Below are 72,089 nucleotides of genomic sequence, written 5' to 3' on the forward strand. Positions count from 1 at the left end.
GAGTCCTTACCGTACTTTTGCAAGTACAGTATTATTCAGGCTTGTAGGCAGTTGTTCGATTGTAATTTTCAGAACTCTCATGTCGAGTTCAATAGGAGGCAAGCCAATGGGGTCGCTCATGAATTAGCTAGGGTAGCCCCATCTCATGCTAGCTCCCACGTTTATGATGATGTACCGTCATGTATCCGAGACTTGATAGCTAATGAAAAGCAATGAATTTTTTCCTTCAAAAAAAAAAAAAGAATGTGTATTAGTAGTCTATTCCTCTTTCAAAAATATTACTACTAGTCAATAATTAACTAATGCATGGGTTCAAGTGCTAGTTTACCTTGAAAAAGAAAACCCTTTGCTCTTCTATTTTCAATGGCGATGAAAAAGATAACGGATAAATGCAGCAGTAATGTTCTAAATTCCCTTTTATTTTTTTCTCAATACATATTGGAACCTTCATGATCTCAAGTTAAACTAGAAAGAGTGTGACCATTGTTCTTCCTTGTTTTTCAGGTTCAAAACCGTTGAGCATCATCACTATTTATAAACATCCTACAAAACCATTAACCGTTGAGTTCTTCAAAACCAAACTGGCTTCAATATTGAACGTTATGTGATCTCATGTTTTTATCTTTTTATTGTGCTAACGTTTAAAGATTATGAACGGTGTTTTTTTTTTAATTTTGATTTTGATTAAAATTAAAAATATAAATGTTTGTTACTTCCAAGTTATAACAAACCAAAATAACTATAATTATGTATTTCTGTGACACCAACAATTTAACAAAAAAAATATAATCTAAATACTTTTTTTAATGATACTAACAACAATCTTTATTAAATTCTTTTTTTAAAGAAACAATCTTTATTATATTAAAAGTTGTTTAATTGGGATGATGTAAAAGTAAGTATAAATATATTCATTTAGTTTGTTACACTTTTTAAATGATAAAAGAAATCAATATATATATATATATATATATATATATATATATATATATATATATATATATATATAGTTTTTGTTACGTATTTTTAATATTTAAATTTATTCTTATCTATTTGTTATTTGTATTTTAAATTGAAGAAAGAGAAAAAGCCAATAAAAAAAAGAGGAAAGGGTTTTATACATGAGAAATGCTATTTAGTAAGAATTATTTAAGTAAGAAAGAGAAGAATCCACAAAAATAGAGGATTTGACCAATTAAGTTCTGGCTAACCATACATGGGGTAGGGGGGTGATTATTATTTAAAAGAGTTAAATGATGCCACATACAATTCTTGCAATTCTTGCTAAATTCTCCCGTAACATTTAGCAATTTCCTTTATACATAGTATTGAAGTTATAACAAAAAAAGAAGTCAACTGTAACTTGAACTCTATATATGTGTGTGTACGCCTCTAAACCTAATTCACTTCAGTCTGGTAGTGCCGCGCATCCATCTTCATTTCCTTCAATTCTCTCTTTCATTAAATAAGTCCCAATTGCTCTTTGACGTTTCGTTGTCATTACCGCGAGTTTTATTTTCAAATTTCAAGTTTTCCTCGCTCTCTTGGGTTGTGGATTCTCTTCTTTGAGGTAAGAGGGGAGATTATTTTACTCATGAGTGTTTATGCAGTTTTGGATATGTTGCTATTATAAGAAAAATGTGGTGTTGCCATGCTAGAACATTTGGGAATTTAAATGGATTACTAATTAGCATCCTTATCCTTGTCTTATTAATTGGAAAATTATTATTTTAGGTTCATGGTATAGTATGCCTCAGTTTTATAATAATTACATGCAGCTAAGGGTTAAAGGAATATAGTTCTTCCTTCTGGTGCAAACATAGTGTTTGGATTTACATAGTAGTATTATCAAGTTTACTTCAATGCCTAATGGAGATAGATTACTGTTATTTAGGACTATGGCCTGAAGAGGAAAAACAATCAGTAGAGGATAGTTAAGAACGAAAAGAGAAAGTATAGGTAGAATCGGTAGCTTTGTATCGGTGGTTTATATAAGTGGCTAAAAGGTTGACATTGGGATAATAAATTATGAACGATGTACAAAAGTTAAATCTAAGCAGTAAGATCTGATTAATGAGTTGAATTAATTAACCTGGAGAGTAGTGCGATATTGTTGTAGTGATGTTTAGGTCGTTGTTTAGCCGTTGCTTTGAGGTTGTTATGCCGTTGTTAAATGTGGTGTTTGCTTTAATTGCATTCATACTTCCTTGCTGATGAATATTGCCGTTGAGGAATGTTCAGTAAAATAACTCTGACTTTCTACCCTTGATACCACATCCATTTAGAGTCTAGGAATGTATTACATACGTTATTCCTTGGTTAATTCGTGAATGTTTTATTGATTGTATGATTGTCCAAGTATGTTCTTTTGATGACGTTTTTTGTTGTGCTTCCTTATTTGATTTATGCCGAATTTTGTGCCTATCCTTATTGTTTCATACAGTTTCCCCATGTGTAATTATATTCTTACCCCCTTTAATTTATTGTTTTGTTTGCGCACCTTGCTTATGATGCAGATATTCAGGTAGAAGAATAAGCTTAAGCTGCTAGGGCACAGAAGATGGTGTAGCTGGCCGTTTTCGTCTTTTTTTATTCAATCTTTTATATCATCGAGTTGCTCTGAGCTTTTAGATTATCGAGTTGCTCTGATATTGTAACACTAGGGGCGAACTTAATTAATTTCCTTACTTTTTCACTATCGATAAATAGCCAACTAAATCATTACTAACCTCTTCTCACTCAACTAACTAATCACTATGTCGTTGAGTTCTTTAAAGAAAGTGAAAGTTGAAGTTGAAAGCCGAACAACAAAGCCAGACTGGCTTCAACTTCCAACAGATGTCACTGCTAACATACTTTTCAGGCTGGATACATGTGACATACTGAAGAATGCATGTAATGTGTGTCCTCTTTGGTGGAAAATTTGCAAGAACCCTATCATGTGGAAAACAATTCAGATGAGTTCCGGGTTGAATGTCCTTGATTTACCGGATGATGAAGATCAAATTCTTGATTGTTTGGTGAAGATTTGTCGCTATGTTGTTGACCTAAGTTGTGGCCATTTGAAGGACATTTATATTTCTCTATTTGCTACTGATGATCTCCTCAAGTACATTGCTGATAGGTACGTAATTTGTTTCTTTTACTTAAACAATTTGTTATGATCAGTAGTATAAGTAGTAAATCTAGAGATGACAAGTTTCAACTAAAACCTCTTTTGGAAGCTAAAACCTTTCTTTCACTTTAATTAATTCAAACTCATGTCTTAAATTTGAAATTTCATGACATGTAACTTGTTCGTGATGAATAATATTTAAGTAATAGTTATTTTATAAATCACTAATGTACTATATATGATAAATAAAAAAAAATTAGAAATGTGCCTCATATTTGGACAATTTCTCTTTTTATCCAATTTATGCGTCAAATTTTACAGGGCAAGTCAGTTACGATGCATACATCTTTACGACTGCGATAACATTTCAAATGAAGGATTGATTGAACTAGGAATGAAGCTTCCACAGTTAGAGGAGCTGGACATTTCTATGGAACATTTACCTGGATTTTGCCTTTCTGTGAAAATGCATATATATAATAAGCTACCCTCTGAAATTACTGCACAATGTAACGCTGATGCGTTTGCTATTGCAAAAACAATGCCGGGGTTAGCTCGTCTTAATATTAGTGGAAACACGCTGGATGATGTTGGGTTGTTTGCTATTCTTGATGGGTGCCCTCGTCTTGAATCTCTTGACATTAGAAGATGTTTTAATCTTCCTTATTGTGGAAGTTTGGAGGAAAGATGTGATGAACAGATCAAAGATTTACAATATCTTGATCCTTGGGCATATTTTGACTGTTGGAAAGATTGCAAGTGTATTGAACGTTTATATGGAACGAACAGCGAAAATGAAGATTCATCTTATCATTCATCAGATTCTGAGTTTTACAGCGAAAATGAAGATTCATCTGATCGTTCACCTGATTCTGAGTTTTAATGTTGACGTCTAAAGTGTTTGGGAGGCATTATTATCATATTCTTGGCATGATTTTCATTTCCTAGTTAGCAAAATTTCTGTTTAACCTTGTGCTCATGCGTGGCTGGCATGCTTTTATTACTCATGTTATTTTTGTTACAAGATGATTCCTAATTAATGTAAGTTTAATGGTTTTGTTTTCGTTATATATGAACGAGATATTTCAAAAATATTACTCGATCTGTCTTAATTTATTTATTCCGTTTGTATTGTATGCGTTTCTGCTTAGATTTGATCAACAGTAAGGGATTTTCAAAGGCTGCAACCGTGGCCTTTGTTATCCCCGGCCATGTGTTGCAGACAGTAGTGCACTGGTGTAACAGCCAGCTGCAGCACCAACAAAATCAATTGCACAAGCTATGAGTGGCAAAAACATCATCACGTATGTACAGCTCCCTACACCGGCCATCAGAGGGGACACCTTTTGTATCAAAATCTCGCAGGTTGTTTATGAGCAATGAATTGCTAACTGTGAATGTCATCTTCACTGTTGTTTGGTAATGAGTAAAGGCGACAAGCCCTACACGGTCAAAAATTTGTATTCGAAGCTTTCTGAATTGTGGAATGTTGTAGGAAAATGGAGAATGGTGTCTCTTAGGTGTGGTTTTTATGAGTTTCAATTTGCTACTTTTGAGGACCTACGACTTGTTTGGACAATCGGAAATCCTCTGTTTTTCTCAATGGAAGAAGGACTTCACTCGTTCTATACAACACCAAACACATGCCCAAATATGGATTCTTCTGATGGAGGAACCATAAAAATATTGGAGGGATCAAACACTGTGTGAGATTGCCAATGTGTTCGGTACTCTGATCATCATTGATGTTGCCACTCAAAATAGAACTATTGGACACTATGTGCCAGTGTTGGTTGATTTGGATTAATCCAAATGGATTTTGATGAAATTCTTTGTCGAAAGGGAGGAATTCTGCTCTTTACCCAAACGTTTCTGCTCATTCCCAAAGTAAATGTCCATATTGCTCATGCGTGAGTTAACTTGTGCTACGTGAGTTAACTCACGCTAGTGTTAAATTGAGCGTGAGTTAACTCACGCTAGTTTTATATTCCACAGCATTCCATTTCACTTTATCACTGCCACCTTCTTTTATAATTAACATAATTCATTTAACAAATAAGAGTAAGAACCACAGATTCCTTGGCATCTTAGAAGCCTCAATTTCTTAAGATTTTTCCATCTCTTCCATATCCTTCCAATTCCACAATAATCTCCACGGATACCATCAAAACAAGACTTTCCAAATGAAAACAAAATAGACCAGGGACCTCAATTGGATACAAGAGTTAGACAGAGAAATTATTGAAGAGAGTGAATTGACCAATCAAGAATTTGAGAGAGAAATTTGAAAGAAGAACTTGAGGAAATTGCATATGGAAGAAGGGGTGTTGTTGTTGGGGTAGAAGATGAAAGAAGGGTGATAGACAAAATGAATTATTTTAATTATAAAAGAAGGTGACAATGATAAAGTGAAATGGAATGCTGTGGATGTATAAAACTAGCGTGAGTTAACTCACGCTCAGTTTAACACTAGCGTGACTTAACTCACGCCGCGTGACTTAAGTCAAGCAACTTTTTGTACTAGCGTAACTTAACTCACGATGCGTGACTTAAGTCACGCAACTTTTTGTACTAGCGTAACTTAACTTACATAGGGGTAAAATGGTCTTTTACTTTGGGAATGAGCGAAACAATTTGGGTAAAGAGCAGAATTCGAAAGGGAGAGTTATGCTTATGTTGTGGAAGTGGTGTATGAAGGGTTACCAATGTTTTGCTCTCATTGTATTATACTTGGACGTAGGCTGGAAACGAGTCAAGTCGAATTGAATTTGTCTGAGCTCATTTCGACTCGATAAGAATTGGATCAACTTGAATTTTGACTCGAGTTCAATATGAACATTTTTTTTTAACTAGAGTTTGGCTCGTTTATAAAGAAAACAACCTCTTTCAGTTCTTTTGGGCTGACTCTTTCTTTCCTAAATGCCCTTAATTTCGAATACAAAAAACACATGTAACATATAGATAAGAATAAATTAAATATTAAAAAAAAATATAACAAACACGATATGAATATATATATGCTTTGTTTTTCCTTTATCATTTAAAAAGTTTAACAAACTAGATGAGTATATTTATACTTACTTTTTCATTATCCCAATTTTACCCTTAAACAACTTTTTTTATAATAAAGATCGTTGTTGGTGTCATTAAAAAAAAGAATTTAGATTATATTTTTTTTGTTATATTGTTGGTATTATTGAAATAATAATCATGATTAGTTTGAGTTGTTATAACTTGACAACAACAAACATTTATTTTTTTAGTTTTAATCCAAATCAAAATTTTATAAAAATAACACCGTTAATAATTTTTAAACGTTAACGCAATAAAAAGAGCGGAAAGACGGACACGCACATGCCCATCATTTCGCTAGTATAAATAAATACAATGATACACAATGTTTAGAAAAAGTTGCAAAATAGAGGTAATCAAATTACAAAAAAGTTAGTTCTCTTTTTTTAATTTAAAATATAAAAGGAGCAAAAGGTCTATGCCACTGATATAGACTATCAAGAATTCAAGATACTATCCTCGTGTGCTTAACTCATTTGGTATGGACAATGTATAAATATGCAAAATCCGGGGTTCGAAAGGCCAAATGAAAAAAAAGACTATCAAGATACTATCTATGTGAAAAATCTTCAACAACTCCAAACCTGCTTTACCCGAAACATAAAAAGCAAACTAATGAGATAAAAAATCAATTAGACTTAATATTCATAAGAAAATTATATGCAATAAATGCCTAATGACATGGTTACATACATTTAGATACCATATCATCCAAAATTTCAGACACAATAGAACAATAAACAGAATTACATATCTACTCACTTCTCTCTCACAGACAACATAACATATGAACAATATGATTAATTGTTCTACAAATTTCCATGAGAATGGTTTTAAGCATCAACCAAGGACTCTGACACAAAAATCAACGCAATCACAAACAAGATAGGTAACTCTTCGGGTTTGTTTGGATGGAGGATTTAGGATGTGAGAGCTTAATTTTCTTTGTACATAGCGGATACTATAATCAATTAAGCGTGAATGATCTATTTTTTTTTTTTATCATTTATTATGATATTATTTTAAAGGGCCACCCGGTGCACTAAAGCTCCCGCATAAACAGGGTCCGGGAAGGGGTCCCACCAGTTGGTGTATTGTACGCAACCTTACCCTGTTTTTAACACAAGAGGCTGTTTGCAGGACTTGAACCCGTGACCTTTCAGTCACATGACAACAACTTTACTAGTTGCGCCAAGGTTACCCCAGTATCATGATATTATTTTAGTTTTTTTTTTAATATCAAATATATATCAGAATATAAACTTTGTTCTACAAACCCCTCCCCTCCTAAACCCCTCCCAAAAAGGGCCGTAGTATATGTTTGTTTATTGTTTTGGGTGACTTTAAAAACTTAAGAGAAAATATGTTGCACATCAAACAGAAAGCCAAAACAAATACCAATAAAAGGAAAGTAGGAATTAAGAAATGAAGGAGACAATTCAAGAACTCATCAACTTTACATCTACAACTTAAGTTTAGAGCCGTCAATTGAGCCCCAATTCACAAAGCCCCACCTAAAAAGCCCCCACTAAACCCACTAAATATTAAGCCCCCTTATTAAATTAAATTATTTTGATCAAGCCCACAATTTTTTTGTTTTTTAGTGGGCTACGATGAGGGGGCTTTAGGGGGCTTTAGGCCCACTAAAACATCACACTTTCAGCAATTGGAGAGAATTAGAGAGAACACTCGTTCGACAAAAAAACACGAGAAACACAAATTGCAGTCTCACTTCTCCGCCTACCTCCTCCGATCGCCGCCGACTATCGCCGCCGTCTCTCTCCTCTCCTCCGATCGCCGCTGTTTTTGGCTCTCCTCTACTTCTCGCCGCCGTCTCTCCTTTTCTTCTTCAGGTATAACCAAAATCATTCCTTGATTTACGATTTTTAGGTTTTTTTATTTGTGTTTCATAATCGTATTGAGCAAGACTCGATTACAGCGAATTTTATTGAGTAGATCTAGTAGCTTTTGCTTGATTTTTGAGATGAAGCTTGTGATTTTCACACTGATCTGTGATTTTTTTGCTGAAGCTTTTGTTTTCAGATACAGTAGTTTTTGCTTGCTTTTGTTTGATTTTTGAGATGAAGCTTGTGTTTAAATAAGTGATTATGATGATAAGCGCTTGCAAATAAGTTGTTTATAAATAAGTGATTATGATGAAGCATCACATAAGATAAACCTCGAGCATACACTACATGTTCATATGTTGGCTTATAAATAAGTTGTTCAGTGCTCATAGAAACTCCTAGTGATGTCTCAGTGCTGTTCTGTGCTTTCAATCCATTGAATGAATTCAGTCCTGTGATAAACTTGACATTGCTACCTTTCATATGCTATAAGGTAAAGAAAAACAATATGATATTGAATGAAGATAGTGTATGAAATATGATATATGTTATGCTAATTTCATTTCATTCGATACTTCTTTTTTCATTTCATTTGATTTGGCGGTGTCATGTTGATTCATTTCATTGGTTCCTTTTTTCTTATGTTTAAATGCTTCTGTTATGTATTTTATGTTAGCTATCCATAGGTTCAAGTATATAACTTGTTGAAATGTCTATATTATTGTAGTATGGAGCATATGGATATGGATATGATTGGAGAAGGTCAAGATGAAACACAGTCTGTGGCATCTGAGAATAACAACACCAATAAGAAATCAATGTCAGGAGTTTGGAATTTTTTTGAGAAAATCGGTAAAGATATAAATGGCATAGAAAGGGCTGCATGCAATTTTTGCAAGAAAGATTTTGCTATAAAACAAAACCCCAAGTCTAAGAAAAATTATGGTACTTCACATCTCATGCGTCATGTTATTAGTTGCAAAATTATCTTGTCAAAACTTAATAGTCTTGAACAACCCTTTAGCATGACCGAAATCAACCAAAAAACTCATCGTAGTTTGCTTTCGGAAGCTATTGTTGCTCATGATCTTCCTTTTAGTTTTGTTGAGTATGGTAAAATCCGAGAGTGGGTGAAATATTTGAATCCTTCTGCTGAAATGGTCTGTAGGAATACCGAAGTTTCAGATATTGAAAAGATATATGATAGGGAAAGAATGAAGCTTAAGGATATCATGGCTAGGATTCCGAATAGAATTTGCTTAACTTCGGATCTTTGGACAGCAACTACAAGTGAAGGATATATCTGTTTAACCGCCCATTTTGTAGATGAAAACTGGAAGTTAGTAAGTTGTGTTCTGAACTTTTGTAGAATGAAACCTCCACACACTGGTATTGCATTGGAAGCAGCTCTGTTTGATTGCCTAAAGCAATGGGGAATAGATAAGAAGATATTTTCTATTACCTTGGATAATGCTTCAGCAAATGATAACATGAAGGATCATTTGAAAAATCATCTTCGCGTGCAGAGTAATTTAATGGGTAATGGTGAGTTTTTTCATGTTAGATGTTCAGCGCATATACTCAATTTAATAGTTCAAGAGGGTTTGAAAGTGGCAAGTGAAGCACTCTACAAAATCAGAGAAAGTGTGAAATACATTAAATTATCGGACGCAAGGATGGTCAAGTTTAATGATTGTGTCAGTGATGCGGGGTTAAGTGTTAGCATTGGTTTAAGATTAGATGTTTCTACGAGGTGGAACACCGGATATTTTATGCTTGAAAGTGCCTTGCAGTACAGAAAAGCATTTGAGATTTTTCAGGTGGCAGACAGGAACTTTAAACATTGTCCTTCTGATGAGGAATGGGAAAGGGCAGAAAGAATTTGTGAGTTCTTAGAACCATTTTATGATATCACAAACTTGATCTCAGGTTCGAACTATCCAACTGCAAATTTGTATTTTATGCAAGTATGGAAGGTTCAGTGCCTTTTAGAAAAACACAAAGTCAGTGATGATAAAGTGATTCGAGACATGTCCTTGGATATGATGGTGAAGTTTGAGAAGTATTGGACAAATTACAGTGTTGTACTAGCCTTCGGAGCTATTCTTGATCCACGCTTGAAGGATAAATTTTTGAAGTATTGCTATACTAAACTGGATGCTTTAACTGCTGAAGCTAAGCTTGGGAATTTGATGCGAAAATTTAAAAGGTTGTATGAAGAATATGTTAAATACTTTGCTAATCAAAACATTTCCCTTTCTCAATCATCATATGAGTCCATCTCATTGTCTAACCCATCTAGATCCAGTCAGGGGAACAAGACTAAGAAATCAAAGTTTACAAATGTAAGTTTTTTATGCTAACATAGTTATTAAATTTATTTCATCATATATTATTGTTTTTAAATTACTAATATTGATTTAATATATTAGGACTTGCAAGACTTTAAATCATGGAGCTCAAATGAGAGTACATCTGTCCCTGAAAAGAGTGAGTATGATATATATTTTGAGGAGGAATACATGCAAGTTGATGAAGAAAACAGTGAAGAGTTTGATGTACTTCTTTATTGGAAGGTTAATGAAAAAAAGTATCCAGTGCTCTCTATTATGGCACGGGACGTGCTGAGCATTCCCATCACCACGGTTGCATCAGAGTCGTCTTTCAGCATTGGTGGACGTGTTTTAACCAAGTATAGGAGTTCCACGCTTCCAGAACACGTTCAGATGTTGATCTGCACTCGAAGTTGGCTGCATGGCTTTTCAGAAAATATTTCTGGTAATAATACTCTCTGCTTTGCACTTTGATTTTATCTGAAATGGATTCTGATTTGTAGCTGCAATAGTTAATGAAACTGACATGAAGTATGCTATAGATCAATTTGTGAATAAATGCTTCAGGATGTCATAATTTTTGGTGAAAATTATCCAGTGACAAATTACATTTTCTGAACTATTCTGGTGCTTACAGTTTAGTGATTTACACATTGCATTATCCTACCGTGTTATATAATGCATACTCTCTAATTTTAACACTAATGAGAGTGGTGGACTATTTATCTTATGCATCTGAACTTGAATCATATCTGAAATTTCAATGCAGTTATCTAGTTGACAGTTTATATAATAGATGGGAAGATACTTTGCATTAAATTAAAAAGCCAGAATCCTTACATAGTCTTGAACAACCCTTTAGCATGACCGAAATCAACCAAAAAACTCTTGTTTGTATTTAAGTGCTATAAAGTTGATACATCAGTTTGTGGAGACTTGCTCTTTTTAATTTTGTAGTACTTTAACTGAGACTTACATGAAACCTCTTCATGAAATTCTTTAAAAAGCTCAAAAACTCCAAACATGAGTAACATTTTGACAGTTAGGAATGTACATATTTGGTGTTGTACATTTTTACAGCTACGTTTTAGAATAGTGAAAGTGAAACGAATTTGTTCGTGCTTTGCTTAACATATATGCTTTTGTGTTCTTTGTGACCAATATACAGATTATACTCTAGAAAGTAAGAAGTTGTGGTTCTACTGTGTTATATAATGTTGTAATCTTATTCACAGATGAAGATGAAAGTAATACCGAGGATGAGGGATTGACTGATGCAGCTGGTCAAGGGGTTTATTGACTCGTGTTGGAATGAAGCAGAAAAATCGAATGGATTCTTATTGATGTTGAATTTTGTTAGGTGTTGGATTTTGTTGGATAGTAGCACTGTTATTATTGTTATTGATCTTATTGATGTTGAATTTTGTTAGGTGTTGAATTTTGTTGGAAAGTAGCACTGTTATTATTGTTATTGATGTTATGTTTCAAGAAATTGGTGATGTAATATGACACTGAATTTGAATGAGGTATTTTCTTAAGTTGGTGATGTAATAGGACATTGAATTTGAATGTTATTATTGATGTTATGTTTCAAGAAAGTAGCTAAAGTATTTAAATATTCTAAAGGGTTGGTATTGAAAAAAATTAGGAAAGTTTTTTTCTGGAAAAAAGTAAAAAAAAAAAAAAAAGTTTTTTTTTTAAAAAAAAAAACTCGCCGGAGCACCGCCGGTGACCGGAGCGCCGCCGTGAATTGCCGGAGCACCGCCGCCAGATCACAGGCTGCTCCGGCGTTGACCAGGTGTTGACCACAGCCATCAACTAAAAATCTGACAAAAAAAGAGAGTTTTTATTTAAAAATTGGGGCTTTTAGCCCTTTGGGGCCTATTGTTTATTTAATGGGCTTAGCATATTTGGGGCCTATGTGAAATGGGGCCTGTTTTGTTTGCTGCTTTTTAAGCCCCCTTAACATGTGAGCTGGGGCCTAAATGTTGAAGCCCCATCAGATTGACAGCTCTACTTAAGTTGAGACTAGTTCCAATCATGTTAATATACAATTAAAAAAATTCTCCACCATAATTAGTTATAAAAGAGAGACCGAGTGAAACAAAAACACATTAGAAAGCAAACACTAAACCACAAAATTGTGTTTATAACAAGTTTAGTGCACAATTACCTTAATCAATGTATGATATGAACCTTCGCAGACGGTGCGGTTTGAAGCAAAAAGTCCACTATTCCATTCAGCACTATGGATGGAGGTCCGAGCACTTTTACTTTCAGTAATTTCAAGTTACACAAGGAAGAGAACTCAACCTTCAATAAATCAGGAACTAAGGAGAGTGGTCCAGAATGAAAGTTAGGATCAATTTAATGAACGTAATTTTTTCTTTTTTAGAAAAATTAGAACTATAATAAAAAAGGAAGCATTTTAAGAAAAACTAGTTACAAACCCGTGCTTCGCACGGGGTGGATTGCTTTTTTTCGGATAATTTTGTTGGCAAACACATATTTGTTAATACGCTTAAAAGTAAACTGATTCGAAATATAGATATTACATGCATATAAATATAAAAAATCATGATCCATAACATATCAAATCCTAGATAGGTCTACCATAAACGAAACCAAAACAGAAGTTATACAACATAGATTCTAAAGTAGTTGTGTTTGATGGATTACAAAGTTAAATTTCCAAAATGGCCTCATCATCTTCAATTCCAAAAGTAACCACTACCTTTCGTTGTTTACTGGTCGCGGATGTGTCTGACGTACATTTTGGTTGGTGGATCTTTCAAATCAAAGATCAACTTGTCACCCTCTTGTAAGTCGCGGTCTATGACGAAGTCAGACCATTCACCACCTAAAGATTTCTCAGCATTCCTCATGTCAGCAGTTGTTACCTTGCAATTATATGTCTTGTGTGTCTCCACATCCTCTAAAGTCAAAAACCAAGAATAAAAGAAAATTGTCAAATAATGGATGATAATTACTATAGCCAATTTTGAACATCTAAATTTATTTGAATCCTAAAATAAAGGGGAATGGAGAGAAGTTTCTTTGTAACACTCTTTATGGATCTTACGCAATTTTTTTATTTTTTTTATGGTTGAAGCGAACGTTATAGTTCGAGTATCCGCTAATAAATACTGTTACAAACTAAGTATTTGATCTCATATAATCCATTAGATACTAAGTTGTTAAATATTGGTTACATAAAATTATTCATGCTTTTTGATAAGAGAAACAAAAATACAAATAAAAAACCTTATCTGTAATAATTTACACACAATCACAAATCGCAACAAAGATATATGATGACCATGGTTTTTCCATGTCACTTGAGAGTTAAGATAGTGGTTCAAAGCTTTATTCCTTGAGGATTTAGATAGTCATGTCAAGGCCTTTTAGAGGGATGGTAATGGGTTTAGTGACACGAATCTGATACTTCCACAAAATCATAATAACCTCCCAATAATGCTAATGCTAAGTTATTGTTTCTTATTTCGCTATCAACATATGGATATTCAGGTTCGCTAATGAGTTATTCACCGATTCCTGTGTATATAAAGTGGTGACTAATTAATATTTAAATTTTTGAAGTATGGTTGCTAAATGAAAATTAAAGCATATATAATCGACGGTTTGAATAACGTATCCTTTAAAAAATTTGTTCCAAAGGAAAAATGAGCATCTTACGGAATATTGCACAAACATTAGATCTCCTCCTTGGTTCAAGATTAAATTCACTATCAGAGCATGTGTTACCAACATTTGTCAAGCTATCCACCATCATTTTTTCAACAAAATTTACATTACTTTGAGTTTCCAAATTTTCCACCACAGTTGCTCTAACATGTTCGGTTTCGGATGTCTTCGAAATTGTCATTTCATTTTCTTGCGCTTTCGAAATAGTCTTAAGTCTTATCATGGTCTGCATTCTCAGCTTTCATCGAACTTGTTTTCTCAAACATCTTGTGCAATTTCAACATTTGCTTCATGATCAGCATTTTCTTTTGCAGTTTCGGCATATGCTTCATAATCAACACTTTCATCTGCAGTTTTGGCATTTACTCATGTTTAGCATTTTCAATTGCAAATTTACAATCTTGACATTTGACATTAGCATTTGGATTACACTCACAGTTGTAACTTATCAATAAGAGTTTAGTTACTTAAGAATACTCCATATTGATTCGAGCAGATGCAAATACTGAAAGTAGCCATATGTTAGAGGTTCAATACTAAATCCTATCAAGAAAATATTCTTTGAGTATTCTTAATACACCAATGATCAACCATCAACTCTACTTGTTTTGGATGAACCATCGAATCACTTAGATATACCTTCTAAAGAAATGGTTGAGGTCGGTCACATTTTTTTTTTTTTTAAAATTTATCCGTATTTTAAAATTCTTTGTTATATGTTTGAATGAGTTATATTTAAAAAATTATTTAAACTTTGTGGTAAGAAAAACCAAAATACAAATGCAAAACTTCATCTGCATAAAGTTACACACAATCACACATCACAACATACGTATATCATGACCAACCTTTTTCTATATGGTCCTGCAGTCTACATTATTTTTTCTTACTATAGATAGCAGCCCAAATTGGGCACTTTGCATTGTAGGTCAATTTCCCAATTCTTGAAAGCTTGATTGCTATCAAATCTCACCTCATATATCACAAAATTTCAGTAACACCTACTGCACATAGCAAATATACGGAATTTAGTTATTTTAAGACTTCAGACAATATAACAGCCAAACATCAAAGGTTTGATTTTGTTAAAATCAAACCTTTGATGTTTATTAAAAAATAAATACTTCTGATTTATTATTTAAAATCTCAATAAATTATCAATAATTGAAGGATTTTTTGAGAAAAAATAAAACTATATATATATATATATATATATATATATATATATATATATTTGTGTGTGTACGCACGTTAGATTATTTAATTTTCAATTGTCTAAGATGGTTCGGATCTCATCTAGTTTAACCGGTTATGGGATCACATTTAACCATATAGTCATGAGAGGAATTTTTTTATCGTATTTTATAATTCTATCAAGCTCGAGATATTAGTTTTTTTTTTTTTGAAGGGAAACTCGAGATATTAGTATTTATGCACTTTTAGTATAAATTATTGTATTAAGGAGGAATTAATTCATTGGCTGCGGATGATAAAGGCAAGGCAATTATGGTGTCAATGTTTATGATATGCTCTCGGAATTAATTAAATATATGCTCTCGCAATTACACCCATGATGGAGTGCACGTTAGGGTTGTTAAACTTGGAAGATTAGGATCGGAATGACAATTAATGTGTAGCCATGCAAGTGGCAAAAAATAACACTGCAAATGTAAGCTCAAACCTACGGTTTCAGCATTTTTTACTGGCAAAGTCATGGTTTCCCGGTCTACTGCTAAGAGTATTGAGTATCATTAGTTGAGATTGTCAAAATTTGGATAACCCGAATGCAAATACTAAGCTCAAATGTCTCGTTTTGTGCCTCAAACTTACCGTTTTAATTCAATCAAATAAAGTAGTGAAAATCTACTTGCAAAGCATGAAGTATATATTTGGTATTACAGTGTGTGTGTGAGAGAATCATGGCGGATGCCTTGATTCCGACACACTTGTCGTGATACCAAACATACCCTAAGTTTATCTCTTATTTTCCCTTGTTGCACAATAATTTTGATGAGTAAAAGTCCTAAGCTCAAGAGACATATGATGGTCACTCTCATGTACTCATGTTCCTTGAATTTGGAAGTCCTAAACCTTCTATATGATACACATTGGACAATCAAGCTAAAATGATATTCAAGTAGGAATCGATAAAAAAAAAATTAGGGTTACTCTCACCTTGCTAGAGTTTTTAAGAGTAAAAGTCATGCAATGACTCACACCTTAAAAGGGGTGCTTACATTTACATGCATTGTTATTTTCAAAACTTGAGATGAATTTCAATTTGCTTTACATATTTGATTATCAAAGAATCCACTTAGTCTAAACTTCCCTTTATTAATGAAATGAAGATCAAGAAAGACAAACTACAAAACAGGATGGATGGCCAATCCAACCCACCACCCTCACTTAAATAATTTTTGTGTGACCATGCTCTTCAAGTAACTGTTTAGTGTTTAATTAACTTAGAACATAAGAATTTCAAAATCATATATCCAGCCCATGTAAGGCCTCCTCTTTGCTAGTTTAAGCCTTGGTCTCAAGAAGCTTGTCAATCATGTCATCAGCTTCTTGAATGGTGGTGATGGTCTGGGCACTTTCTTCTTCCACACTAATGCCAAATTCCTCCTCAAGTCCTATCACAATCTCAACCTGCACAATTTGAAATGTAAATCTGAATAATTGGTAAAAGATCGTAAAATGTAAACCAAACACTGTTCTGATTTTCCTGCTATGAATCAAATAATCACATATAGCACGGTAACAAAGCTTCTTCTAATCCATTTATTTATATCTCATAAGTATTATGGCTAAGGTAATGAATAATTTAACTCCTGCTAAGTAGTGTTACCTCCTTTATTTAAAATATATAGTTAGTACATTTCTTACATATATATAATATAAATTCAATTAACGTACCTTCTATTATATATCCTTTGCTTGGAAATTGAGAGGGAAAATGTAGGGAAAGAGGGAGAAGAATGCTTATGATTGATATTTTTGTTTATATTTGTATCATTATAATAAGTGAACAATATTTGAAAAACTTAACAAAGTCCACCAAAACTTTCGAAGAAAAGATTAGTATATTAATCTTCTTTATTAGTTCACATGATATGTTAGTTTCTATGACTTGATGAGCTAGAGAGTTGGTGGTGACTTTCAAAACAAAAGTTAATTATATATCTTTGATTGTGAAATGTTTGCAGCAAAAGATAGTGATCAAGGTGTCAATGAACAACCAAAAATCAAGGTCCAAAGCCATGAAGATTGCAGTTGGAGTTTCAGGTAATAAAATTCACTGATTTTGTCACCATTAATTATTTTTAATTCAAAATCAGTTCAAAACCATAGCTTAATTATCCAAAGTCCAAACTAATCATGTGCAGAAATATTCAGGAGTGGAAAGTGCAGCTATAAAAGCAGATAGCAAGGATCAAATAGAGATAACAGGAGAACAAATAGACTCAGTTAGACTCACATCTCTGCTAAGAAAAAAATTTTGTCATGCAGAATTGGTGAGTGTTGGTGAAGTGGAAAAGAAAGAGGAAAAGAATTAATTTAACACATTCCAAACAGCACATATATAAACACATAGCTTCAACCCAATTTTTTTGATAGTAACAAAACTTCCGAAACTGGATTGCCTCACTCATAAGAAACCAAAAATAATTAACATAAACTCACATAAATCTTACACATTACTTTTCAAGGACTCAATTGAGAGCCATACTCACGGTATAGACACTAAAAGACTACCACTTCACATCATATTTCCATTACAACTAACCTTTCCTGGTTCAGGACATGCTTGTGTGACATTTACTAATTGGTTTAGACACACATATATAATATATAATGAATGAGAAGAAAACAGAAAGGGAAATCCTTTGGATTTGCAAATTAGAACTACCCACTATATATTCTTGGATTTTAGAGTTATCGGAATCGAATGACCAAGAAGGCTTAGATAAGCTCGTGGCATGACTATGTTTAGAGCCATTGTCTGTTGTCTTCTTACCACCTACAGTTTTGGAGGCAGCCGGTGGCTTGGATGCGCGTACCAACCTCTTAGGGGCATCTGCTTTCTTCATAAAAGAGATAGATTGAGAAAATAATGAACTACCCATGATAGGAGAAACTGTAGAAGATAATTTAAAAGAAAACAACAATGTTTCATAATAGTGATAGAAATTATCAAATTTGACTTGCAAATTAGAACGGCACATTATAGATTCTTGGATCATAGAATAGAACTACCGGAATCTAATAACGGAGAAGGCATAAAAGAGGTCATCGCATGGCTATTTTTAGAGCTAAACCCGCTGCCTTCTTACCAACAGTTTTGGTGGTAGCTGCTTTCTTCTTAAAAGAGACGGATTGAGGAAATAATGAACGGCCCAGAAGAGCACCTGGAGAAGAAAATTTAAAAGAAGACAATAGTGTTTCAGAAGAGAAATCCAAATTATAAACATTAATTTGGAAATTAGAACTACTCATTAATAGCCCTTGAATGCTAGCAATGTAACACACTAATTATAGTTGAGAATACTCACCGCCGATCGCTCCATACATTCTGCATGTCTACTAATATCTCGAAGAGGTAATGTTCGATGATCAAGATAATCATCTTCCAGCACAGCCTTATCCACTATGAAAATGAAAATACTTTCAGAATAAGTATGTAAAATATAATAATCATGGACAACAGTTAAAAAATTGCCTGGTAAGTTTACCACATCTTTTTCTTCACCGAGATCAATGCGGAACTTTTATAATGTGTTCTCCTATTTACACACATACTCTCTAACTAACTGACTGACTATAACAACTCTTAACTACATTAACTACTCTAATTAGCCATTAGACAAATGAATTTTTATAAGCACATTCCCGAAAATACAGTGAAAATGGATATCAATTGTCTACAAAACTAAGTGTCATTCTAATTTCAATTGTCTGCTAGCACCGATGAAGGGCATTATAGAAACAATAACAACAAATACAGTGCATGTGATTGAAGATTGCTTATATTTGAGAGTAAAAAAAGTCAAGTAAAACAACAAAAACAAAGCAATTTGCATCGGTCAACAAAATGGTAAAGTAAATAAATTTATTTATCTTGGTTGTTGGCTGGGGTAGAGAACATGCTATTATGAATTCTGATGCAGCTGAGCCACATATTACAGTAATGACTCTGAACTGTATGTAAAATTATAAACAACCTGCAGAAGAGGTAGCTATAGAAAAAGGTTGATATATATTCTGAGACAGCAGTGAAGTCAACCACGTTTGAGACGCCGGAAAGCAAAGTTGTTGCTTTCAAAAAGTTATATGTGCTTATTATATAGGTGCATGGTCTCAAATATTGCTCATGTTTTTCATGAGAGATATACTATTCTATCTGCCAAGATACGATTACTTTATGAATACTAATCATGGTAGTTAGAGATGCTATACTTTATGTATGTGCTTCCGGATGTTACACATATAAGGAGAGGTCTGATGCATAAAATAGAATACTTATTCTGATAGTTACATAAGCTAACAACTATTATTTCTTCAATTTATCTTAGAACCTCAATTCGTAAACACATAAACCATACTCAGCGATAGACACTAATTATCAAAGGTATTCATCAAACTGATATAAAATTTCAAGCCGTTTAAAGAAAAATACTGTTATGATTGGAAAATATTTAAACTGTGATTATATATAAGTTTTTTAATGAAATATAAGTTACCTTGAGGTGTAACTTATATTTGTAGTAGGTTACTTTGTAGGCTCTCTTTTATATATGTTGTTACAGGATGATCCATATCTCATATATACCAAGTTTTTGACATTCTTCAAATGATGTCCACACACCCTTCATATCAAATTCCACAATCTCTGATACTTCAATAGGGTATTTAACTTCACCTGGTTTAGTAATTGGCCAATGGATCAAAATAAGGTCTAAGTATTTTAGTTGAAGAGTCCTGCAAAAACAAACACGTATACATTCAAATCAATATTCATAATTCATGAACAAAACTACAAATATAGCTAATTATTGAAGTTTTTTTTTTAATTACCTTCGAGATTTCTGCAGAGCAGGAACAATGAGCTCATGATGATTATCAATAACCCATAATTTAGAAGTAACAAAGATATTGATTCAGCTGATAGATTGCAAGCAGCAGCATGTTCTGAAAACATTGAAACCATGGAAAAAGAGACACCAAATTTCAAACATTGAACAAAAGAAGAGCAAAAACAACAAATTCTTTAGCAACTTTTAGAAGCTTTAACTTTATATATTTTTCCATCTCTTTCACACTTAATTTGTTATCAAATTCAATATTTTTTAAAACCCCATTTTGAAAATTCAAAACTCATATTGGATTGGAAATTCTGGAAGATACAGGACATTTTGAGCTTAAAAATGCAATCAAAGCAATGAATGAATGATGATAAGGTCATTTTTTTCAATTGCATGCCAGAGTGTCTGTGACTCGAAAGTTGCAACGGATATATGACATGGAAATCAGCATATTTTGTTACGAAATATCTATATACCATTTTTACTCAATTATTTTGAAACAGTAATAAAAATTTGATCCTTTACATACTTGTTCTAGATCAGATGCCTCAAAGGTAGGAATTACAATTTCCTGGATAGCCACCAGAAAGTGTGATCAACAATGCAACATAAAATGTATTGTAAAAATATGAAACGAAATGAGCATCTATCAGCTGCAAAACAAAATTGTGAGGATAAACATAATGTGCCATTTCACATCTCATTTCAAGAACCAATCATCCATCTATTGACCAGAATTTAACATTTAATCAAAATTCATTAAATTGATTTTTCTTCATAACATAAAAAAAATATATGTAAGTAATTACTTGATGGCTAAATATAATCAAAATTAAGAACCAAAACACCAAAGTCAACCTGCACAATGCTCCCAGGACGGCCACCAAGATCATCTTCCCTTCTGTCAGATCTCAACCAATCTGCAGCAACCACTTCCATAAAAGCAAGTGGTCAAATTTCTGGAAAATATTAGACATTTAAGAACCTCAATTCTGCTATCAATTGCTAATTCTTCAAAAACCATTTCAAAAAAATGAGACATCATGATAACTTCGAATCCTGCTTATTTCAAACCACTGCATCCAACAATTTCTGAACCATAAACATCAAAACCTTATATATCATGAAATCACTAACATTTTACTCAAAAGAAAAAACACTAACATTATCACATAACTAACAACTTCCTAGTTTCTTTCTCATCTCCTTTGTCACATTATCCATCAACCAAACCTCAATACACTGTGTTTCTACTGACCTCAGTCAAATGAACCAAATTCAGAGAAAAAGCTATATCTGCGCCAAGGCCACAAAAATATCTTGTACGAAATGATCATAAATTTGATGCAGCCATGATCAATTTGCAATAATTTGTAAAAAATATTCTTATAACAAATATTTATAGTCAAACCAATCAATTTTGAAGAGGCGCAAACCAAACAACATTGAGCATTGGAAAGTGCTTGCCTTCAAAGTTGAAACTTTATGCAATAAGAAAATCACTCTAAAATAATTCAAATAAATCACTCTAAAATAATTTTTAAGTATCATAGCAAAGTATAACAAATATAGCCTCCATATTTGAATATTAGATCTTAATCCTGCACCCAAAGAATAGAAGCTAAAAACAATGATTATTCAAATTCAGATAACATATAAAGTAATATTTACCATATCATGATAATTATGTCTAAAGTTAGATTGTTTCTTTTCATTACTTTGTTCAGTACCTTCTTCAACTTTCTCTACTCCATCTCCTGTCACCAAAAAAAATAGGAACTAAAATAACAACAACAATCTTTTTCAACCTAACCTTCAGAAACACATAAAATCAAGCAACATATAAGCAAAACTGAATTTTGAATTCTCTTAGAACTATACATAGACTAACATTTTGTAGGCTGATCAAAAGACTTACCTCATTCCTAACCTTCATCAACAACTCTATAAGCCTGCCAAGTAATATTAGAGAAAAACATAATTTAGAATTTCAATTAATGAAATGCAAATAAGAATGTAATTAAAGCAAGAAAAATGGGGAAGAATCATACAATTTAATCCTATATATCCTCAAGTCCTAAACTTATAGAAGCAGAACCCACTATGCTTTTAGTACATCCCAAGTAACATCAGAAGGACTCAAAACAACTTACTAATCTTCACACTAAAATCCAAACTGAAAAGGTAATTGATAGAGCCAGAGAGTTAGAAACTCATCTGGACAATATTTTGGATAACGAAGATGGTGGAGTCAAAGAGCAAAATCATCTTGGCTTCAAAATGGTGTTAAAAATACTGATCAAAGTCATGTCAAAGACATAATAAAAGTAAAATTGAGATTCACAATGATGTTAATGGTGTTGCTACTAATGTCGCAGAAATTAGGAACATGCTAATCAGACATTTTCAAGACATCTTCACTTCAAGCAATCTAAATAACACTGAGGAGTCTACTCAAGTGTTCAAGGGAAAATCACTGATAATTTGAAGAAATTATTAAAGATGGAGTTTCCAGAGGAAGAAATCAACCAAGCCATAAAAAAACATGAAACCTGAGGCTATTTTTTATCAGAAATTTTGGAGCATAAAGAAGGAAGTATATACATGGCTTTAGTTATCCTCAATGGTAATGATGAGGTCAGATTCATAATTTTGCAATAAGAAGTAAATAATTTATTTTACATAATAAATCAAAAGAACCTCTAAAACAAATAACTCAAAAGAAAACATTAATCAACCTTTAAAACATACACTCATATAACAATTGAGACAATCACATATGGTGTACTATAATTGAGACAATTGAGTGAAAGGGTCACTTGTTTAAAGAAAAAAGATACTATAATTCTGTGTAACATAATGTCAGACATAATTTTGAATAAAAAAGATACTATAATTTTACTAAATTCATTTTTTTACTATATGAATGAATGAAAGAAAGTCTAACATAATATCAGAGATGTGTGAATCAAATTCAAAGAAAGTTAGGGAAATTAGAGCTGATCCAATCCAGTTAACATCATAATATTAACATCTAAGTTTCTCTGAATATAGCGTGAAAGCAATGAGACTACAGAGATTACTTATGATGGAGTTCTAAATTTCTAACTGGATCTACGGCATATCTTTCATGATTGAAGCATATTGACTGCAAATACAGAAACAGAAGAAATTTGAGCATTCATTTTAACAGGCAATGCTTTTTTAACACACTTAAAAACAAATCTTCAAACAAAATCAAAAAAAAAACCAATTCAATAACAAAAACATCATGTCTGCTTCTATACCAATTTTAATAATAAAACAATTTTTAAAGCCACTTTTAACTACCACATATGTAACTGGTCTTATATCAAAATATTAATACATACCCAAATACACTTGTTTTCCACAATCCCTGCATCACAAACAGAACCAAAACAACATTCAAATTCATATTTGATGATAACCCAGAAAAGCAATCAACATCAAGAACATAAAACCCCAAGATTTCTATTTCAAACCTAATATTTGTTGTGATGAACACAATCTACCAGAAACAAAATTTCAACCCCAAACATAAATCACATGCAAGTTTGAATTTTGATAATAACCCAGAAAATAATTCAACATCAAGAACATAAATTCAATAAAAAATATAAACCCGAAGAGGATCACTTTAGATTGCAAACAGCTCTTAATCCTATTCCAATTACCAATAGAGGACATGCATGACTTTAGATTCATGAAAAACAAAACAAAACGGAACAACAGATCGGAGCCGGCCGGAAAATTGGTAGACGGCGGTGGTGGGTTGAAGGAGGAAAGGGAGAAACGCGTACAGAACAGAGGGAGAGGGGGAAAATAACAATGAAGAGGATACCTCTGATGCAAATCGGTGTAGATCGGAGTGTTGGACGGCAAGGTCGACGGCGGCGACCCTTTCTCTCTTTCGCCCCTCTCCTCTCCGTCGACCCCTCTCTTTCAGCTCTTTCTCTGTTCCCGTTTCTCTCTTTTCTCTTTTCTCACAAACATACCTGTTGATTTTACCAAAATGCCCTTCTCTCAAATTATAGGATTACCAAAATGCCCTTCAGAAGGGCAAAATGGTAATTTCTACGGACATTAATTTTCTTCTTTAGTTTAGTAGATAATAGAGTAAAAACTAAAATGAAACGCCTAAAATATTCTCAAACCAAGCAGGCCCTATAGTACTAGAAACCTAATTAGGTTATTTTATTTCATTCCACTCCATTCGCTATGCCATTTCTAGCAATCGAAATGTATGCTCAATGAATTGTTACAAAAATCTATCAAACCAACCAAACATGTTTTACGATACCTGAAGAGTACTTGAAGGGACTATCAATGATTTTATATTAGTGAGCTCGACCAGCCATTGGAGTAGAACCAATGGAGTATCCACGAGACTAAATGACCCCATTGGTACATTAATACTTGCATCTTTCAAAGAAGAGAGATTGCACTTGCTTCCACATAGTTTTTGAACAGGAATGCCCGTAAAATCAAAGCTACAAAGACTTGGACTGTCTAACTCAACTTTGCTATAGGATCCATTTCTATAGTAAAATTGGCAAGTGTAGCACTTGATATGTAGAGGTTTTGTGCATCAAGAACTTTACAATTCCGAATGACCAAAGTATTCAACCTGCTTAATTCAGAAAAAGGCTCGGCGCAGCCATTACCGCCATCATGAAAAACAAAGTACTCTAAAGACAAGGTGGTTAATGCAGGCAAATGAAGTGTATTAGGAAATTGTGCACGAAAAGAAATATGGTGATCAACATAAAGTTCAAGAGAAGTTAAAGTGTGACATGAAAAAAAGCAAGGTGGAAATCGTTGAATATCACGAGTGGCGTTAATTTCAATTCGTAACCGTTGGACATTGCGTGAAACAGCATATTTGACAACCCTTCTGAGCAGTGGCGCAGGCACCACCCAGCTAGGCTGGGCTGTAGCCCAGGCTCTACTGCTGCTTGCTTTGTAAAAGCCCAGTCCAATGCCATTTTTCCTACTTAAAATTATTCGAACATTCACTCGGAAGAGGTCGCGGAAAGGGCATTTACCGCCTAATTTTATTTAGCACGCTATTGGCATGTTATATTTCATCTTTCTTATTTAAAATTGTACTTTTGTTGAAAAAATGACGAACCTATTTTATTTTGATTTATGACTATTTATATATATTATGTCACATATGAATTTGCGATAAACTTTTTGCCCAGGCTCTATAAAATTCCTGGCTCCGCCACTGCTTCTGAGTAGGTAAGGCCCCCAATAACCGTGGCGCTGAAAATCGAGTGTGTGCAATGCTGTTGACGTTCTGCGAAGAGACAAAATACGAAGCATGAATTTTATAAAACACTTGTAATTCCTAAAGGACGAAGAACTTAATGTTAGGGTTGGAAGATGCTTCCAGAGATTCTTCCATCTCTTGGACAGTATGCAAGTTTGAACGGCGTATTTGACGTCCAAAAACGACAATATGACAAGTAAGAGAGAATCGGGTAGGTCACCGAGGCGATCCTTGTTATTTGCTCGCTTCATTGTCTCAGAAAGAATCTGTGAATTAGAAACAATTCAGTGTCCCGAAGTTTTGAAAACTAAAATAAATAAAAGTGTCTTTGATTGCAATGGGAAAGGAAAGATACCTACCTCAATGGTTTGATTGTGCGATCACAGCGTAGAAGAAAGGTCTTGAATCTCTTGGTATATGGATATACGAACGCACCTGAGATAAACACTAATGGGTTAGTATTTATATAATTAAGAAAAGAAAAATATAAAATAAAATAAAAGCAGAGGTGTTCAAAACCGAACCAATCTAATAGAAACATCGTAAACCGAACCAACTCAAACTGAAACCGCAACCGCAAAAAATCACATTTGGTTCGGATGTATTCGAATGATTTTTTTACTCAACCATATGGTTTGGTTTGGTTTACGGTTTTTATTTTACCAACCAAACCAAACCAAACCAAACCGCAACATAAGAAAAACACTAATTAAACACATGACACCTAGACCAATACTTATAGAAGCTTAATGAAAACTTTTATAAAATGACATTTTTTTTCTCTTGATAAGTTTCTCCTTTGTTTTTTATTTCAAAAATGTATTCATGTTTTACTTGAAATTTTAGTGAATGTTTAAATCTTAATCTTTTGTATTTCTTACAAAATATGATTACTTTTTGTTCACGTTTTAAATTTGGTCTATGTAGTTGGGAAATTTTTTTGGTCGAAAATGAAATTGTAATGTTGAAAAAAAAAATTGTATTGTCTCGAAAAAAAACCGCAACAACCGATCTAAACCAAATCGCAATAGTTTGGTTTGGTTTGATTCAGATTTTATTTTAAAAGTCAACCAAATCAAACCAAACTGCATGCTTTTTTATCTTATAATTTGGATGAATTTTTTTTTGACGTTAAAGACAAATTCATTAATGAAAGTATGGCAATAAATCAAAAGCCAAGACTGCAGAAATACAAGGTGAAGTTTCTTCGATCCATATGCAATCTAAATTCTTAAGAGCATATTTAGCTAAATAATGAGCAGCTTGGTTGGCTTCACGCCTAACATGCAAAAAATTTAAACTACGAAAACTACCTTTCAAACTAATACAATCTCGAATAATAGAGCCAACATAGTTAGGATATAATTTGGATGACTTTTACCCTTAAAACCCCCACCGCAATCACCCCTAAACAAAAGTAACTCAAGTTACTAGTTTTAAATAATAAAGATGAATGTTTTTTTGTCCATATAAAAATATGTACACTTGATAAATTAAATCTTCATATTTTTAGGTTGGTATAAGTTACCAAGCCTGATATATATATTAGGAATTGTATGCCACATTGTTATGTCCTAGAACGATGTTATCTTGAGGACGATAATATAACGCTCACATTGATGAAGAAGGTGTTCCACTAACGAGGAGCTCACTAGAATCCATGGTGAAAGCCCAGTTTCCGGTGAGACGGAAGGGGGTGATACCTGCACATGAACTCTGACCTCCAAGTCAGATGGGGAATAAGGAGGAAGAGATGTCTTAGGGAAAGAGTAAACTTACTTGGAATTGTAGTGGAGTTCCCTTTATATAGGCATAAGCTTTGGTTGTTTCCTCTAGTATAATTATGGAACGAGCTTTGTAAAATGGGGGAAGAGAGTCTCGGTGACGATTTTGCGAGTGATTGTGGCATATGCATCAGTGAGGCCAGAGATGAGTTGAAGTACCAACCTTTCATTTAACACGGGAGCACCGACATTTGAGAGTTGATCAGATAGTGATTGGAGATGTTGACTGTAGGTGGAGGCATCTGAAAATTGTTCCACGATTCTTACTCTAGATAGAGAGCCCTAGCATTTTTTTTATCATAAAAAATATTGAACAGCCGGTTCCATGCTTGTTCCGCGGTTGAATCTCGCTCAATATCAGAAGCCAATTAGCTAAGAAAAATGTTTGGTACCTAAAAGAGCAAATGTGGCTTCAACGTCAACACCAATAGCTTGAAAACGAGACAGTTGCATAGCTTTCTTTGCTATCCCTGTTAGAAATTTAGGTCTAAATAAACATGTTCAATCATTATGAATCAATAGCGGAAGCAATTAAAATATTGAAAATAATCGGATCTACAACATGTTTGATTTATCAATGATATTAACAATTAAAGGTATTAGGAATACATGGATCAAGCTTTGGTGCAGCCCTGTCATCAACGATGATAACCAAAGAGACGAGATGATCTGAAACACACAATAGAGTTAGTGGCGGATGATTTGGTTCTTCCTCAACCGGTACCTTTATGCCTTAAGTTTCTCTTCAGATGGGGAGAAGTGAAAGTTTGTCGTGTATGGTGTATTGCGAACCATATCCTCTTTTATATTGGATGACCATTAGGGTTCTCTATTATTCTGTTAATGGGTCATCTAGACATCCACTCATATCCAGTCCATATCAACTAATTAAATATTTAATTAATTATTCAATTAGAAATCTAATAACCTTATTACGTAATTTAATCACTAATCAAATAAGGCTCACAATTGATAAATAGCTAATATAATTATTATTACGATATTTTCCCACATAATGATATCGAAATATAATTAAATAATAAAATATTTCAACAATCTCCCACTTGGGCTGCATATCTTAATAATTATACCAAAATTCTTTAGAAGCACGTCTGAATGTTATTTATCCTTAGATTTCAACTTTACAATTTGGTTCACCTCGTACATTAATAATGGGACCACTGCGGTTGTCTTCACTGTCGTATAACGTGTGAAGGAACCCCGACAACTACCATATCAATTCACTTGATGACATAGATCGATATGGATGAGTGACATGGAAATTTCATGTAATGTGATCTCTAAATCATGCCTATTTCCAACCGGTCCAACTGAAAACTTTAGTGAGATCAAACCGAAGTTTGCAAATTCAATATTTGCATAAAATGATACATAAATTGTTATAACAAACATAACCTCATGAACTTTATTTCTACAGAAAATCATAACATTAAGTCTGTATCATTACCAAACCAAATGTATAGAACATAAAATAAAAGAGACTCCCATTAATCCCAGACATCCTTAATGACAACAACTGTATGAAAAACCTTAGGTGTCAGTCGTTGATTAGTGGTATAGCTAGCATAAAATTTATCTCTACATGTTCTATCATCTAACAACAATAATCTATAAGGTAATGAATCTTATAAACTTTGTTGTTAAATAACTATATGACTGAATTATGCCACTATATAACTTGAGCGGTCTTTCAATACCTTCAAAGATATACAACTAAGTGACATAAATACTTACAATAATTTCTTGAGTAGGGATGTGTATTATATATAGACATCCAAAAACCAGAGTCTAACACACTAACGATCTTTAAATTGTCATATCTCTGATGTGAGCATAAGATCTCTTGTTCTTGTAAATAATCCATATGGTTGTCTTTTCAACAATTCAAACTTTGAATTGCTCAAGTATCTGCCAAACAATCTTATTATATATACGCTATTTCCAAATGCGTATAATAAGATGACAACATGCAAAATACATTGTCTAAATAGTCTGTTTTCCATTTATTTTAGAGTTAATTATTGTGTTGTGCACAGTTACTGCTAGTATATTGATGTGTTTTAGGAACCTAGGGCGTAAAAAGGAAAAATGAAGAAAAAGAAAAAGTAGATAGAAGAAAAATGAAGAATTAATGACAAGCACAAGTCCAAAAGCCTTTCACAATTTTTCTACTCAAGAATTGGACTATAAAAACACAAGAGACATTCAGTTGTAGGCGATCTAGGAGCTGCCGCAATTTTAAGAACCTTAGATGCCGTAATTTACACCCTTATTTTTCATAGAACTAGTTTAGAGACTCGGCGTTGCCTGGGTTAGATATTAAATAAGTTTTATAAGTTTGTGTGCATGAATACACGTGTCAATATATTAGATTGAATTTATTTAAATTTATAATTATAATAATATCATAAAAATAAATATAAATGATGAGATGAATGTCCAATGCAAGAATAAAAGTGTAACAAAATCAATAATGAATTAGTCCAAGTGGTAAGAGTTTTGGGTCCCTTTAAACATGTGGTCATGGGTTTTGATGACATCCTGTCATTACGTAATATTAGGGACTTATTGTGACATTTTGATAGAGTTCTCATGCAATTTATACTGTTCTGGAGTGCAATAAGCTTAAAATTTGAAGTCTGTTCGAAGGAAATCGCGACACGCCAATTTCAAGCCGTGCTGCGATTTTTGAAGCAAAATTACATCCTCCCTGTTTGAGGGAAATCGCGGCACGCCATAATACAAGGCGCGGCGCGATTTTGATGGGTCAGGCCCATAACTTCTATAAATACTGCACTCAAGCTGAAGAACAAGGGTTACGATTTTGGAGAGCAAAGTGCGATTTTGAGACATCGGAGACGGCTAGAAGGGCGATTTCTTCATCCTTTTACCAATTCATGTATGTTTTAATTATTTCATTGATTATGCTATTTGTAAACTCGATTATGAGTAGCTAAATCTCTTAGAGATTAGATCCGAGATGAATCTTTGTAACCCTAATTGACACATGTTGCTGTGAAACTCTATTTTGTTTATGAATTCAATTCTAGTTTATTCAATTCAATTGTTCTTAATGCTTTTTATATCTTGATCACATATAACTTGATTTCGTGAGAATGAATGACCACTGACCATGGCTTTCAACTTAGACCTAATTGAATTGTTCTAATAAACAGGGTTAGTCTAGGAATAGATAATCGTTTGTTAGTGATAATAGGTTAACGTTCGGTAAAACCTTCAAGAATTAATAGACCACCTAAGGAATTAGGGGCTGTAGTTTAAGAAGAGAGTCCTAACTCAAGGGATTGATTAGGGCTATTTTGTTAATCATCGTAAACTAGAAGAGGGTTCATAACAAATAGGTGCAGTAGACCAATTAGGGGAACTTAGAGGATTCGACGGATCTGATCTCATCTTTCTCTCTTATTTTCTTAATCAAATCTAATTTCTTTTATTTGATTTCATAAAATCAAACCAAATCTTCTGCCTAGTGGCAAACTAAAAATAAACTTTACACATCCTAAATTATATAACGAAATTGAATTATAGAAGTTAAAAACAGTCCTCGTGGGATCGATATTTTTACTACTTCGATAGTATTTGGTGCACTTGCCAAACGTCTATCAAGTTTTTGGCGCCGTTGCCGGGGACTGTTGAATTATTTCAACAAGGCAATTACGTTATAATTTAGGGTTTTTGCAATTTACTTTTCTGTTTTTTTTTATTTTTATTTTTCTGTTTTCATATTCACTTGATTATTTTGCGTTGTGCAGTGCTACTAAGGTATTTTGTTGTTTATGCGAGGTAAACAGAGCTCTGACGACCTAGAGTACGATCCGGAAATTGAAAGAACTGCTAGAGCACTTCGGAAAGCTGTCCGGTCGCAAAGGTTAGCTCAGTCCGTTCCACCGGGTGTTCGAGAACAAATACCGGAACAACTCTCAAGTGAATCTGAAACAGTCTCTTCTCCTAAATCTGCAACTATGGAAGGAGAAGGAGTTGTACCACCGAGACCTAAGCTAGGAGACTACGGGTTAGCCACTCATCGCGGTCAACTGACCCACACTTTTCAACCAGCTAACCCCGTAGCCTTCGACATCAAGACAACTGTCCTCAACGGTTTGAGGGACAAGCAATTCGATGGGACTGAAGCTATGAGTCCTCATGAACACTTGAGCCGCTTTGCTGAAACCTGCGAGTTTTGTGTGCAACCTGCCACCGTGACTGAAGCACAAAAGAAGCTAAGGCTATTTCCTTTCACCTTGACGGGAAGAGCAAAAGATTGGTTGCTAACAATACCAAACAGGACTGTCCAAACATGGGAAGAGTTAGAGCTGAAGTTTTTGGAGAAATATTTTCCTATGTCTAAATATTGGGAAAAGAAGATGGAGATCTCTAACTTCAAGCAAGGAGAAGGTGAATCATTGTATGATGCTTGGGAGCGATTCAATTTGCTTCTCAAGAGATGCCCTAATCATGAATTCACCGAGAAGCAATACCTCCAAATCTTCACTGAGGGGGTAACACCAAACACTCGAATGTTCTTAGATGCTTCCGCGGGAGGTAGTCTCAAGAGCAAAACTGATCATGAAGTCCAAGCTTTGATAGAAAACATGGCTGGAAATGAGTATCGTGCTGAAGCTAAGAAGAAAGAAAGAGGAGTGTTTGGGGTGAGTGAGCAAACTGCTATCCTTGCGAACCAAGCAGCTATGAACAAACAAATCGAAGCTCTAACTAAGGAGTTTCAAGGCTTCACCTTGGCTCATAAGCAACAACAAGTAGCTGCAATCAAGTGTGACTTATGTGGTGAAGAACATCCAAACGGTGAGTGTGTTCCAGAAGGATCAAATGAAGAAGCTAACTTCATGGGAGGTTATCAAAGGCAGAATCAATACTACAATTCAGGCATCAACAAGCATCCCAATCTGAGCTACTCAAATAACAATGCTTTGAACTCTCAGATGCTCACTCCTCCCCAACAACAACAAAGGAAGCCATCAGCTCTTGAGGAAACTATGATGAATTTCATGAAGATGACTCAAGGCAACTTTGAAGAGATGAAGAAGAGTCAAGAAGCTGAAAGAAAGAACAATGAAGCTTCTAGGAAGATGCTTGAAACTCAACTGGGGCAATTGGCTAAGCAGTTGGCTGAACAAAACAAAGGCGGATTCTCAGGTAATACTAAAGATAATCCTAAGAATGAGTCTTGTAATGCCATTGAATTGAGGAGCAAAAAGGTTTTGACACCTTTAGTTCCAAAAGCTCCAAAGAAGGTTGATGAAGTAATTGAGGTAGAGGAGAATGATGTAGTTGAAAAAAATGATGAGGGTGTAGTTGAAAAAGAAAAAAATGATGAGGGTGTAGTTGAAAATGAAAGGAAGAAAAAAATAGAGGGAGAAAAAAGTGAGAAGTTAATTGATGAAGATTCAATCTTGAGGAAGTCGAAGAGTCAAATTTTGAAAGATGGAGATAAACCACAAATTGTTCCATCATATGTGAAGCTTCCATACCCTCACCTTTCAAAGAAGAAAGAAAAGGATGAAGGCCAATTCAAGAAGTTCATGCAACTTTTCTCACAACTTCAGGTGAATATTCCTTTCGGTGAAGCCCTTGATCAAATGCCGTTATATGCTAAGTTCATGAAAGACTTGTTGACTAAACAAAGGAAGCCTAAGGATGATGAGAACATTGCACTTTCTGAGAATTGTAGTGCTATTCTTCAAAAGAAGCTACCACCTAAGCTGAAGGATCCTGGTGCTTTTACTATCCCTTGTTCAATTGGACCGGTAGACATTGGTAGAGCTTTATGTGATTTGGGAGCAAGTATAAATCTGATGCCACTCTCAATGATGAAGAAGCTTAAGTGTGGGGAACCAAAACCAACAAGAATGACCATTACTTTAGCTGATCGGTCGATCTCTTATCCCTTCGGTATACTTGAAGATGTACTAGTCAAGGTTAATGACTTGGTGTTTCCAGCGGATTTTGTGATCTTAGATATGGCTGAAGATGAGGATATGCCACTCATTCTAGGAAGACCTTTCCTTGCAACTGGCCGTGCTTTGATTGACATTGAGAAAGGAGAGCTAATGTTGAGATTCCATAAGGAGCAAGTAGTGTTTAATATATTTGAGGCCATGAAGCACAAAGATGAAAATCCCAAGTGTTACCGGATTGACATTGTTGAAGAAATAGTTAAAGATGACTCTTGTGAACATCAACCAACACACCCTCTTGAACGTGCAATTGTGAATTCTATAGCAAAAGGTGAAGATGATGAAGATCTTGAAGTAAGTGATTGTGTGAAGCAACTAGCAGCAAGCAAGCAAGAGTTGGGTCCGGTAAAAATAGAAGAATTAATGGGTAAGCACTCTATGGATGCTCCTATTTTGAGTGGAGAAGGAGAGAAAAATCCAGAATTAAAAGAACTCCCTTCTCACTTGAAATATGTTTTTCTCACTAAGGATGCCTCTAAACCAGTAATCATCAGCAATACCTTGACACCTTTGGAAGAAGAAAAATTAATGAGGGTGTTAAGAGACAATCAAGGAGCTTTGGGGTGGAACATTTCTGATTTGAAGGGTATTAGTCCAGCTTATTGCATGCATAAAATACACATGGAGGCTGAATACAAACCGGTAGTTCAACCTCAAAGGAGACTTAACCCAACAATGAAGGAAGTGGTGAAGAAAGAGGTTCTGAAGTTACTAGATGCAGGTATGATCTACCCTATCTCAGATAGCTCATGGGTGAGTCCAGTTCATGTGGTACCCAAGAAAGGAGGAATGACGGTGGTAGCAAATGAAAAAAATGAATTGATACCTACCCGCACCGTCACTGGTTGGAGAATGTGTATAGACTACCGGAGGTTGAATACCGCAACAAGAAAGGACCACTTTCCATTACCATTCATGGATCAAATGATTGAGAGATTAGCTGGCCAAGCCTTTTATTGCTTCTTGGATGGGTATTCGGGGTATAATCAAATTGCAGTGGCTCCGGAAGATCAAGAAAAGACTGCCTTCACTTGTCCATTTGGAGTGTTTGCTTATCGAAGGATGCCCTTTGGGCTGTGTAATGCGCCGGCAACCTTTCAAAGGTGCATGCTTTCCATCTTCTCTGATATGATAGAGAAGAACATTGAGGTATTTATGGACGACTTTTCTGTTTTTGGTAAGTCTTTTGATCAATGCTTGTTCCATTTAAATGCTGTACTTAAAAGATGCACCGAAACTAACCTTGTTTTGAATTGGGAAAAATGTCATTTTATGGTAACTGAAGGTATAGTTTTGGGGCATAAAATAAGTGCTAAAGGCATTGAGGTAGACCAAGCCAAGATAGAGGTTATAGAGAAACTTCCTCCACCCATCAATGTTAAAGGAGTGAGGAGTTTCTTGGGGCATGCCGGTTTCTATCGGCGGTTCATAAAAGACTTTTCTAAAATTTCCAAACCCCTCTGTAACCTCTTAGTCAAAGAAAATGAGTTTAATTTTGATTCTGAATGTCTAAATGCTTTTTCTTTGATTAAAAACAAGTTGGTGACTGCACCAATAATCATTGCACCTGATTGGAATTTACCTTTTGAACTTATGTGTGATGCAAGTGATTATGCTGTTGGTGCAGTCCTAGGCCAACGCAAGAACAAATTTTTTCATGCAATTTACTATGCAAGCAAGGTTTTAAATGAAAATCAAGTTAACTATTCCACAACTGAAAAGGAGTTGCTTGCGGTAATCTTTGCATTGGAAAAATTTCGTTCTTATCTAATAGGCTCCAAAGTCATTGTTTTTACAGATCATGCAGCTCTCAAATATCTCTTAACTAAAGGGGATTCAAAGCCTCGACTGTTGAGGTGGATCCTATTATTGCAAGAATTTGATCTTGAAATTCGTGACAAGAAGGGAGTCGAGAACGTGGTAGCTGACCACCTCTCAAGGCTGGAGAATGATGAGGTAACAAAGAAGGAGAAGGCCATCAAGGCCGAGTTCCCTGATGAACAGCTGTTTGCTATTGGAGAAAGACCTTGGTTTGCTGACATGGCAAACTTTAAGGCCGGCAACATAGTTCCTGATGATCTGACCTACCCTCAGAGGAAAAAGTTCTTCAAAGATGCAAACCACTACTTGTGGGATGACCCATATCTGTTTAAGGTAGGTACTGACGGTTTGATTAGACGTTGTGTTGCAGGTGAGGAAGCACATAGTATCATGTGGCACTGCCATAGCTCAGCTTATGGAGGCCACCACAGTGGAGAAAGAACAGCTGCAAAAATTTTGCAAAGTGGATTCTGGTGGCCCACCCTTTTCAAAGATTGCCACGACTTTGTCACAAGATGTGACAGATGCCAAAGGACAGGTAACATATCAAAGAGGAATGAAATGCCCCTAAAAGGAATCATTGAAGTTGAACCATTTGATTGTTGGGGTATTGATTTTATGGGACCATTCCCTTCCTCTTACTCTTATCTCCATATTCTAGTCTGTGTTGATTATGTCACAAAGTGGGTTGAAGCGATACCATGTGTTGCCAATGATGCCAAAACGGTTGTCAACTTCCTTCAAAAGAATATTTTCACTAGGTTTGGAACCCCTAGAGTATTGATCAGTGATGGGGGGAAGCATTTTTGCAATAATTTTCTTGAAAATGTGCTCAAAAAGTATAACATTAAGCACAAAGTTGCAACTCCCTATCACCCACAAACTAGTGGTCAAGCAGAGGTTTCAAACCGACAGCTGAAACAGATTCTGGAGAAGACAGTTGCGTCAAATAGGAAAGATTGGTCTAGGAAATTAGATGACGCACTGTGGGCATATAGGACAGCCTTTAAGACCCATCTTGGGTTCTCACCCTATCAGTTAGTATATGGGAAGGCATGTCATCTTCCAGTCGAGCTAGAACATAAAGCTTATTGGGCCATTAAGGCCTTAAATTTTGATCAAGTAGCCGCTGGTAAGAAAAGAATTTTGAAACTTAATGAACTTGAGGAGATGAGGCTTAGAGCGTATGAAAATGCGCTCATCTATAAAGCCAGGACAAAAAGGTATCATGACAAAAACTTAGTGCCTAGGGATATTAACTGTGGACAGCTAGTTTTGTTGTATAACTCCAGGTTGAAGCTGTTTCCTGGGAAGCTCAAATCAAAATGGTCTGGACCATTCTTGGTCAAAAGTGTGTCACCATATGGAGCTGTTGAACTAGTGACACCTGAAGGAGATCGAAGTTTCAAAGTAAATGGACAAAGAGTTAAACCATACCTAGGTGGTGACCTACCAAAAGGAAGGGTGGCACTCATTCTGAAGGACCTCTGAGAATCCTTAGCAGTCAAGCTAGTGACGATAAAGAAGCGCTGGGTGGGAGGCAACCCACTACATGTTATTTTCAGTAATTTTTCTTTTGATGTATTTTCTTTTTATTTTCTTTTTAATGTCGAAGTCCATTGAACTTATTTCCCTATTGTAATTGCTCCTGCACTTGTTTATTATTAATGAATTTGTTTTGTTTCATGTGACCTATTCCAGTTTAGTAACAGTTGTTTGATGAAACGGTGTTCCAAAAGTTCTAAAGGAGGGGTGACTTGATTCAAAGGCGAAGTGTACGGCGTTGCTAGGTAGTCACATACTCCCAGAAATCTCAGCCATAAGGTTCATTGCCAAATCTTGTTTTTCAATTTACTTATATTTAGATTAGTTTTCCATGCGACTACATTTCTAGAACTTGCATTGTTTCTCTATTATTGATTGGTCTCTGTCAATTACACACTGAGGCAAAAGTGCTTGGTCCTGTGAGCCTTTTTGAAGCCTACCCTGTTTTAATTTGTTAAATTTATCCTTTCTTAACCAATTGTGAGCCGGTAGGATTAGAACTTTTTGTTCGGTGACAAACTACATTACAAGCCTAGAAACTTTTAGGACTTGTCCCTTAATGTATTTTCTGAGTTAAGGCATTGTAGAATGTTGCTAAAGATTAAGTTTGGGGTTGCTATTGGAATTTGCAACCAACTAAGTTTGGGGTGGGGGTACTAGAGAATTAGAGAACAAAAATGAAAAGAAATATGAAATTGACATGAAAAATACACACAAAAATGGTGTATCAAAAAAAAAAAAAAAAAAAAGAAATTGAATGATGAAAAAGGGACAAAACAGCTAAAATCCGAGTAACTTCAAACTCGAGTGTCCCTAAATGTTGAAAATGTTCTCTAGTACCTTTGCATTGATTGTATTTCCACAAGGTGAATGAAGGAAGGAATGAATTTTGTGCTTTAACTTCCGTAGGAATGCCTAACTCAAATTTTTTGTAGCCTACTTATCCAAATATATCCCACCTTTCACCTAAGCCCCGTTATAACCCTAAAGACCTCAAAAGTGTGTAATGATATTGACTTTGATTGATATTTAGAAACTTTTCAAGCGTATGGTAATATGTAGACCTGCATGTCGACTGGTAGAACCCTGTTTCAATTTGATGCGAGGAGTTGTGAATTGGTGGATGCGAACAAGTCAAACTAGCTCATCTTTAGCTAGAAGGAGAATGAACTTTTGGGTACTATCGTTTTGTCAGGTAACTGTTATTTTACTGTCATTTGTCACTGTTGCAAGCAAATTCCTTGAGGACAAGGAATGGTTTAAGTTTGGGGTTGTGATGACATCCTGTCATTACGTAATATTAGGGACTTATTGTGACATTTTGATAGAGTTCTCATGCAATTTATACTGTTCTGGAGTGCAATAAGCTTAAAATTTGAAGTCTGTTCGAAGGAAATCGCGCCACGCCAATTTCAAGCCGTGCTGCGATTTTTGAAGCAAAATTACATCCTCCCTGTTTGAGGGAAATCGCGGCACGCCATAATACAAGGCGCGGCGCGATTTTGATGGGTCAGGCCCATAACTTCTATAAATACTGCACTCAAGCTGAAGAACAAGGGTTACGATTTTGGAGAGCAAAGTGCGATTTTGAGACATCGGAGACGGCTAGAAGGGCGATTTCTTCATCCTTTTACCAATTCATGTATGTTTTAATTATTTCATTGATTATGCTATTTGTAAACTCGATTATGAGTAGCTAAATCTCTTAGAGATTAGATCCGAGATGAATCTTTGTAACCCTAATTGACACATGTTGCTGTGAAACTCTATTTTGTTTATGAATTCAATTCTAGTTTATTCAATTCAATTGTTCTTAATGCTTTTTATATCTTGATCACATATAACTTGATTTCGTGAGAATGAATGACCACTGACCATGGCTTTCAACTTAGACCTAATTGAATTGTTCTAATAAACAGGGTTAGTCTAGGAATAGATAATCGTTTGTTAGTGATAATAGGTTAACGTTCGGTAAAACCTTCAAGAATTAATAGACCACCTAAGGAATTAGGGGCTGTAGTTTAAGAAGAGAGTCCTAACTCAAGGGATTGATTAGGGCTATTTTGTTAATCATCGTAAACTAGAAGAGGGTTCATAACAAATAGGTGCAGTAGACCAATTAGGGGAACTTAGAGGATTCGACGGATCTGATCTCATCTTTCTCTCTTATTTTCTTAATCAAATCTAATTTCTTTTATTTGATTTCATAAAATCAAACCAAATCTTCTGCCTAGTGGCAAACTAAAAATAAACTTTACACATCCTAAATTATATAACGAAATTGAATTATAGAAGTTAAAAACAGTCCTCGTGGGATCGATATTTTTACTACTTCGATAGTATTTGGTGCACTTGCCAAACGTCTATCAGGTTTGTTTCGTGCCCCATGCGTATGAGAGAGAAAAATCGATTGAAAGGGAAAAAAGTGGTTGAAATATATATATATATATATATATATATCAAAGTATATGTATGAGGAATAATAAAATTGGTGTTTGGCAAACCTAAAGAAGGAAAAATGTTAGATGAAAAGAAGGTTTGGGGATCCTGCTTGTGCTCAAAATATGTAAATATGTGATTAACAAAAATCTATTTATTTATAGTTAACATTTGCATTAGAATATGCTGCTAAAAGATAACATAATAACTAATCGAACCTTTTTTTTATCAAAAAAAAAAAATTAATCGAACCTTTTTTTTCCTCAAACATAAAAACTAATTGAATGATATAGTGCTAAAAGATTAGTAATAACTAAGTGAAACTTCTTTCCCTAAAAACAAATAAACAAATTGGAGTCTTTTAATCATAAAATAAGATCGTATATGTAAACTTTGTTGAAAGTATTATATGTAGTTTGTTGAGATATTTCTGCTACATAAAATATTAGAAATTCAATAAAAATTTAAAGAAAATATTGAGTGGATAAAATCAAAATGTTGTTGAGATATTTATGTTAAATAAAATATTGGTTTTTAAAAATATAAAAAATAATAAATATATTGAGAATGAATGTGAAAGTGACACGTGGCATAAAAAACCTTACTTTATATATATACTATTGATTAATTGATTGATTGATTGATGTGTAGTTTGTTGAGATATTTTTGCTACATAAATTTTTTTTTTTTTTTTGCTAAGCGAGGAGATTGGACAAGCATCAAGAGGAAACACCGACATCCCAACTAGGTTGGCACCCCGGGAAATCTCCATCCTATGCCGCCAAACTCTAACATTTTATTAAAAAAAAGGGAAAAACTGTACAAGAAGAGGGGGGACTATGCCAAAACCCTCAGAAAATAAAGAAACAATACAAACAGCAGACTATAAGTCCCTAAGGAAATCTGTAACTAGGTAAACCTACCCTTTCCCGAAAGAAATCAAGATACAATGCAGCAGGTAATACATCTAACCAAACAGATCCCTGCAAAGAATGACCCATATTTGCTAACCTATCCGCACAACAATTACCTTCACGAAAAATGTGAGAAGAAATAACTTGAATACCCAAACTACGGGCATTATGCCATCTGTTTCGAAGCATAACTGGCACTAATGAAGGATTAGAAAAAAATTAGCAAAGCACTAGTGGAATCACTCTCCAACCATAACTGTCGCCACCCATGAGCAGAAGCATGCTCCATGGCTAAAATGATAGCAAGAACTTCGGAATGATAAACCGATGCCCCCCCAATGTTACAACAGAAGGCACCAAGAAAAGAGCCCCTAGAGTCCCGAAAAAGACCTCCACAAGCTGCATGTCCAGCAATGACGGAACCATCAGTGTTAACCTTCAGCCAAGGAGAAGAGGGAGCTTTCCACAACATCGGGATGATTTCTTTTACAGTACGACAATGAGCATCAACAGAAAAAACATCCAAAAGCTGAGAGTCAGATGGCAAACATTTTCCAGTTGAGGTATTACCAGATAAAGCCACCCAGGAATGAATGCGAACCTTTGCAGAATAAAAGGTTGTAACTTGCGAAGAGAACCACATGCTGTTTCTAGCAAGCCAAATAGTATGCACCGTATGTATAACTGATGCTAGGAAAATATCAGCTGTCTGCGAAGAACAATAAGCAGGAAGGCAAGAGAGAAGAGAGAGAGCTGAAGTACAGTCTATGGAACAATTAAGTTTACCACCAAGCCAAGACCAGAGATCAGTTGCAAAAGGGCACTAAAGAAATAGATGTTCAGACGTTTCATCCATTTTCAAGCAAAAGCAACAAGCTGAAACAATTACACAGCCCCGCGCTCTATGATTTTCATCCGTAGGCATTTTACCATGCAATAATCGCCAAAAAGTAAAAGAGTGAGAAGGGGGAATGCACCCCTGCCAAATCAGATCCGCCCAAGGCAACTTTTGAGCTGTCGGCTTCAGAAAATCAATCGCCAATTTCAAAGACAATTTACCATCAGCGGAGTGTGACCAAACAAAAGTGTCCTGTAGAGGAACACAAGGTAAAGGAATGGAAGGAAGCTTGTCAGTCACAACCGCAGTCATAAGAGATGGTGGCAAATTCCACCCTCCATCAACAATAATATCCGACACTTTACCAGTGAAACCAGCAAGAAAGAACGGATCAACATTAAATAAAACAACAAGAGAGGTACCAAGCCAATTGTCATTCCATAGAGAAATATTCTCACCCGTGCCCACAATCCACAAAGAGTTATCAAGCACCGTACCTATGTGAGTTTTAATACCAGACCAAACAGAAGATTTAAAATAATGGTTAAGAGGTTTACCATTGGAAAAAAATCTACGCTTCATGATGTATGCCCATTGCGAGTCTGTGGATAAAAGCTTCCATGCTAATTATAACATTGCCGCTTCATTAATTAAACTTGTTGGCTTCAAATATAACCCACCTTCCGCCCATGGTCGACTGATACACTTCCAAGAAACCGTGCATAACTTCCTAGAAAGAACATCTCCGCTCCAGATAAAATTTTTAATCCAGGTGTCCAATAATCGAAGCAGACGACGTGGCCACGTATAAACATGAAAAGAGTAGAGTAACATGCCATGGATAATAGATTTAACCAGCTGAACCCGTCCCATGATAGAAAGAAGAGACCCCTTCCATGAAGAAAGTTTAGTCTTTATCCTGTCGGCAATCATTTGAAAGTGAACAACTTTTGGCTTGCCTTGAAAAATTGGACACCCCAAATAAAGGAAAGGAACGTGTCCCACAGTGAAACCTAACATGTCTGAAATCATCTGAGCACGCGTTGAATTCATAGCACCAGTGTACAATCGGCTTTTAGCATTGTTAATAATTTGTCCGGACACCTTAGAATATCTATGGAAAATATTTAGAAGCACACGAATATTACGCTTAGTTCCTGTACAAAAAATCATAACATCATCAGCATATAATATGTGCGTAGGAAGAGAAACCCCACGACAATAAGTCATAGGATGCAGCCTCCTTGATGCTACCGCCAAAGAGATGGACCTACCCAAGACATCTTCGGCCAAGCAGAATAAGAGAGGGGATAATGGATCCCCTTGTCGAACCCCTATAGTGCAAGAGAAGAAACCCACAGCCTTACCATTAACCAACACAGACAGCCGAGCTGAATTCAATATAGCTAGAATCCAATTCACAAAAGTCTCAGCAAAACCGAAACCCCTAAGAACATTAAGCAAAAAATTCCAGTCTAAAGTGTCAAAAGCCTTCGCAATATCGACCTTTAAAGCTACATTACCTCCATATTGATGCTTGTCAAGTAAATTAATAGCTTCCGATGCAAAAATCACACATTCATAAATATTACGATCACGAATAAATCCACGTTGCTCAATTGAAACAATCCGCATAGCAATAGGTGCCAATCTGTCTGCAAGGATTTTAGTGATAACTTTAAACTGAAAATTAGCTAGAGCAATAGGGCGATAGTCTCCCATCACTCTCGGCCCTGGAACCTTTGGAATAAGCACAATCAAATTGTTATTAATATTTGCAGGAAGAGCATCAGTAATAAAAAACTCCTGAACCGACTGGACTACATCCGTACCAACAATGTCCCAATAGGTTTGATAGAAAAGTCCTCCAAACCCATCAGGACCCGAGGCACCATCCCCGTTAAGGGAAAACACCGCATTCCTAATCTCATCAAATTGAGGAACACGCATCAGCTGCTGGTTATCATCATCTGATACCATAGATGGGATAGTCTCCTCAATCAAATTATTCTGCGTACAGTTATTAGGAACAGTAAAAATGGACTTGAAATAATTAACCACGTGTACCTCAATGTCCTCAGGGTCAGTAAGCATTCTGTCACCATCTTGCAAAAAAGAAATAGAATTCTTTGAAGCCCGGATTCTTGCTACTCTGTGAAAATAAGCCGTATTTCTATCCCCATGTATAAACCGCTGGTTTCTAGCTTTTTCCTTCCAAAGCTCCTCTTGATAATGCAAAGCTTTGGTTAGAATAAATTGAGCCTCAATATCTTGCATATAAAGCTGATCCGAAAAACCATCAGTGTCAATAATTTGTTGAATTCTATTCACTTCATCCACTGCCAAACGAACTTGTCTGTCAACGTCACCGAAGACCGTACGGTTCCAATGAGAATAAATATTTTTCATGTGCTTGAGCTTGGCCTGTAGCCGAGACATACCATGCCCCCGGAACCTCATTGTCCAATTCTCAACAAGAAGCCTGCGACAATCAGCATGGGAAGTCCAAGTTTTAAAAAATTTAAAAGTGCCGCCACTATGTGCTGTAGACAACTCAGCCGTCAATAAGAGAGGATGATGATCTGATTGATGCCTCACTAAGGCCGAACAAGAAGTTCTGCGCCAAAAATTAATCCAATCCACATTACAGATAGCCCTATCAAGGCGAAGTGCCACATTTTCTGAACCAAGCCTGCCATTGGACCAAGTATAAAAAGTACCCAACGTGCTGAGATGATTTAATAAATTTGCATTAGACCAATTCAGAAAATCCAGACAAGATAAAGATGGAGGAGGCCGACGACCACGCTTCTCATGAGCACCCAACACCGCATTAAAGTCACCAATAAATAACCAAGGACCGGGAAAGCGCCCTTGGAGATGAGACAAGTCTGCCCAAAGTTGCCGACGCTTCAAATAAAAATTACTAGCATAAACCGCAGCAATATATACAAGAGAATTTTGACAAGACACTTGTAAGACTATGCATTGATCCGACACAAACAAAACCATAGGGAGAGTGACCTTGCCCCAAAGTGCCCATAAATTCGGTTGCAAATTTTCTCTAACATTCAAACAATAATTTGAAACACCAATACTATGCCAGTACCACAAAGGAACATCATCAAAAAGAATCATAGGCTCCACAATAAAAATAAAAATAAAATATAGAAATTCAATAAAAATAAAAATAAAATATTGAGTGCATAAGATCAAAAGTTTGTTGAGATATTTATATTAAATAAAATATTGGTTTTTAAATATAGAAAAAATAATAAAAATATTGAGAATGAATGTGGAAGTGACACGTGGCATAAAAAACCTTACTTTATATATACACTATGTAACGCCCAAATTAAAAGTGTCTAAAATTTTCAGCAAGAGCGTTAAAAACTGATATTGGATACATTAATTATACAATACGGAACGACATAAGTCGGGAATTCAAATACGAAAGCATACTTGAGTCATATGTTACATTATTTAATTTATACATAAACCGTCTAATGAAACTCATACAACTTAAGTTCATTTCACACAAGCTTATAATATAACATAATATCAAGCTCTGAGACACAAGAGCTAGATCCACGATAGCACGATCAATCCGTAGCTTTCTCCTTACCCTTGCCACGAGAAACCTATGAACCTGAACAAAGAAGGAAAGGGATGAGACATAATGTCTCAGTGAGTTCTACCTAACCCTAGGCTAATGGTAACCTCAGGGAAACCTACGATCACCACATGTCTACAATACAACCTGACGGTTGATTATACGTGTGTGGTCATGCTTACCTAGACGAGAGTGCATGCTAAAGCCCTCATAGGTTCGTCTTAACTTATCATAAGCTTTACTTACATCTTACGTGTTATGGCGGATACAGGGGATTCTAAGTCCGCTATGTTAAGATATGATAAACATATCAAGGCCTAAGCTTAACATGTTCATGACACGTTCCTAAACCTGACGATTTAATGAAAACCTAAGATCATTATTGGTACAGTTTCATATCTAACTACGTATCATATCATTTCTTACATAAATCATATACATTCTTTATGTTAGGAGTTAGCGTTGAACTACAACATTATCTAAGTTCACTTTACGAAAAGTCCCAGGTGGAGTAGTCCGAATACAATCCCATACATAACCGATAAAAACCTATCTAAGGAAAATATCGGACTCCCTCAGCAACGTGCGGGCCCCTCTTGCGAAGCTTGTCCCGTTTCCCTAACGGGAAACCCCTTGTGTTCCCAACCTAGCGTGGATCGCAAGAGACACGACACCTACGTTTTACATATTCATTCTTAGTGAATAGATTAAACTAATCGTCTCACGTCTTAACATATATATAATTCATGATTAACGTTCTAATTCTCGACAACTATATCGAGGCTCTAATTTCATTCCCTTTCTTAAAGTATTGTTTACTATCCGATCAAAAACCTACTATATCTCTTGCATGTCATGCTTTATTAAATTAGTTAAATACTTGCTTCACATTCAAGAAAACATTTAAAAGTTTATCCAATAGGGTCTTGGCTTGAGGGGTTTACTTTTGTAAAAAGTGGCTTTCTACTCGCTTTGGCTAGTTGGAGGCGAGCAGGACAGTGGTTTTGTGCTTTCTACTCGCCATGGCGAATAATAGCTCGCCCCGGCGAGTTATGACAGTTCAGAATGTGTAAAAATGGTATTTTTAGCCCAAAAACCTCAAAACCAAGTATCTCCAACTATAATATGACTCTAAGGATCATAGAAAACCTGTAAAACATTAACATAACAAGTATTCACAAGATAAGCAAGCATGACAAGAAGAGGGGTAACATTTCTCTATATATAAACCCTAAAAGTTCATGATTTCTTACAAGAGCAATCACATAACCCCATGGGTGAAATCTATCTAAGAACTCACCTTGATTAAACTGAAGATAAGCTCAAAATCCCTAGACCTTGACAGAATAACCCTAGAAAGAAAATCTCTAGATGAGAGAAACTATGTTGGTGAAGCTTTCTTCAAGAATTTCCTAGCCAACACTCTTAGTTCTACTAATCTCTTGCTTGATTCTTGCTAAAATAAGGATTGAGTGAAGATTAGGTGAAGAGAAGGAGGGAGAGAACCGATTTTTCTAGAGAGAAGGAGGAGCAAAATTTTGTGTCAAACCCTAGAGAGATAAGCGATGAAAAATTATGAAGAATTTTGGACTCTAAGTCCTTATATACTCCTTCCATGAACAATTACAAAATTACCCTTAGCCTTAAACACGCGCATTTTAACGTTATCAGGTAAAACATCGTATCATTAATAAGCGGGATATTACACACTATTGATTGATTGATTGATTGATGTGTAGTTTGTTAAGATATTTCTGCTACATAAAATATTAGAAATTCAATAAAAATTTAAAAAAAAAATACTGAGTACATAAGATCAAAAGTTTGTTGAGACATTTATGTTAAATAAAATATTGGTTTTTAAAAATAGAAAAAATAATAAAAATATTGAGAATGAATGTCGAAGTGACACGTGACATAAAAAATTTTACTTTATATATATATACATATATATATATATATATATATATATATATATATATATATATATATATATAATATTGATTGATTGATTGATGTGTAGTTTGTTGAGATATTTATGCTACATAAAATATTAGAAATTCAACAAAAATTAAAAATAAAATACGGAGTGCATAAGATCAAAAGTTTGTTGAGATATTTATGTTAAATAAAATATTGGTTTTTAAAAATAGAAAAAATAATAAAAATATTGAGAATGAATGTGGAAGTGACATGTGGCATAAAAAACCTTACTTTATATATATACTAGTATATTTACCCGGCGTTGCCCGGGTTAGGCATATAATTTTGTATACTCGTAAATTTATAGATGCACAGACAAATATAATTAACTGGATTTAGTAAAATTATTAACATATATATAGAATAAAATAAACATTTTTTAAGTATCCGGACCTGCAAAAATCTGTACCCATTATTATATTAGTAAAATTATACAATTGTCATATTACTTGAATAAAAATCTTCTCGTCATGAAATAAAATATAATTGTATTGTCTAATTAATGATTTTTGTTTGATTAGTAATTTCTTGTCAAGTGAAAGTGTGTGGTATAATATTTTTTTCTTAAAAAAATAGAAGGAATAAGTCTAAGATGTGTCAATTCAGTGGTAAAAGTCTGACTTTGTAACTTCAAGAGATGTTGTCCAAATCTCACATGAAACGGTTGTAAAATGATCATTAGAATCACACTTATTAAAAAAAAAATTACGAATAAATTCTACATAATTTCAATTATTTTTTAATAATGCATTTTTTTGTATAAAAAAATTGCTTTACACGTTGATATTTTCAAATATTTGTAAATATCTTAATATCCACTAATACTCGCTTGGCGGATATTCATGCAAATGTGAAAATAACATAAATATCAGTTTTATCAAATAAAGAGAGATAACTACTACGTATATCCGTGGACATCCATTATCATCTCTGGTAAGAGTATAGTAACAACAACAATAAAATAATCATAATAATAATTATATTAAAAAATAATAATAAACTAACACTTCCATTAAAAAAAATAATCTCAAAGTATAAAGAGAAAAAAAATTGTTCCGAGTCCAAAAATAAAACAAACCTTATGATAGTTGATTCAAAAATGATAAATATTTATTTTATATTCTAAATAACCGCAACAAAATTTTGTTAATATATAAGAAAATAAACATCTAAGAAGAACAAATGAAAGAAACATTGATAAATTTAGCTTTTTCAGTTGTTGTTTGACAAATGAAAATGTTCAACATCGTATCTTTTTTGCTTATATACCACAAAGCATAGTAAAACAAAATGAAAACGTACTAAAAAATAAATGAGTATCTTTCACTCTTTATTCTCAGAAGAAAAAAGAAACACCCATACAACAAATAAAGAATAATAAGATGAAAAAAAATAACATAGAATAATTATACTGAAAGGAAAATAGTCAAAGATAAATACTATAAAGTAAGAAAAATCCCTAATAAATAGAATGACAAAGAGTGTTGGGGAAAAAGAAAGAAAAGATAAAAAAAATAGTATTTTGTTTATGGATAAAATAATAACATATATCACATCATGAATAAAACACATAAAAAAAATAGTATTTTGTTTATGGATAAAATAATAACATATATCACATCATGAATAAAACACATAAAAAGTGTGAGAATAATATAATTGGTTAGTTTCCATGGAAAAAATATAAGCGGTTAGATATTTATAGAGAAAATATAGGTGGTTGTTCCATAGAAATATAAGAATTTAACGAAATAAATGATGTTAAAATAAAATTAGAAAAAAAAAACAAATAAAATATTTGGATGATAAAATCAAAGTAGTTGTGGATTATTTGTTGAGAACTTGAGATGTCTATGCTAGATAGAGAAATGAGTTTAGTAAACAAAAATATAAAAGTTAATATGAAAGTAAACGTGCACATGAACAACTGTCAAAAACTCATAGGAAGGTATTTCTATTGTATCAAATAGACCTAGTGTGAGATAATAGTATATGAAACAAAGAAGGTTTGAGTTTCGGTTTCTACTCAAAATATGTGATTTTGGTGATTAACAAAATCTCATTTATTTATAGTTTAAAAAAAAAAAAAAAACAAACCAAAGCCTTTTTCTCCTCAATGAAAAAACTAACTGAATAATATGGTGCTAAAAAATTATATAATAACTAATTGAAACTTCTTTTCCTAAAAAAAAAAAGAAGAAAAAAAGAAGATTTAATGGATAATATTGAAAGTATTATATATAGTTTGTTGAGATATTTTGGCTACATAAAATATTAGAAATTAAATATAAAATTAAAAAAAATATTTAGTGGATAAGATTAAAAGTTTGTTAAGATATTTATGTCAAATAATATATAAAAAATAATAAAAATATTGAGAATAAACGTGGAAGTGACACGGGGCATAAAAAACAATATTAGAAATTAAATATAAAATTAAAAAAAATATTTAGTGGATAAGATTAAAAGTTTGTTAAGATATTTATGTCAAATAATATATAAAAAATAATAAAAATATTGAGAATAAACGTGGAAGTGACACGTGGCATAAAAAACAATATTAGAAATTAAATATAAAATTAAAAAAAATATTTAGTGGATAAGATTAAAAGTTTGTTAAGATATTTATGTCAAATAATATATAAAAAATAATAAAAATATTGAGAATAAACGTGGAAGTGACACGTGGCATAAAAAACCTTACTTTATATATATACTATTGATTTGTTATTTAGAAACGACTGTGTGTTCCTATATACTATTGGGTTCACGGTGTCCGCTATATTGGCATGCACCAATTATGAATGGATGCCAATACCTATTGCTATAACGGCACGCACCAATTATGAATGTCCGTTATACTGGGTTCACGCACAAAACAACATAAAAGATTTTTTTTTTTTTTTAGCTGAATCGGGAGATTGGGCAAGCATCAAGAGGAAACACCGACATCCCAACTAGGTTGGCACCCCGGGAAACCTCCATCGTCTGCCGCCAACCTCAAATTTTATTAAACAAAGGAAAAATTATGTACAAAGAGGGGGGACTAGGCCAAAACCCTCAAAAACAGAAAAAGAAACAGCAAAAACGAAACAGAAAAGTGGCAAGGTTACGGAAACCTATAGCTAGGTAGCCCACATCTCTCTCTAAAGAAATCAGAGCCTAAAAGAGAAGGAAGAGACGACAGCCAAACAGCTCCCTGGACTGAGTGTCCCATATTTGCCAATCCATCTGCGCAAACATTACCCTCACGGTAAATATGGGAGGAGATCACCTGAACACCAAGTCGACAAGCATTGTGCCAACGATTACGAAGCATAACAGGAACCAAAGCGTGATTTTTGAAAGCAGCCAGAGCACTCAACGAATCACTCTCTAACCAAATATTATACCAACTATTTTGGGCAGCAAATTCCATGGCAAAAATATACCCCTGAATCTCCGAAGAAAACACCGTGTCCGGACCCAAATTACACGTGAAGGCTCCGAGGAAAGTACCTAAATGATCTCTAAAAATACCCCCACAGGCTGCATGAGTACCAACCACCGAGCCATCGGTGTTAACCTTAATCCAAGGAGGGGAGGGAGCCTTCCAAACAACCGCAATAATATCTTTGAAGTTGCGGTGACGCGCATCAACATTAAAAGCATCAAGGATTGGCAAATCCGATTGTAAACAGTGGCCAATAGATAAATTACCAGACATAGAAACAGCAGCATGCAAACGCACCTTAGCAGCATGGAGGGATACCACATCCGAAGAAAACCGGAGAGAATTACGGGACAGCCAAATAATGTGTAAAGTATGAATCACCGCAGCCACGTAAATGTCCGCTATTTGAGAAGAACAACGGACGGGGACACATTCAAGAAGAGATGCAATAGAGGTAAGATTAATCACACAATGTAACTTACCACCTATCCAAGACCATAATTCTAACGCGAAGGAGCAGCGAAGAAACAGATGATCGGAAGATTCCACAGAGTTCATACAACCATTACAAATAGACGCCATAACACAACCTCTAGTCTGAAGATTTTCATCGGTGGGCATCTTACCATGGAACCAACGCCAAAAAATGAAGGCATGAGATGGAGGAATACAAGACCTCCAAATAAGGCTCGGCCAATCAAGCACCGGGGCAGCAGGAGTCAAGAAAACCTTCGCTTGTTTAGCAGTCAAGTTTCCGTCCGTCGAGTGCTGCCAAGCCAACATGTCAGGAAGAGGAGCACTTGGCAGCACCACCGAGTCCAAAAGATGAGACACTAGGGGCACCAAAGAACCAGGGAGATTAATTCGGCCATTCTGGATCACATCAACAACTAGACCCGAGAAGCAAGTGTTCAAGTCAGAGTCAATTTGGAGCAGGTCAATAATAGGATCACCAAGCCAATTGTCCACCCAAAAATTAATAGCTTCACCAGTACCAACAATCCAAATCGAATTAGCATAAACCGTAGATAAGTGCCCTTTGATGCTAGACCAAATGGAAGACTTCATATACCTTTTGCAAGGCCGCCCATTAGATCAACATAAGCAAAAATACCTATTGCTAAACTACGGAACTGGTGAAATAATAATAAAATAATAATAATAATAATAATAATAATAATAATAATAATAATAATAATAATAATAATAATAATAATAATAATAATAATAATAATACAAAATAGGAATGGATGCCACAAACTCAATTATGAATTATGAATAAGAATGGAGAGAAGAGCGGTACTGTTAAATCAGAAAAAGAAAAAAAAAATAGTATAGGTGTTAGTTCAAGGACCTGAAACAGAAACAATAGTATAGGTGCTAGTTCAAGGACCTAAAACTCGTAGGTGTTTGTAATGGCCAGAAACAATAGTTCAAGGACCTGAAAGATAGAAAAAAACAATCAGTAAACTCACTCGTAGATGTTAGTTCCATCTTATATTATATATATAAAAATAAAAATCTAAGCATAAGTAGAAGAAACGATAGTATAGGTGTTTGTCAAACATGAAGAAAAAAAAACTTAGATCAAAAGAAGGTTTGAGTTTCGGTTTCTGCTCAAAATATGTGATTTTGGTGATTAACAAAATCTCATTATTTATAGTTAAAAAAAAAAAAAACCGAAGCCTTCTCTTCCTCAATGAAGAAACTAATTGGAATAATATGGTGCTAAAAGATTATACAATAACTAATTGAAACTTCTTTTCCTAAAAAAAACGAAGAAGAAAAAAGGAAGATTTAATGGATAATATTGAAAGTATTATATATAGTTTGTTGAGATATTTTGGCTACATAAAATATTAGAAATTAAATATAAAATTAAAAAAAATATTTAGTGGATAAGATTAAAAGTTTGTTGAGATATTTATGTCAAATAAAATATAAAAAAATAATAAAAATATTGAGAATAAACATGGAAGTGACACGTGGCATAAAAAACCTTACTTTATACTAGTTTAGAGACCCGGCGTTGCCCGGGTTAGATATTAAATAGTAAGTTTTATAAGTTTGTGTGCACGAATACACATGTAAGTATATTAGATTGAATTTATTTAAATTTACAATTATAATAATATCTTAAAAATATATATAAATGATGAGATGAATGTCCAATGCAAGAATAAAAAGTGTAACAAAATCAATAATGAATTAGTCCAATTGGTAAGAGTTTTTGGTCCCTTTAAAAATGTGGTCATGGGTTTGTTTCGTGGCCCATGCGTATGAGAGAAAAAATCGATTGAAAGGGAATAAAATTGGTGTTTGGCAAACCTGAAAAAGGAAAAATGTTAGATGAAAAGAAGGTTTGGGGTTTCTGCTTGTGCTCAAAATATGTAAATATGTGATTAACAAAAATTTATTTATTTATAATTAACATTTGCATTAGAATATGCTACTAAAAGATAACATAATAACTAATCGAACCTTTTTTTTATCAAAAATAAAAACTAATCGAACCCTTTTTTTCCTCAAACATAAAAACTAATTGAATGATACAGTGCTAAAAGATTAGTAATAACTAATTGAAGTTTCTTTTCCTAAAAACAAATAAAAAAATTGAAGTCTTTTAATCATAAAATAAGATCATACATGTAAACTTTGTTGAAAGTATTATGTGTAGTTTGTTGAGATATTTCTACTACATAAAATATTAGAAATTCAAAAAAAAATTAAAGAAAATATTGAGTGGATAAGATCAAAATGTTGATGAGATATTTATGTTAAATAAAATATTGTTTTTTAAAAATATAAAAAATAATAAAAATATTGAGAATGAATGTGGAAGTGGCACATGACATAAAAAAACCTTACTTTATATATATACTATTGGTTGGTTGATTGATTGATTGATTGATGTGTAGTTTGTTGAGATATTTCTCCTACATAAAATATTAGAAATTCAATAAAAATTTAAAGAAAATAATGAGTGCATAAGATCAAAAATTTGTTGAGATATTTTTGTTAAATAAAATATTAGTTTTTAATAAAAGAAAAAATAATAAAAATATTGAGAATGAATGTGGAAGTGACACGTGGCATAAAAAACCTTACTTTATATATATATATATATTATTGATTGATTGATTGATGTGTAGTTTGTTGAGATATTTCTGCTACATAAAATATTAGAAAACCAATAAAAATAAAAATAAATACTGAGTGCATAAGATCAAAAGTTTGTTGAGATATTTATGTTAAATAAAATATTGGTTTTTTTGACAAAAAATAAAATATTGGTTTTTAAAAATAGAAAAAATAATAAAAATATTGAGAATGAATGTGGAAGTGACACGTGGCATAACAAACCTTACTTTATATATATACTATTGATTGATTTAGAAATAAGGACCTGAAATAATAGTATAGGTGTTATCATAAAATGATAGTATATGTGATTAATAATATTAAAACGCTACCGGTGAAATAATAATATTTTAGGACTTGAAATATTATTATTAAAATCAAAACGCTACTGATTAATAATATTGAAACGAAAAGGACCTGAAAAAATAGTATATGTGATAATAGTATAGGTGATTAATAATATTAAAACGCTACTGTTGAATCGAAAAGAGAAAAAAAAATAGTATAGGTGTTAGTTCAAGGACGTGAAACAGAAACAATAGTATAGGTGTTAGTTCAAGCACATGAAACTCGTAGGTGTTTGTAATGGATGCCAACAATAATAGTTCAAGGACCTGAAAAAAAAAACAATCAGTAAACTCACTCGTAGGTGTTAGTTCCCTCTTATGTTATATATAAAAATAAAAATCTAAGCATATGTAAAAGTAAAAGAAACAATAGTATAGGTGTTTGTCAAACCTGAAGAAAGAAAAAGCTTAGATCAAAAGAAGATTTGAGTTTCAGTTTCTGATCAAAATATGTGATTACGTGATTAAAAAATTCTCCTTTATTTATAGTTAAAAAAAAAAACAAACCAAAGCCTTTTTTTCCTCAATGAAAAAAACTAATTGAATAATATGGTGTTAAAAGAGATAGTAACTAATTGAAACTTCTTTTTTAAAAAAAGAAATATTTAATGGATAGTATTGAAAGTATTATATATAGTTTGTTGAGACATTTTGGCTACATAAAATATTAGGAATTAAATATAAAATTAAATAAAAATATTTCAGGTCCTGAAATATTATTATTAAAATCAAAACGCTACTGATTAATAATATTAAAACGAAAAGGACCTGAAAAAATAGTATAGGTGATTAATAATATTAAAACGCTACTGTTGAAACGAAAAGGAAAAAAAATAGTATAGGTGTTAGTTCAAGGACCTGAAACAGAAACAATAGTATAGGTGTTAGTTCAAGGACCTGAAACTCATAGGTGTTTGTAATGGATGCCAGCAACAATAGTTCAAGGACCTGAAAGAAAAAAAAACAATTGGTAAACTCACTCGTAGGTGTTAGTTCCCTCTCATATTATATATAAAAATAAAAATCTAAGTATAAGTAAAAGAAACAATAGTATAAGTGTTTGTCAAACCTGAAGAAAGAAAAAGCTTAGACCAAAAGAAGGTTTGAGTTTCAGTTTCTGCTCAAAATATGTGTTTACGTGATTAAAAAATTCTCCTTTATTTGTAGTTTAAAAAAACAAATCGAAGCCTTTTTTTCCTCAATGAAAAAAACTAATAGAAACTTCTTTTTCAAAAAAAAAGTTAAAAAAAACAAATTGAAGCCTTTTTTTCCTCAATGAAAAAAACTAATAGAAACTTCTTTTCCTAAAAAAAAGAAAAAAAAAATAAAGGAAGATTTAATGGATAGTATTGAAAGTATTATATATAGTTTGTTGAGATATTTTGGCTACACAAAACATTAGGAATTAAATATAAAATTAAATAAATTATTTAGTGGATAAGATCAAAAGTTTGCTGAGATCTTTATGTCAAATAAGATGTCAAATAAAATATAGAAAAAATATAAAAATATTGAGAATAAACGTGGAAGCGACACATGGCATAAAAAATCTTACTTTATATATATATATATATATATATATATATATATATATATATATATCATTGATATATACTATTGATACTATTGATTGATTGATTGATGTGTAGTTTGTTGAGATATTTCCCCTCCCCTAAGAGAAGCTTGAATTACATACCCTCCCCCCTTATGTTAAAATCTACACTTTAATCCCTCATTTTTTTTTTATTTCTAACAATCTAGAAAAATAATAATAATCTAACACACTTCGAAAAAATTACTATTGCATATCTATTTTAATATAGTAAAAAATTGAATACATATTTTTCGCTATTTTTTAATTCACAATTTCATTAACTTGTAGTTTTAAACCCTATTATAAAATATGAAACAACCCAAAATAAAATTAAAATATGTGGAAAATTATTAAAGACAATAAAACATGGTTATTTAAAAGTTAATTTTATACTCTAAACTATCAAATCAATAGCAAAATATTTAAATTTAATTATCTTTGACATTTAAATTATAAAGAAATGAATTAATTTTTCTAAAATGATGGTTCAAAATTAATATATATCATAAAAATATTTATTTATGTTAAAATATATTAAAGTGTAGTGCATATTTAATTATTACGGGATGAAGTTGTAATTCAAGCATCTTATAAGGGAGGGAAGTATTAATTTTATTTTTCAAGAGAGGAGAGTGTATATTTTAACATAAGAAGGGAGGGAAGTGTAATTCAAGCATCTTTAAGGGGAGGGGAATGTAATTTACTCATATATTTATTTTTGTTAAAATAGATTAAAATGTAGTGCATATTTAATCATCAAGGGAGGGAGTTGTAATTCAAGTATCTTATAATGGAGGGGAGTATAAATTTTACTTTTCAATGGAGGAGAGTGTATATTTTAACATAAGAGAGGAGGGGAGTGTAATTCAAACATCTTTGAAGGGAGGGGAGTGTAATTTACACTTCAACAAAATAATGATTTATTTAATAATTATAAAAAAAACCACGGTTCTCTTTATATAAAAAAAAAGCCACGCTATCATAGTTGTATAAGCAATTATAAACCAGAAAACACAAATAATCCTTGAAATTAATCGTAAACAATTTGAATCATAATCACTTATAAACCAGCAAAGTCAAATAATCCATAAAATTAATCGACTTTGATTAGTTGTAACATGAAAGAAAAAGAAAAAAACTTACAGGTTAATTCTGAATTCTGATGCAGAGGGCTAAGAGAGGTTGAGAAAAAGTAAACAATGCGGGAATGAACTGTGGAATGTGAGAACCCTACTTATTAATATTTATGTTTAATATAGTGCTAACAAATCTTTTTCTAAAATATTTTGAGTCTTAATCTTTTTTTTAGATGATTTAAAGTCCAATCTTTAACAATATTTTTTGATCACGTTTGTTACTAATAGTTTTTTTTAGAGCATTTAAAATGCAATCTTTAACATTCTTTTTTACTCATGTTTGTTACTAATATTTTTTTTAGATGATTTAAAGTTTAATCTTTAACATTATTTTTTGCTCACGTTTGTTACTAATCTTTTTTCTGAGGATTTAAAGTCCAATATTTAACATTATTTTTTGCTCACGTTTATTACTAATTTTTTTTAGAGGATTTAAAGTCCACCGCTCACCAACATATAGGTAGACTGCTTTTATTTATTAAATTCCAATTCCAATTCACGTAGGTTTTTGATTTCTATAAAGAACATACAATTGGTGGAATTGATTTGGAACATACGAAGCAATTGTTTACTCCAAGTGGTGTTACGGTTCTTTGGATTGGGTTCACAGCTAACCAATTGTGATCGTCGAGCTATTCATTAGCATTGCTCCAACCACACGTATCATTGCTTTTTTCTTTTGCTTGTTGAATTCATTGCTTTGGTTACGTGTGGCTTTGTTTGGTTACGTGTGGCTTTGCCTGCGCCAACCATGTTTGACTGGCAGGCAGAGCTCGCGCCTCCAGCCGTCAAACCTGGAATCACGGATTCACAACAACTCTCCACTGTGTTCGTTCCCACGCCTGTTATGCCTTCTGCCGCTACTACAATTCATATGACAAAAGCTGCTCCTAAACCCTCTTTTGCCCAGGCCCTATGTGGAAATACCGTAGTTTCTGATCCTTTACCGGTGCCCTCCATCCGTGGTGACATCCTTTCTATTAAAATCACTGATACTGTCTATTGCCGTGGACTGGATGCTTGCAAAACCAACCTTAGAGGTCGGTTGGTTCTGAACAAAGGAGATAAGCCTTACTCCTCCAAAGATCTTGCTGCCAAATTACAGAATTTGTGGAAAGTTAAGGGGCCATGGCATCTGACATCCCTTGGGCGAGGGTATTATGAATTTTTCTTTAACTCCCAAGAGGACATGCGAACTGTTTGGGCAGCCGGCACTGTTAGCTTGAAGCCAGGGTTACTCAGATTGTTCGAATGGACAAAAGACTTCAACATGCACACACATCGACAAACTCACACTCAAATTTGGATTCGGTTATGGTAACTACCACAGGAGTACTGGATGGAGAGGACCTTATATGAGATCGCAGGGGCGGTGGGAACTCCGTTACTCATTGATAATGTGACTAGAAATAGACTTTATGGCCATTATGCCCGCATTCTGGTTGACATGGATCTTTCGAAAGATCTTTTTTATGAGGTTCTGGTAGAACGTGAAGGCTTTGCGTTTCCGTTGGCGATAGAGTACGAGGGACTGCCTGATTTTTGCAAGCACTGTAAAAACATTGGCCACGATGTTTCTAAATGCCGCTGGTTGTACCCTAGACAAGATGAATCTAACAATAAAGCTACAGGTGATAAGGGAAAAGGAGATAAGGGAAAAGAGCAGGTACCGAGCATAAAACCTGCTTGGAAGCCTTTGAAAGACAACCCCTCAGGAACCGGCTCCTCTAAAGCCTTTGCAGCCCCCTCCGCTGTTACAAACACGGTTCCAACAACTTTAGCCTTGACACATGAACCTCAGGGTCTGCAGCAGCATGCCACACAAACTACATCTTTTTCTTTTGCGTTACAAAATGTTCCAGACGATGTTGTTCCAGGTACTCTACCGTCTAGTACGGTGCTTGAAGTGGATCCCCTAGTAGCGCACGTTGACGTGCATGATGATGTGGAGAAATCTATTCCGGTAACTCGGGAGGAGGAGGTGACACTTTCATCACCTTTCAATTTACAATATGTGGCACCTCGGGAAATTCAGCAAGAGAAGCTCCCTATCACTTCAACTCATGTACTTGAGGAAGTCACTGAAACTCAAGAGGAATCTATTGAGGTCGCACATGCAGCAACAATACAATTGTCGTTACAAGATGCTCTGGAGCTGGAACGTTCGGCACATAATCAAGGAATTCCAACTGTTGAAACAAATGATGTTACAGCTGAAAGGGAGGAAACAAATGTTGAAATAAATGATGTTACAGCTCAGAACTCAGAACATCCAGTCACTGTTCCTTCAGACACTGTCAGCTCCACAATGGCTACCTCTTCAGCAACCATAGAAACTGATGTTAATTTGATAGGGAGCGCCCCCCATGGTGCTGTTCCTGTCCAACAAGTGCCTCCAAGACTTCAACAAGATCTGGACCTTTGGCATCGTATCAAGGAATATGATAAAAAAGCAGCTGAGGATCCTACAATAATGGCCTTGACAAAGAAGCAACGACAAATAATGCGTAAAGAACTTCTTGATGGGAAGCCGCCTTATAGCACCCGTTCTAGGGGACCTTCTCCAAACCGCAAATGAATTTTTTATGCATATTGAAATGTTCAAGATTTTGTTTGGTTAGACAAGCTTTCAGCGAGTTGCATATGGATTTCTTTCGAGAAAGAATTGGCTTGCCCAATTATAGATTTTAGTAGTCGTTTTTTTATGTTTTCTTTTGTTTTTTTTTTTTGAGGGTTTTGGCCTAGTCCCCCCTCTCCTTGTATATTTTTTTCCCCTTTTTTTAATAAAATTTTAGAGTTAGACCGGCATAGGACGGAGGCTTCCCGGGGTGCCAACCTAGTTGGGATGTCGGTGTAGCCTCCTGATGTCTGTCTTTCTCCCTGCTTAGCAAAAAAAAAAAAGTTAAAGTCCAATCTTTACCATTATTTTTTGCTCATGTTTGTTACAATTGATCAAAGGCTAAGGAAGAGTAACTTATATTAATAAAATAAAATAATATGGAAATACTATTTTTTGTGTAAGGGATATGAAAATACTTGGCAATCTTTGTCGGTTGTATTGAGGGGAACAACACAGATGTACAACATAAAAGCGGCTGATAAAAAAGTAACATGAATTTTTGTTTTGTGCTAGTTTTTTGTGAGTTTGATATGTGGTTACAGAGGGAAAAGAAGGTTAACGGGAACGATTAGTGATATGGATTAGTAATCCACGTGTTATTTTACAATTAGCTAACAATAAGAACAATTTATAAGAAACAGTGTGTAAGTTTTCTCCTTAAATTAAATTTATTCTTATTTATTTGTTACATGTTTTATTTATATTTAAAATTAAGGGTATTTTTAAAAAGAAAAGTCCAACCCAAAAGTGTGCTGAAAAGGGTAGTTTTCTTTATATATAGTATAGATACTATTGATTTCGATTTCACTTTTGCCTGATTATTTCTTTTAAATTCACGCCGATGTTGTTATCATTAATTCCACTTTTAATTTGTTGAACCTTAGATACTGTTTGATTTGTTTATTACCTTTTTTTTAATTCAATCTGCTACGGTTACTGTTTCCATTCCCTTATTTCATCTAAATTCCAATTTTGAATATGTTGCTGCTGGTGCCGTGAGTCCAATCAATTTGCTGCTATTATTATCACTATTCATCCAATCCAATTTCTATTCATTAGTTTCATTCATGTTGCTCCTGTTTATTATAATTCCTCTTTTTTTTGCACTGTTGCTGCGTAATGAAATTATAGTTTCATTCATGTTGCTCCTGTTTATTTAAATTCCAATTGATACGTATTTGCTGCGTGGCTCTTCCGTTTCGTTTCCAATTGTTTTGAATTGCGACTGCCGTGGCTGTTCTCTTTAATAAAGTTTCCAACTTATTTCAGGTGGTAAGAAGTAATTCTAGTGCATAATTTAATAATGTATGCAGTATAAATTGAGTCCGAAACGAAATGACTGTAGTACCGACTACCTTTTTAACTGTACGAGAAATTAAATATTTGTTTTAAAAAATTTTGTTTTGCAATTTAAAAAGTCTACCGAGATATTGTTTATGCATCGAAAGAGCAAAAACGACATATTTAGAAAAATTCAGATTTTTAATTGAGAAGGTTAAAACGAAAGCACTTCTTTTCTTTTAATTAAGAATTTATTGAATTAAAAAAAGAGTTATGCGTCTAAAAATTCCGACAATGTGTTGTGAACGCAAACAGTGTCTCTTGTTCAATATTTTCTACCAAAGTTTTATTTTTCTCATTACTATTTAATTAGCGCAAAGTTACTCGAGTGACGAAGGTCGACAGAAACCGTCGTTTTGGTCTCTACCCGTCAATTGATTAATCACAATCTATTTTTATTTTACCCGCAATACCAAACTACTTTGGTCTCGCCTTAGATAAACACAGAAACAACGAAAAGCGGTAATTGTTAATTGGTCTTTGTGCATTCGACATCCCTTTTATATTAAAACGACATAGCCTTAAAAAAGGAGTCTCTTGCAAGTGTGTTTGAGCAAAGAAGTCTTTAGATAGAGTCTGTAACATCCCGCTCGTCAGCTAATGGAATATTACCAGCCAAACGTGTCAGAGGACAAATGTTCATCGAAAGCGAGTATGACGGAGAATATTTATCAAACGATATCAGTTAAGCATGGGTTTAAGTATCAGTGTCAGGCTAAACACGATTAAGACGAAGGGCAAAATGGTAAAAAGCCACGAGGGATATTTAAGGCCACAAGGGCCATTTTCCTTCATTTGTGCAAGTTCTTTCTCTCTCTAGGTTTTGAGAAAAAGAATTCTCTCCTCCTTCTCTCTACACCATCGCCATATCTCTCCCTCTCTAAGCCATCAAAGTTTCCAAATACATGAAATTGGTGATCAAACATGGATCATAGAAGCTTCATGGACAAGAAACATCAAGAAGAAGAGGTTTTAGCATGATTTGAGGAACTTGAAGCAAGGGTTTTGGATTGAAGAAAGATTAAAGATTGAAGCTTGAAGATGTTATAACTTAACAAGTGAGTTCTATAGATAGTTTTCCCACCTTTGGGTTGTGTAATTCTTGTGAGAATTTATGAAATTATGTTAAGTTTAGAAAAGTATGAATTTTAGAACCCTTGCCATTGATCTTGTTATGTTTATGTTAAAATTTCCATGGAAGATGATTTATAATGATATATGAGTTGCTGGATGTTCATAGTGCATTGCAGGATCGAATTGGACGAGTTTTAGGTCAAAATTGCAAAATCTGCACCATAGACCAAAAGAAACTTGCTATTAGCGAAATATTTCGCTAATAGCGAAATTTCCAGAACCTGCCCAGATGAAAGTCGCTATTAGCTAAACTCTCTGCCCAAGCCAACTTTCGTTTGGCTTGTTGGCTCATCTTGGGGGCGGTGGTGCATTCCAAAGCCTTTCTTTCATCGATTTACAACCTTATAACCCCAAAACAACATCTAATCAATGCACATAACATCAAACAATTCTTTAAATGAAAATCATGGCCAAATTAACATATGCATCAAGAATGGCATAAGAGTGTTTAAGCATGAATGTTCGGGTAGCAATGAACTAAGAAAGGGAATGAATGTAGAGCCTCGACATAGCTTGTCGAGAACTAAAATGATAAGCATGAATCCTATGTATGTTAAGACGCGATGTTACTAATGTATCCTCTTCGCACATGAACAAGAATGGCTATGCGAGGATGTTAAGCAGCGAATTGATAAGTTAATCTCTTCGCATATGATAAGTATGAACAAGTATATAGTTTACCGTTAACCAGATCGATCACGGATCCGAGGTAAATGAGTAAGCATGTATAGGTTTAACCTTTCATGAATGTATAATACCAAGACTATAATGAATGATGTAGGTGCCATGTCTCTTGTGATCCACGCAAGGTTGGGATCTCAACGGGTTCTCACCATGGGAACGGGATAAGCTCCGCAAGGGGGCCCCGCAAGTCATCGAGTAAGCAAGATGTAGGTGTCGTGGAAACGGGATAAGCTCCGCAAGGGGGACCCGCACGTCACTGAGGGAGTCCGATGTCCCTTAGCTAGGTTTTCATCGGTCATGTATGGGATTGTACTCGGGGTTACTCCACCCGGGGCTCTCCGTAAAATGAATCAAGATAATGATTGTTTGTTCATCGCTAACCTAATGAATGAATGAATGAATGAATGAACAAATGAATATGACTTGTTATACCCTAATTTTGGACCTAAAAATACTAGCTCAATGCTTCTTTTCTTGCATTTCAAGCCATTTGAACTATCTCTGATCAATTACATCTTTCTCTGCATTTTATTTCAACATTACTTGCAAAATTCACATAAAAGGGCATTTTAGTCATTTCCTATGTTAAAATTTCTTTCAGTCTTTAAAAATTGTCTGAGTCCTTTTGAATAGTTTGAATAAGTCTTCATTTCAATTCTATGTCAAAATCCACTTCAAAAATTACATTTGAAGTCATTTTGAGTCAGTTTTGCCCCTAGGGGCATTTTAGTCTTTTCATATGTCAAAACTCTGTTTAAACTCTTAAAATTGTCTCTGAGTCTTTCAATTTTGTTTGTATAAGCTCTTGCTTTAATTTCCTGTTAAAAATCCATTTTAAAATTGCATCTGAGTCATTTTTTTAGTCGTTTTAGCCCCAGGGGCATTTTGGTCATTTCACACGAAATTTCGGCAGAGAGAGGTTACTTTAAAGTACCTCATTTAAGCCATTGGTTCGTTTTAGTCCATTTTGTCAAATTTTAATCGTTTCACTTTACGTTATTTCCAAATTACGTTTTTTACCAATTTTATTATTAATTACTTTTAAGTCCTTTTTTGTCATTTTTTGCATTTCAGTCCTTTATTTTTAGTCATTTGCAGTTTAGTCCAGAAGTTAGTTACAGTCCAGTGCCACGTGTCAACAGTCTATTGGTCCAGCAGTCACTGCATCAGCCTATAAAGCTGACCAGTCACAGTCAAAGTCAAACAGATCCATTCATTTCTTTACACATCATCATAACATCTTTTCTTTTCTCTCTCCACCAGAAGTGGATCAAAGCCACAAAAAATATTAAGAACATTCATGAGTCTCATGAGTGTTCAAACCCTAACCGCCTAGAACCACCGCAACAACTTTTCCAGTCATCCCTAACCTCCCGACCACCGCCATAACAGCACAAAAAACCACTGTAATTTTTCAGCAACATCATCACAAACTCGATTCCGCAAACAGAAAATCAAGATCCATACAATATCAAACCAAATCGGACTCAACCACAAGCAAAACGAATCGGCCAAGGCATACATCACAAATCACGAATTCGAAAATGAAGGTAGATAGGGTTGCAAATCAAGAACACAACCGAGCCTAAGCTCAAGGTCGAATCCAGACAGCAAAGAACAGAGGGTGAAGAAGAGCAAGGCGAATCCGAGTGGAACAAAAGAGAAGGTGGACGAATCCAACGAGAAGCTCACAATCTGGATCGGAACAAGAACTGGTGGAAGCTTTCCGTCGTAGTCATCTTCTCCAATCTAACAGAGGTATTTTCCTTCACACATGCTTCAATTCGTTCGTTTCAGTTCATGTTCATGTTATTTGTGTGTGAAAAGAACTTTGGATAATGTGTAGATCTAGGCTTCGTTCGTTTTGTTTTCGAGATTTTGAATACGGATTTGAGCAGAGAAGATGAAGATGAATCTTTTAGTCTAAAAATTTTTTCGAAAATGGAAGTTTAAGTTTCCGGTGCGGTGGCGCCGCCGCTTTGGCCAGCCGACCACCGCACCGGACCACCTGTCTTCATCTTCTCCGATCAGCATGTCTAGAGAGAGGGAGAGAGTGTTGCAGATTTGTAGAGAGAGAAATGAGATAGAAAAATGAGGCTTTCTTCATGTGACATGCTTTTATACCCCCTGTGATTCCCCACGCGCGCGTCCATGCCTGTTATCATGTTCCCCTGTGTTTTGGTGCATTAGATCTAAGGTTTTGGCTTCCTGGATCAATCCAACGCTCCTGATGCGTTTGGATGATCCAGGATCCATCTCCCGTTGGGCCTGGATATTCTTTCCTTGCAGATTTTCTGGTTTTGCTTGTTTCTTGCTATGTGCACCACTGGATTGTGCTTTCTACACCTCCTGCATGTCAAATTTTTGTTCAAAAAATTCCAAATGAGTTTCCATGAGTTCTTGATGACCTTCCTGATGTTTTCTAACATTTTTGCATAATGAAATTTGATAAAAAATATGTGTAGCATTTTTTTTACTATTCTTGTTAAAATTGGTGATTTTCTTGCACATATTAAGTCTAAAAGTCCTTTAAAAATCCCTTAAAAATTCCAAAAAAATTCATGTATGTTTCTTGTTATTTTTGTGACGTTTCTATGCATTTTGTTTACTGGAAAATTTTGTTGAAAAATATTATCACATTTTCTTGCATTATTTCTTGATTTCATGTGAAAAATCTTATGAAAATTGTCTAATTCCATTTCAAGCTCTTGATGATTGTTTGTGGTACATGTTGCTTGAAGTTTGTGAGTTTATTGTTACTGTTTGTGTTCGATATTGCTGCATGAGAGTGAATCTTGATTAGTCACTTAGTTTCCAAGTTACTTGTGTAAATGAATAATGCAAATATGCCTAAGTTTGCTTCCAAAAATGTCAAGTTAACCATGTTGCCTTAATTCCCATTCTAAAATCTGATTCTAAACCTTTAAAAGTGTGTTGGAATGTGAGAATTATAGGTCACATGAGTCTTGCACCTTATGAGCAAATTTTAGTCATGTTTTGCACTCATTTTTGCCTTTATTTTGGGTTGTCTTCTATGCTTTGTGTTATAGTGTTTCTCTTGCTTTGTTTCTTTGGATATTACCATGTGTTACTAACCATTTCATTTCATGTCTCATATATTTCATAAGCATCCCCATTTCATCCCATATTCATCTCTATTTTTCTTGCAATTTAATTTGTACCAAGGCTTAGAATGTAAAGACTTAGGAGCTTTTGTAATATTTTACTTCATGCAATTTTTAATTTCTTGCAAGACCATAGAATGTATCTAGGCCAATGATGTAATAAGGACAATGAACTCTAATGATGTACACCGACACAAGCACCGACACATGCACACACATCACATAGATATTTTTAGATGTATGGCTAGGATATGCATGTTTAGATGTATGTTTAGGATTGTATGTTTAGATGAATGCCTAGGATTTACACTTAGAGAAAATCATTTTCCAAAAAAAAATATAAACAACTTCACTCAAATATTTTTCTCAATAAACTTTGGGATCAAAATCCCATTGAATTTTCCTTTTCTTTTCTTAAATAAAAACTTAATGAATTTTAATCATACTTAGACCATATTTTGCAAAGTAACTAATTCCACCTCACCTTTTTCTAATCTCATGCCCTTGAGGCCTCTCTCTTATTCTTCAAAATCCAATTTTCAAACTTAAAATCAACCAACAAAAACAAAAACATTTTTTGGAAGAGAACTACGGTGGATTTGATCCCTTAAAAGGGTACGTAGGCAAGGAACCAATATTCCTTCAATTCAAATAAAACAAAAATTCAAACACATCCTTCTCCCTCCAATTCTTGACTTAGTAAACCTTAGGTGTGAATATCAATTTTTCAAATAGCATTTAAAAATAAAGCGCGCGCGTAGAAATTAAAGACGGTTCCTATAGGTTACTATAGTCGTTATGGGTGCGTAACACCTTCCCGTAGCGAAAACAACTCCCGGACCTCGTTTCTCAAGGGTTTTGCTTACTTTTTCCCTTCCCAAGAAAAAATAAGATATCACCGGTTAAAAAGGTTCAAACGTAATCAATGTTTGACACCCGAAAACCAAGATAAAACATGACTATGTATGATATGATATGATCATGATTATAAGATGATACTAGACATGTACAGGTTATGCAATAGAGAAAATTATGAATGTTATACCGATGACGATCTTAGGGTTCCCTAATCGTTCGATTTAGGATCGTGTCATGCATAAGCATGTTAGGTCTTGATGCGTTTAACTTATCTTGAGTTAGCGGTCCTAGGATCCCTTGACCGCCATGACACGAATGATGTAAGCAAGACCTATGACAAGTTAAGAAGAACCTACGACGGATCTAGTATGCACGACCATCTAGGTAAGCATTGTAACGCCCTATTTTTATTACTTATTTATTTATTTGAGTTTAGAGTCTTTTCCGTTATAATTTAATTAATATGTTTGATAAGTGATATTTTTATTATTATGTGTTGATATTTATTAGTAGCCCCTATTTTATTATTTAGTGGAGAAATATATTTAGTGGAAGAATATATTTAGTGGAAGTATATATTTAGTGGAGAAATATATTTAGTGGAAAAATATAATTATTTAGAATAATGAGGCTTTGGGGCAGAATTGGAATTAAGAGAAAATAAGTAGGTTAAGGATTTATATATAAAGAGGAGAGTCACAGTTAGAAAATAAGGATTACGTGCAAACTGTTTTTTTGGGAGAAAGAGGAGAAACCTAGAGAAAGAGGAGAAACCTAGAGAAGAGAAGAACCAGATAAGAGAAGTCTGTAGAATCCTTGCAATCAATCAATCTAAGGTAAGGGTGAGACTATCATTCAATAATCTTGAGTCTATGATTCTGAAAATTTCATTTAACATGTTGTAGGTTTAGTTTTTGAGAATTGGAGAATTAGAGTTAAGAGTGATAATTGATGATTTATGTTATGTTATTGTTGATTTGTGGTTGTTGATGATTGTTGTTGTTAATGTCATATTATGAATTGGGTATGAATTATGTTGAGTTGTTGTTGTTGATTGTGATGATTTTTGAATGAATGTGAAGTTTGAATAATATAAGTTGCTTTTCCTGATTTTTTCTTATCTCTGCCCCAAATTTTGAAATAGAAACCGGTATTGATCGGTACAGAATTGGTCTTAGGTGTAAACACGAAAGTTGTAGGTATGGATGTTAGTTTTCTAATGGCATTGGTCTGACGTAAAAACGTTTTATACAACTTGAGTTATGGTCAAATTACTGCACGTAGGTCATAGTGAATTTTTATGGACTTTCTGCACAACTTTTTCGAATTTGAAACGAAAACTGGTATTGATTGGTAGAGAATTGGCCTTGGGTGTAAACATGAAAGTTTTAGATAATTTTGTTAGCTTTCCAGTGGCTTTGGTTTGACGTGAAAATGACTTTTAGTTTTTGAGTTATGATGAAAATACTCCGAGGAGGTCTTAGCAAAATTGTACGGTGACAACATTCTCTGTTTCATGTTTTTGCATCTTTTTCACACGTCTCTATTTTAAATTGGTCTTCGGTATAAACATGAAAGTTGTTGATAATTGTGATGTCTTTCTAGTATCCTTGGTTTGACATGGAAATATGTTATGTATAATTTATTATGTTTTTACAAAATTGCATGATGAATTGTTGATGTTTGAATACGATGTTATATGATGAATTGTTGATGTTTGAATATAATATTAACGATGATCTGTGAAGTTGTTATAAGATGATTTAATGTTGTTACTGATGATATATATATATATATATATATATATATATATAATCGTATATGCATTATGTGAATTATAAGTGATGTTTTGCGACGATGATTACATTTTGATATTGTTATATCTTGAGATTATTGATGTGCTGCCATGTTGCTGTTTACTATTGATTAAAGTTGTATGTGTCGGTCTAAGATGTGAGATGTTGATCCAAATTATTGGAGTCATATAAGACGTTCATGTTGTCTAAGTTGTAAGATGTTGAGTCCATGCATACTCATTTAAAGACGAGGGCTCATGCCCTAGGAGCTTTTGCTCAATAAAGACGAGGGCTCATGCCCTAGGACCTTTTTCTCAATAGCGACGAGGGCTCATGCCCTAGGAGTATATTTATGCTCAAAAGCGACGAGGGCTTATGCCCTAGAATGGTACCACATGCATGAGTAAAATGATAGAGTTGCATAGTCGAGTTAAGTTGCATTGTCGAGTCAAGTTGTTAAGTTGATTTATGACGTTGATATTCATGTTGATTATGAAGTTGATTATGATGATGATAATGATGCTACATGACCATTGTTATGATATGTTGATGATGTTTATGTTGCTAAATATAATTGTTGAATTATATGCTTAACATTATTGTTTGTGAATCTCACCCCTTCTGCTTAGAAATGTTGCTCTTCGTATGAGTAACTTGCAGGTGAACGAGAATAAGTAACTGTTGATTGCTGTTGTGAGTGGCTATCTCTCACTGTGTCTTTAGGTGCTCTGATACGTAACGGGATGGGAACTTTTGTGGCTATTTTCTATTCCTTACGTACTGCTTATGATTTTACATGACTATGATTTAGTTTTTGGATTATTATGAGATGTTTTGATGAGGCCTTCGTGCCAAGACTAATTATGTTGTTGAATTAAAATCCGCTGCGAAGTTTTTGAATATTTATGTTGACCAATTTATGGAGGATGAATTGTTATTTATTCCATTTATGATTTTTAAGAAGTGTGACATTCTGTTTATGTTGAATGACTCCGATTTATATGTGAAATTTTTATGTTGGGAAAACGGGGTGTTACAAGCATGACCACACACGTATAATCAACCGACAGGTTGTATTGTAGAAACGTGGTGACCATAGGCTTCCCCCGAGGTTACCTATAGCCTAGGATTAGGTAGAACTCACTGAGACATTATATCTCATCCCAATCCTTATTTGTTTCAGATAAACAGGTTGGTATTGCAAGCTCGTGGCCGGATGGATAGATAGCAAGTGCTCGTTCGTAACCGTTGCAGGATGTTTTACAGATTCATGGATGTATCAATATGTTTTGGTTATAAAGTATTGTATTAGTAAATGTACAAACGTGATTTGTTGTATATATTATTCATTCAAAGACTTTATGTTGTAAATCTTAATGTATCCAGTACTAAAGATAACGCACATGCTAATTTTCTAGATACGTTTAGTATGGGTGTAACATTTGGTATCAGAGCAGGTCGATTCAGATCGTGCCATGGGTCATTAAGTTACAACTAAGGTAGGGGGACCATTGGGTTCCGGGTAAATGTTGTAGTTGTTGTTGTTAGTTAAGCCTGATCAACTCAATTTAACACTCGACGGTTAGGACAGATGCCTGAGAGCTGAATAGGACCCAGGAGGAATGAAGTATGTGATGAAGATGAACTGAGAAGTGAGAACTCGGAGCAAGTAATAGTAAGAGTTTAATCATGCCAGAAGGTGGTCGGTGAACTGAGCAGTCGAAGTTTGTTTTCTCCAGGAGCACAAGTGTCATAAAGAGTAAGACGAAGTGCCCCGATAATGTCGGACAAGTTGTTAATAGTATTTCATATACACGAAGATGAAGAATTTGAAGGTAACTAAGTTGGCTCGAAGTTTCTATAAGATTCGTTGTTGGAACAAGATAAGCCATTCGTAGCAGACGAAGATAAGGTTCTATGTGAAAGTTTCATGTTAAGTGTTATCATGATTAAGGCATTAATTTCCAAGATACCGTGAATTGTATTGATTGATGTTAATGCTTGCCATGCAAATGTTATGAATTGTTTTTATGATGTTACGGATGATTAATGTGCATCGTTTACTTGTGAAATAAGATTTCTATGTAAGAAACGTTTTCTGAAAACATTGAATCGAAGAAACTCGCTAATAGTCAACCTGGGGCGAGACTTCAGTTTTTCCCGAAAGCTGTCAGTTCGTCCCTGGGATCCGCAGTGGCTATTGGGGGTTTGTCTTCACAATCTTTTACGCGATAAAAATCCTTTATAACTTTAAGTATCGAATGCACATTACATCCTAGGATTTCCAAAGGAAAAGGCATGGACAACCATTAACGGAATCGATTCAGTTCAATGTAAAATCAGAAGTTAATGTGACAAGAGTTAGGAAAGAGCTTGGATCAAGAGTTTTGAGGTTTCGGCATACGGAATGGACGTTACGGATGTAAGACATGAGACGGAATGTAAAAGTGGTAAAGTGGTATGTGAGATCACGAGATTCCCGGATTTCGTAACGTTATGGGTATTCCTCGAGTCTCTGTTTTGCTTAATTAACTTGCTAAGGCTCGTTGTAATGATGGATTCTAATGTTTGTAAAGTTTGAAAATAAATACATGCATAGGGGTGATTGGAGTTGGCGTTCTTGAACCAAAATGGAATTCTACAGGTCCCGGTCTGTCACGACTTGCGTAGAGTAGGCTAAACTCACTTGGACCAGATTTGATGACACAGTTGTGTTGTCAACTCGTTCCGTGATTTTAGAGTAAAGTTTGGGGCCCAGATTCACTATGTTTTTATGTATATGATGAAGAATCATCAACGCCAATGACCCATGTGCTAATATTATGAAGTTTTCTTTAAGAAGGAAATTATGATTAAGCAAAGCATAGCATGCGAGGATACGAGGATGCAACAATGGATGTTCCAGGAAGGTATGTACAAGTACATGAGGAGTCTACATCGATATTCGTAAGGATGATTCATGGAATTGGTAACCATTTAATAAGAAGCAATGTGAAGTTTCACTCGTCTCGACGAGTTAACGGTTATGGCTAAAGTCGAATGATAAATCAGAGTAGCGCAGCCGAAGTTTGGCCAGTAAGGATTTTAATTAAGTCCACAAGGTCTTGGATACTGAAATAATAACCACTACAAGACGAGCAAAAAGTTTGAAGTAATGGATTTGGAGTAACAAGACTCGAATAGTTGATAAAAGATGTGGAAAGAATATGATGAATATGTTTTCTTTTAAGTGTGTCAAGAGAATGTATACGTAAGGTCCAAGAGGATTATGATCAAAGATGCAGTGAAGTTAGAAGAGAGGTAAGAATCATGTTTAAAGTTCCATACATTTTTCTTCCCTTGATTTTTATTCGTCTTATGCGTTTAGGGTTCATATTTATGTTTAAGATTGAGGTTTAGGTATCAAATTTGAAAATTCTGCATCTTAATCTCAGGAAATTCGCTGATGGTGAGTTATTTACGCTGATGGCGAAATTTTGCAGAAAACTCCAGAGAACTTCACCATTAGCGAACTACAGGTGACTGTTCTAGGAGTGTTTCGCTAATAGCGAAATTCTCTGGGATTCTAGAGGCTTTCGCCATTAGCGAAACCTGAGCAGGCTTCCCATTTTATTCCTTTGCTTGCTTGCTTGGGATATCACTATGTTAATTGAGATCAGCTTTGCACTTTTCTAAACTTCGTGGAAAAACCCTCAATCCTTAAGAATGTAATGTGTAACCCTAAACCTAGACTTAGAAAGATAAAGCATGGAATGCATGAACCTTTTGTTACAATGAATGACACAATAAGAGTGTTGCTATGAAGGAAGACACGACCATCACGTTTTACATGATAAGATTCATACCCTCATGTGCCATGCTTGTTAAGTGACGACGATACTTGCTACAATAATGTCAAACCATGATTTTTACAATTCCTAAAGTTAAGATGGGTATTAAGGAACTTGGAAACGAAGTTTATTTTAAAAACATGATATCTTTACATTGCTGTAACCGATGACACACGTCGTAAGAGAGCAAGCTCACTTACGACGTACAGACTTCAGGACCAACTCGTTATAGGCGATCTTGAGGCGAGTTGTAAACCATTTTTCAAAAATATAGTGACTCGTCCTGTGGTTCTGCAGTATTGTTATGGGCTCGATTTCGCAATGTCCTTTTAAAAGTCGTGCATCTATTCGTTCCAAGAACCCGTATACCAATGTTTAGAAAATTTCTTGAAGCAAAAATGTTAGAACAAGTATCGTTATTATCTTACCAGATGCGGAACCTGAGAGTATGTAAAACACTACGGAAGTTAAGGTTTGACGAAGTGAACAACAATGTTCGCCGAAAGAATCGTACGAGATGTTCAGGAGTTCTATTAAGGTTTTTAAGTGCAAGTGGAATAAATCGGAAGGTTTTCTAGACTATGAGAAGAGATAAGAGAATTGCGGATTCGTTGGATAACCTGAAGGTGAGAAAAACACAAGAAG

General features: G+C 34.2%; 4 protein-coding genes, 1 long non-coding RNA gene, 1 other non-coding gene and 2 pseudogenes across 7 annotated transcripts; 4 read left to right on the plus strand and 4 right to left on the minus strand.

Moving 5' to 3' along the window:
- Positions 1-1,404: 1,404 nt before the first annotated feature.
- LOC146937054 (F-box protein SKIP19-like) lies at positions 1,405-4,212 on the plus strand. Its single transcript, XM_085751545.1, has 3 exons — positions 1,405-1,570; positions 2,517-3,124; positions 3,437-4,212. Exons 2-3 carry the CDS (start codon positions 2,757-2,759, stop codon positions 3,996-3,998), a joined length of 930 nt encoding a protein of 309 aa, XP_085607671.1. The 5' UTR covers positions 1,405-1,570; positions 2,517-2,756; the 3' UTR covers positions 3,999-4,212.
- Positions 4,213-7,661: 3,449 nt separating this feature from the next.
- On the plus strand, positions 7,662-11,965 carry LOC146937055 (zinc finger BED domain-containing protein RICESLEEPER 2-like). Of its 2 annotated transcripts, none has more exons than XM_085751546.1 (4): positions 7,662-8,040; positions 8,762-10,379; positions 10,467-10,812; positions 11,603-11,965. In XM_085751546.1, exons 2-4 carry the CDS (start codon positions 8,763-8,765, stop codon positions 11,665-11,667), a joined length of 2,028 nt encoding a protein of 675 aa, XP_085607672.1. In that variant the 5' UTR covers positions 7,662-8,040; position 8,762; the 3' UTR covers positions 11,668-11,965. The 2 variants fall into 2 exon arrangements, with proteins under 2 accessions (XP_085607672.1, XP_085607673.1); XM_085751547.1 differs by lacking the exon at positions 7,662-8,040 and having other exon boundaries at positions 8,841-8,979; positions 9,203-10,379.
- A 580-nt stretch (positions 11,966-12,545) lies between these two features.
- LOC146937056 (putative F-box/FBD/LRR-repeat protein At1g78760) lies at positions 12,546-25,703 on the minus strand (annotated as a pseudogene).
- On the plus strand, positions 16,876-17,704 carry LOC146937057 (heavy metal-associated isoprenylated plant protein 16-like). The gene is made up of 3 exons (XM_085757368.1): positions 16,876-16,884; positions 17,279-17,357; positions 17,469-17,704. The coding sequence occupies exons 1-3, from the start codon at positions 16,876-16,878 to the stop codon at positions 17,627-17,629; spliced, it is 249 nt and encodes an 82-aa protein (XP_085613494.1). The 3' UTR covers positions 17,630-17,704.
- Positions 17,725-24,464, minus strand: LOC146937058 (uncharacterized). Its single transcript, XR_015032998.1, has 11 exons — positions 24,458-24,464; positions 24,018-24,193; positions 23,527-23,552; positions 22,074-22,107; positions 21,827-21,912; positions 20,685-21,087; positions 20,148-20,261; positions 19,814-20,051; positions 18,626-18,720; positions 18,297-18,481; positions 17,725-18,210 (listed from the first exon to the last, which is right to left on the minus strand). It is a non-coding gene; the product is annotated as an uncharacterized LOC146937058 (long non-coding RNA).
- Positions 25,704-31,633: 5,930 nt separating the features above from the next.
- LOC146937059 (small nucleolar RNA R71) lies at positions 31,634-31,739 on the minus strand. Its single transcript, XR_015033791.1, has one exon. It is a non-coding gene; the product is annotated as a small nucleolar RNA R71 (small nucleolar RNA).
- Positions 31,740-39,950: 8,211 nt separating this feature from the next.
- On the minus strand, positions 39,951-43,959 carry LOC146937060 (uncharacterized; annotated as a pseudogene).
- Positions 43,960-56,807: 12,848 nt separating this feature from the next.
- LOC146937061 (uncharacterized) lies at positions 56,808-58,634 on the plus strand. Its single transcript, XM_085749324.1, has 2 exons — positions 56,808-57,272; positions 57,387-58,634. Exons 1-2 carry the CDS (start codon positions 56,808-56,810, stop codon positions 58,632-58,634), a joined length of 1,713 nt encoding a protein of 570 aa, XP_085605450.1.
- Positions 58,635-72,089: the final 13,455 nt, after the last annotated feature.

Source organism: Medicago sativa, chromosome 3 (assembly GCF_051527215.1).
Source record: "Medicago sativa cultivar Bolivia chromosome 3, Bolivia_mono, whole genome shotgun sequence".
Taxonomy (NCBI): Eukaryota; Viridiplantae; Streptophyta; class Magnoliopsida; order Fabales; family Fabaceae; genus Medicago; species Medicago sativa.

Coding starts and splice junctions, on each gene's coding strand:
- LOC146937054 (XM_085751545.1), top strand. CDS start 2,757: ATGTCGTTGAGTTCTTTAAAGAAAGTGAAAGTTGAAGTTGAAAGCCGA. Junction 3,125..3,436: donor CTCAAGTACATTGCTGATAG/GTACGTAATTTG, acceptor CAAATTTTACAG/GGCAAGTCAGTTACGATGCA.
- LOC146937057 (XM_085757368.1), top strand. Junction 17,358..17,468: donor GATTGCAGTTGGAGTTTCAG/GTAATAAAATTC, acceptor AGAAATATTCAG/GAGTGGAAAGTGCAGCTATA.
- LOC146937061 (XM_085749324.1), top strand. CDS start 56,808: ATGTTTGACTGGCAGGCAGAGCTCGCGCCTCCAGCCGTCAAACCTGGA. Junction 57,273..57,386: donor CTGTTTGGGCAGCCGGCACT/GTTAGCTTGAAG, acceptor TAACTACCACAG/GAGTACTGGATGGAGAGGAC.
- LOC146937055 (XM_085751546.1), top strand. CDS start 8,763: ATGGAGCATATGGATATGGATATGATTGGAGAAGGTCAAGATGAAACA. Junction 10,380..10,466: donor AGAAATCAAAGTTTACAAAT/GTAAGTTTTTTA, acceptor TTAATATATTAG/GACTTGCAAGACTTTAAATC. Junction 10,813..11,602: donor CTTTTCAGAAAATATTTCTG/GTAATAATACTC, acceptor TCTTATTCACAG/ATGAAGATGAAAGTAATACC.